Consider the following 61,642-nt stretch of genomic DNA (forward strand, 5'->3'; position numbering starts at 1 on the left):
GTTAGAATCTGGGACCACACGGAAGGCGGCTGCTTGAGTGACCTGAGCATGGGAGCAGCTAGACACTTTAACCGTATCCCCATCCAGGGAAGCTCTGAGGATGGTGCTTCTGGGCATTTCCATGGCTCTGCTCAGGGGGCCAGGCCGGACAAGTGCTCGTGGGGCCTGGGCTGGTGGTGGATGTGCGAGTGTCACTTGTGGCTATTGTGTGTTTGGTGTTGGCACAGCTCCAGACCTGAAGTGGCCTTGGAGACACATGGGAAATGCCGAGAAGAGCCAGACGCAGGATGGGGGGCCAGTGGGCCAGACACCGGGGACAGGGTGATGGGCCAATAGCCTGGGAGCTGAGGTCAGGATGATGGGTCAGAGGGGCTGGGCACACACATCTCCTGGCCGGCCTGGCCACGCTGACCTCTCTAGCCACCTCTCCTGGGAAACCAGAGCAGAGTCACTCCCATGCGAGTGCGAGTCCTCACCTCGTGGCTACCTCCCAATAACCTTCCCCTATCACCTGGGACATTTCAGGCCTCTTGCCTCTGCCAAGAAATGACGGCACTGGGGCCAAGTGCCTGCTGTGTCTAGGCCTTGGTAGGCGCAGGCAAGGGCTGCAGGGAGGGGGGTCGGTCTCTGGAGGAGTAACAAAGCCCTCAAGCATCCATGAATTACCAACACATAGCCCAGCCCCAGGAACATCCCCCAAACCTTAGATTTCTCCAAGGCCGTAAGCTCGTGGGCAAGGTGTGGCTGGAATTCCAGGCAGAGATAGACAGACTGAGACACCAGCCCCAGGACCATGTACAAGCCTTGAATAGCCTCCTCCCGTCCTCTCTTCTGTGGCTGCTTGTGTCTCTAATCTGGACCTAACTTTTATTTATGCTTTATTTGATTTATTTTTATCCAACTGCACTGAACTGCTCCCACACGCCCCAGGACACCAGGGGTCTGAGCTCATGGTCCTTTCCTGTCTCCAGGCTCCCAGGGCAGGTAGTGCAGTGGGGCTGGAGCACTGAACAGTGGAGAGGACTCTAGATTTATATGCAGCTGGCCAGGGTTTAATGCCTGACACTAGCTATGATTCCCCAAACCCTTCGAGGGGCAATTCATGAGCACAAAGTCAGAAGTCAGCCCTGAGCATCCCCAAATGAGAAGCCAGTGTGTGGTAGCACAGGCCAGCTCCAGCCTTCCTGCTGCTCCCGTGGGCAGGGTGAGTGGGCAGTGACTGACCTGGTTTGTGTCCAGGTGGACCTCAAGATGTCCCTGGTCGCGATGCCGTTGTACCAGAGGCGACACAAGCACTTCGACCAGTCCTACCGCCACGTTCAGACGCGGTACCTTCTAGAAGAGTATGCGGCCAAGAGGTGAGGAGATGCTTGACTTCCAATTCCCCGACACTGGCCAAGGTCCTGGACCCGGGCTGTTCAGTGGAGCCTGAGGAGCTTGGGAAAACACTACTGGCCATGCCCGCCCATGCCCGTCAGTCAGTGCTGCAGGATAACTTTGGCTGGCCAGATCTCACGGACTGTCTCTTGGGGTCCGGATGCATTAGAGGGCTTCTTTTAAGTCCTCTTTGATGAGGGTGGATTCATGAACGGCAAAATATGAAGAAATGAGACCACATGATGAATGTATGTGGAAACACATTCTGGCAAGGGAGTTACAAATTTTATATCCATACTAGGAGTATTTAAGGAGAAAAAAGACAGTCTTGGACATGAAAGGAATTTCCACGTTGACAAAGGGCAGAGAGTTTTAGAAAAACAAAAACATTAGCAGTAGGCCTGTTGGATATACACAACCATCTAACTGGCTAGGCAGCTCAGGTGAAAAGGATCTATTTGAGAAGTCTTGAGTCAGAAGGGAGAAAGTTAGCATATCAAAAGGTGGAAACTGCTTGGCTGCTATTTGAGAGCAAAAAGTCTGACAGGCTCTGCAGACTAGCAGGGGGAAAGTTGCTTTTGAGTTAAAAGAGAGCCAGGTCAAAGAAATGTAAATTTTATACCTGGCTAGGAGTTTCAATGAGCTAAGTTTCTGACCAGGCTTTTTGATGTAGAGAGATGAAAATTGTCTGGTTTATTTGGTACTGAAAATTCTGTGGGCAAAAGAATTTGTTTGAGGCCATATTTTGGGCTGTAAGTATACAAGGGAGAAATAAAATTAAGCCGAATAATATGAAGGGACTATAATGTTAGTAACATGACATGAATTTCAGAAATATCTCTTTGGGAATTCCTCAACTCTCCACGCAGGGGCAAAGCTTCCTCAGAGGGTCTTTTTTTTTTTTTTTTTTTTTGGTTTTTGGGCCACACCCGGCGGTGCTCAGGGGTTACTCCTGGCTGTCTGCTCAGAAATAGCTCCTGGCAGGCACGGGGGACCATATGGGACACCGGGATTCGAACCAACCACCTTTGGTCCTGGGTCGGCTGCTTGCAAGGCAAACGCCGCTGAGCTATCTCTCCGGGCCCTCAGAGGGTCTTTTGATGGAATGCCCCGGGGTTTTCAGTTCTCCGTGCCAGGAAAATTCAGGAAATTCATCTGGTGGGCCTACTGAATCACCCCTTTAGTTGGAGAGATAGAAATTATTATCTATGACATAGACAAATCCGCTTCCTCCTCCCAGTGCATTGTGGACAGAGGACATTACTGGATCTTGATCAGGAAAGAACCAGTCCCAGGCTGTTGACCAGAGACCACTTATTACCTTTCAACAATGCTTAGATAGGACCAAAGGAGCTGGTATGTCTGAAGGATAACAGGACATAGCCTGAGGGGTAGGTGAGACGTACTGGGAGAAACCCAGTATGAACTATGGAGTTTAGGAGTGTCTGTCCTGGAGCAAGGCAGTATTGATGGGTTTTAGAACCAGAACTCTCAGTGAGGGAGGAGGGACAGCCCAAGGTCAATCCCAATTAAGAATCTTGGGAGGTGGTGCCCCTCTTTCTGCTGTTCTTCTCCATCTTTGAAGTTTTTAGCCTCAAAGAGACTCCCCAGAATAATCACTCTAAAAGGTCCACCTCCCCCCACCTCCGAACAGCATCACCATCACAGAGGGCATTCAACACCTGTCCTTGCCCTGTCACTCCTGGCCACTCCCACCGTGCCCAGCTATACCTACCTAGGCCCGGCTACACTCATCTATTTCCATCCATATCTGTTCACTTCTGCCCACAACATCCACACCCATTCTATCCCGTCTGCACCTGTCCACTCCTGTCCAGGCTCATCCACGCCCTTCCACTCCCATTCACTGTATGTTTAGCCCTGCAGCTGAGGCCATTGGTACTGCCCACCGCTGCCCACTCTCCGAATCCCCCAGACCAGAGCCAGAAGTTCCCAGTATGGGGTTTGAGAAGCAGAGATGAGCCTAGTAGCTGCATGAGTTCTACTGAGACGGGACATAAGCCCCCCCCCCCCCCCAGCACCTCTCTGAAGACCTCCTCCCCCTGGAGGCACCTTAGAAGGTCTTTGGTCTGCCTGGAGCTCTCAGTCCATGTCCCCGACACCCTATATTTAGACGTGCCTGGTGCCGGCACTAGGTTGACACCTTCAATAAACAAGGCCAAACACTGGCAGGAGCAGATGCCAACACCTCAGACAGATAAAATGCATGCAGGGCTAGAGGCTGGCACCTGGTGGTGGGGGCAAGCTGGGTTCCGGAAGCTTCCCTGAGGACTGGCATATGTGAAAGGGTGTAGATGTGTGCGTGCCTGTACGAAAGGAGGCAGGGTAGGTCTGTGCGCGCACCTATGTGCAAGGCAGACCTGTGTGTGCTCATGTGTATGTGTGTGAGGGAAGGCAGGTTTGTCTATGTACATATGTGCCTGAGGCAGTGACCGGGGGGGGGTGCACACACTCTGTCTCTCTTCTCTCTCTCTTTCTCTCTCTGTCTGTCTCTGTTTCTCTCCCCCATCACCCACAGAAGGCAGGCCTCAGCCCAGTCATCCTCGTGGAAATCCTCTGCTGAGGTATCCTCTGCCCAGAGAGAGTCCCACCAGGCTGCATCCAGGGCCACGACCTGCAGGGTATGTGCCAAGAGGCTGGAGGCTTCAGAGGAGGAGCAGGAGCAGGAGGGAAGGTAACTTGGGGTCCCCACCTGCTACATCAATGACATCTGGACTCCTGTACCCCAGGCTTTTGCTGGAGGGCTGTACTATTTGGACACTCCAGGGTCCCTCCAATGGGCAGTGGTGGCATGTGGGAGCACTTGGGACATCAGGATGTGAAAGGTCCTGGGGGGCACAGGAGGGACCCCATGCGCAGAGAGGTGGGTCCCTTAGGATGTTGTGGGCGAGGCATCGACCTGGATGGGCCTGCAGGTGCATTTCTGAGAAGGAGCCTCAGAGCTCCCTGATGCTATGGCCTGTGTCTCTTCCTGGAGGCCAGTAGCTGGGGCTTGAGGGGCAGTAGTGGATGTCTGCAAGAAGGCCTTGTTCTGGGGGCACAAGGCTGGTGGGCAAGATACAGGGAGCAAAGAGCCCTTCCAGGGTGAGGCCAGGACTCAGGGCAGGCACCTTGGTGAGGAAGGGCCAGGGGCAGCCTGACTTTGCAGAACCCTGGTACACTATGAGAAGGGGGTGTGGGGGTTACTAGATGTGTGTGGACATGCTAGGTGTGGGTGGTCTTGGCCTCAGCCCCTTTCTCTGCCCCCAGACTGGAGGCTTACTTCTTTAACTCCTTGGAAACTGAGTCTAGGTTTGAGCTCTGTGGATTCCTGGGCTCCTGGGGCAGGCAGGGTGGCAGGGTATTTCCCCACCAGTGATGCCCCCACCCCTGGTGCCCCACGGCACCTGACCACCTCCCCTGTGCACGTGTGAATTCCCTGCCCTCATGCTGCTCCTCGGTGCTAGAACCGGGTTCTCTGTGCAGGTACCAATCATCGTCGGCGCGGTATGGTGAGGCCAAGCGTCAGCGGTTCCTGGATGAGCTGGCCCGGGTGCAGGAGAGCATGGGGCAGGCCCGTGCCCAGGCCCGCAGTCAGCTGGACAGATATGCTGCCTCCTCCCTGCAGCTCTTGGTGCGCTGGGCACTGGGGATGGGAGCAGTGGAGCGGGGAGCAGGGGTGTAGGGTCTGGGAGCAGGGTGCAGGGTTTTGGGGGGGCAGGGTGGGACTGGCAGCCCACCGCCCCCATACCCCAGAACCCTCAGCAGCTCAGTTTTTTTGGAACCACACCTGGCTGTGCTCAGGATTTACTCCTGACTCTGTGCTCAGGAATTTCTCCTGGTGGGCTCGGGGGGACGCTGTGAGGTGCCGAGAATGGGACCTGGGTCAGTTGTGCCCTCCCCGCCGTGCTGTTGCTCCAGCCCAGCCTGCACCATTGCTCCCAGCAGGCAGAGGACAGGTCGGCCTGGGGAAGGCCCAGCTCTGGCTATGAAGAGCGGCTGGGCAGGGCCCCTGAGATCCTGGTCCGCCTGCGTTCTCACACTGTCTGGGAGCGCATGTCCGTGACCTTGTGCTTCACCGTGCAAGGCTACCCCACCCCCGTGGTGCAGTGGTGAGTTGGCCTGCTCGTTCCCCCAGTGACAGTGCTTCCCTGTGCCCTCTGCTCATTGCCTCCCTGTGGCCTTGGCTCATTACCCAAGTAACTGCATCCGTTAAGGGTTGGGGGCCTCTGCTCATTACCTGAGTGACCATTCTTCCATGTTAAGCATTCTTCTTGATCTTTCTCTGAGTAACTGTGCTACCATTCAGACCCCGTTTCTTACCCGAGTAACTGCTTATGGAGGACCCTGTTCATTACCAAGCAACAGTACTTTTGTGGGGCCTCCTCATTCTCAGGGCAACTGAGCTTCCACTCTCATTACCTGCTCGGTACCCGAGGAAACTTGCTCACACGTGAACCCTGCTCCTTCCTTGAATAACGGTGCTCCTGTGTGGGCTCTGCTGGTTACTTGACCAACCTTGCCTACATGCTCTGGGGCTCCGCTCCCCAGGAAAGCGAGCTGGCCGCAGAGCTGCTGCTCTTCATGCCCCATCCCCTCCAGGTATAAAGACGGCAACTTGATCTGTCAGGCCGCAGAGCCAGGCAAGTACCTGATCGAGAGCAAGTACGGGGTGCACACGTTGCAGATCAACAGGTGAGGGGGGGTCCCTGTATCGTGCACCTGTGGGGCCGGAGGGCAGAGGGACTGTTAGCCTCCCTGTTCTGCCTCTATCCTGTTCCGTCCTTGATCCTTGCCTGGGCAGCCCATCCATCTGTCAGTCTGTTTGCTACCATCTGGGCTCAGGAACAGAGCACTTTGTGGGAGGTGACGGTGGAGCAGAGCCAGAGGTGGGTCCGTGAACACTGGAAGGAAGAGCAGTTCAAAACTGGGTGGGGGGAGGTGAGGACCCACTGCCTCCCATTGGGTGTCCAGCTACCGCTTGTGGCTCAGAGACTGACCTCCTCTACCTGGAGCTCCAACATGAGCCTCAAGCTCCAGAACATGGGAGGAGACTCGCCTTGGCCCAGAGGGTATGATCTTAGGGGTATTTGTGTGCTCCCTGAGGTGTTGAGGCTGGGGGAGGGCCTCAAAAGAACAGGTGGTTTTAGCTACACGTGCAAATTGCTTACGAAGGAAAAGGAGAGACAGAGTGATAGCGTTGCACTAGGGCATTTGTACTTGTACGCGGCTGACCCAGGACGGACCCGGGTTCAATTTCTGGTATCTCATATGGTCCCCCTGAGCCTGCCAGGAGTGATTTCTGAGTGCAGAGCCAGGAGCAACCCCTGAGCACTGACAGGTGTGGCCCCAACCCCCACCCCACCCCCCCAAAAAAAAAAGAAAAGGAAAAGGGTTTCCTCCTCTTCATTAGGGACCCTTGGGCCTTGTGCTCACACACCCACCCCAATTCTACAACGCTGGCACGTGCTGATTCCTCACCTAGGTAGGCCTGCTCTCGGGCCGGGTGGCACAGACGGCTGGAGAGGAATGCCTACTGTTCCTGCACCAGGACACAGCAGTGCCCAGCCCCAGCCCTGACAGCTGCATCAGCTGCCCACACCAGGCGCTGAGCCACTGTCAGCGGATCAGATCACAGCGTCCCGTCTGGGTGTGCCATGTGCGGTGACACCGGCCCCATAAATACTCGCCGGCTCGTGTGTCCCACATTCCTGCTGCACCTGACACTTGTTTATAAGCTCATAAACCTGCCAGGATTCACCAGCCCCTGCTGCATGGAGGCGGATGGAACTCTGAGGCTGGCACTGGGCCCAGACTCGCTCCTCTGCCCAGCACAGCCGACGGTCGACCTCTTTATTTTTAGACACGACCCTGGTTCTCAGTGGGGGAACAGGGGCTGGGGCTGGAGAAATGTCACTGCCATGAAAACTGGTGGCGGTGCCTAGGGTAGCCTCACCCCAGCACCGGAGGGCCTATGGGTACACCTGGAGAGCTCTAAAGAGCCAGAGCCAAGAGGGGCTGTTCCGTCTCCTGGGACCTGCCCTGACAGAACAGGGACCCCTTGGCTCTGAAACAAGGGTCTTGAGGAGAGTGGGGGGTGGTGGTGGGCTGGAGAGAGTCTGAGAGGGGAGGAGGAAAGGAGACAGGGAAGACCTGGGAGGGAAGGGCTAGGGGGGAGTGCCAGCCAGGGGAGGGTCAGTCCATGCAGGCAGCACTGGTCCCTCTGGCATCATCCTGGACTAGGTTGACTATTAAGTCATTATATCCACTGACTCTGCCAGGGCCGGCTGCTGGCTCTGCTTCCTGTGCTCCCCTCTGTCTTTGAGACCCTCCCTGGGGGTGGTTTCCTGACAGGTAGCAGGTAACTGGCTAGTCCTTGTCAGCAGGTGAGGTGACAGGTGATGAACATTGATGGTCTTTGGCTGGTTCACAGAGTCTGTCTCTCTCTACCCAAGGGGCCTCTAGGGGGTGGCTCTGGCTTCTCCCACGAGGGGCTGGGCCAGACTATGGATGCCAGCTCTCCAGGGCTGCTGCTGTTTTCCCCTCCAGCTGCTCAGAGCTTCCGAGTCCAGCGCTGAGTCTCTGTTAAGTCCTAAGTGCTAATTGGGTCATTGAGTCTAGTCTGTGCTAAGGCGTCAGACACTGGCTCATGTCAGCAAAGATGGTCATCTCTGGTCATCTTGAAACTGGGGAGCTAGGGAGGCTGGTGCAGGGGACTCGGCCTCTGTCCTCCCTATAGGTGATTTCTCCTCCCTGCAAGGGGACTCTCCCTCCTCCCTGCAAGGGATTCTCCTTCCTCCCTCCTCCTTAGAGAGGACGCCCCCTCCTCTTCCCTGCAGTGTCTTGGTTAGAGCAGTTGGGATGTCTGTCTGTCATCAGAATACATGGCTGGGTGTCCAATGTTCAGAACTGTTGGGGTGTTGGTGGTAGAGCAGTTGGGGGGTTGGTGGAACAATTGGGGCATCAGTGAGGGCTGCCTGGAGCCTGGCCAGCAGGGGGTTTGGCCCTACTGAGTGCTGGATTATTGGGAGAGGACGGAAGGGGACACCGTGGACCCTGGTGTGCAGACAGTGGCTGGTATAAGCATGTGGCCTGCTTCAGAAAATGAGAATTGTGGGTTGTGTCTCCTCTGAAATCATAGCCTGATGTCCCAGGCCCAATCTTTAGGTTGGCAGAACCGGTCATTTCTGCTTGTACCCTGCTGTCGGCTGCCCTGCTCTCCCTTGGCACAGCCACACACCTTGCTCTCCCCAGGGCCCACTTTGACGACACAGCCACCTACTCCGCGGTGGCCACCAATGGCCATGGACAGGTGTCCACTCAGGCAGCTGTGGTGGTGAAACGTGAGTGTCTGGCCACCCACCGGGGTCTCAGGTGGGAGTGAGTATGACCATGGGTCAGGGTGAGTGAGTGACCGTGGGGTCAGGGGTGAGGGAGTGACCTCAGGTCTGGGGTGAGTGCCTGACAGTGAGTTTTGGGGTGAATGTATGTTTCCTGGGGGTGAGGGTGAATGTGTGACATTGGGCAGGGTGAGTGTGCGATTGTGGGTCTGAGGGATGTGTGAGTGTGCCTAAGAGGTGAAAGTTTGATTGTGGGTGGCCCTCTCTCTGTTCCCGTCTCCCAGGCTTCCATGGGGATGAGGACCCGATGCGTTCTGTGGGACTCCCTATTGGCCGTGAGTGACCTGCAGTGCAGGTGTCCCTTTGACCTACTCCTGTGCCCCGGTGGCCCCCATGACCTCTGTGCCCCTTTGGCCTCAACATGTCTCTGAGTCCCAAGTGTCTGCACATGCACAGTGCCCCTTCACCTTAGTGTCCTCTTGTTCACTGTTGAGGGCGCCTGGTTGCTACCCAGAACACCTCGTGGGTTGGGGCTCTGCTCTGAGCCTGTGCTGGGCGGACATGCCTATGCCCAGGGCCCTCAGCCTGGCTCCCCCACAGTGCCCCTGTCGTCTATGGTCCCACTCATGCATTTTGACGTCCAGTTCCTGGAGAAGTTCGGGGTCACCTTCAGAACAGAGGGGGAGACCCTCACCCTCAAGTGCACGCTGCTGGTCACGCCCGACCTGAAACGATTGCAGCCCCGGGCCGAGTGGTACCGAGACGGTGAGACCTACCTGGGCACTGGTCAGGGACAGGGACTCAGGAGCTCAAGGGCAGGGTGTGTTGGGCTTAACAGTGGTCTATGGTTTATGGGTGAGGCTTAGGCTGGGGGCGGACTTAGACTGGAGGGACATGGCCTGTGGGTGGGGTTCAGACTGGGGTGGGCTGTTTATGGGAGAGCTTTAGATTGGATGGGGCACGTTTCAGGGGTGGCGCTTAGACTAGAGATGAGCCTTGACTTATGGGCAGGGTTTAGACTGAGTGGGAGCAGGACATGGCTTGTGGGCGGGGCTTAGCCTAGGGACTTTTTTATGGGCAGGGCTGAGCCAGGGTGGGGCATAATTTGGGGAAAATGTCAGGGGGTTTAGCAGATTGGCCAGGGGAGAGTGAGGGCAGGAGGGGAGGGTAGCAGAGCTGTGGGCATGGCTGGGCCATAGGTCAGCCCCGTGTCCTCGCAGACATCCTGCTCCAAGAGTCCAAGTGGACCAAGATGTTCTTTGGGGAGGGCCAGGCCTCTCTGACTTTTGGGCAACTGCACAAGGACGACGAGGGTCTGTACACACTTCGCATCGTGTCCAAGGGGGGCATCAGCGACCACAGCGCCTTCCTGTTTGTCCGAGGTACGGGGGAGGGCATGCCAGGGGCTGCCTGGGGGTAAGGGGCTCTGTGGTTATGTCTGTCTGAAGGAACTTGGCCAGCTTTCTGTCCACACCCGTGTAGTTGGGTCCTGACCTGCAGGGCAGCTGGCACATGGTTTTGGAGTGCTTCTGGACACACACGTTTAGGGCCACATATCTTCGGGACCCTGTGAGAGACATCATGATAGCATGACCACATGCTTGTGTGACCCTGAGACTGCGACATAATATCATGGACCATGTTATATCATGTGACCACATGACTATGTCATCCTGAGACTGGATACATCATGAGACCACATGGCTCTATGACAGTGTATGTGACGTGAGACCATGTGTGACAGCCTGACACAGAGTGAATTCCCACTGGGTTTTGCCTGTAAGAGCCTCAGACTTGCAGTTGCACCAAGGACTCTTGAGTCACAGTCCCCAGCCCAGTATTGTCTACCAAGCAGGCTGTGGTGTCGGGTGCACATGGACAAGGCCCTCCATGAGTCACCCCTCTGGAGGCAGCAGTGGCTACCCAGGAGCCCCATCTTGCTTTGCAGATGCTGATCCACTGGTGACAGGGGCCCCAGGTGCACCCATGGACCTGCAGTGCCACGATGCCAACCAGGACTATGTCATCGTCTCCTGGAAGCCACCCAACACCACAAGCGAGAGCCCTGTGCTCGGCTACTTTGTGGACCGGTGAGTCCAGATCGGGACACAAACACGAACGGTCAGGAGCTTTCCCTGCTCTTGGCCTCGGCTCTGTCCCCACATGCCTTGTTCTCACTGCACTGCCTTCTTTGATGGGGTCCTACTGTCTGAGCTGTCTCTGCTGCACGGAAGCATTCTGGGGCTTCCAGGAGGCCTTCTAGATCATTCCAGAAGGATCCTTCCTAACAGCAGACTCAGTGGCCTTGGCCTAGCAGCTCCACAGGGTCAAGTGCCCATGCAGAGGTGAAGGCAGGCTGGGCTTGTTTCCTGGTCACCCTGGCTTTGCCCCAGGTTAGCTGAAGGCAGGAATGACATGATGTCTGGGAAGATTTTCACACGTGTATGCCAAGGTTTTCAACTCTAATGACTCAGGAATATAGACGCACACAGACATGGGCCATACTTAAGCCTGGAGAGTCAGGACCACATTTGCTTTGTGGACTGACCAGTTTGAGCCCCAGCACCACATACAGATCCCCAAGCGCTGCCAGGAGTGACCCCAAGTAGAGCCAGGAGTAAGCCCTGAACAATGTTAGCAATGGGCCCCCAAAAACACAAATTAAAATATATATTATGTGCATGTGATGACTGTTAGGCATAACATATATGACATATATGACATGATCTATAATAATACTCTGTATATTTTTTATTTGGGGCCAAACCCTGTGACGATCAGGAGTTCCTCCTGGCTATGTGCTCCGAAATAGCTCCTGGCTTGGGGAACCATATGGGACACTTGGGGAAGGAACCACAATTCATCCTGGGTCAGCTGCATGCAAGGCAAACACCCTACCACTGTGTCATCGTTCCGGCCCTAATAATACAATATCTTTCTGGTAGATTTTAAAGTGTTAGATACTAGGTACCAGATTTGTCCCGCACATATCACAGGTATCATGTACACACATGTATGTATAGATGTTATGCGTACTCTACAGAGCAGGATGCATGGTATGGGACATTATGCCATGTGCTTAGACAACATTCATGCATGTATATTACATGTACTCCTTGAAGAAATTTTATTACATCCATCTTTGAAGGATGTGTGCTGTATGTACCAAGTACATCATGTGATTAGAGAACACAATGTATGTACATTGTATACACTCCTTCAAGGATTCATGATGTGTATGTATCCCAAGTATATAATGTGTATTAGATGACACACACATACATTATATTCACCATGTGGTGTGATGGATGATGAATAATGTGTCATCTGTGATTCATGATCTGTGATATGTGAGGTATAATGAGTGATCTGTGCTTCATGGTATATGATGTGTGAGGCGTGATGTGTGATTCATGATCTGTGATGTGATCTGTGAGGCATGATGTATTATATGTGATCTATGATGAGTGATGTGTGATGTGTGATGAGTGATCTGTGATCTGTGATAACGTACCAGACACAGATGTGTGTTTCCTACCATTCCTCGACCGCTCTGTTGTCCTGGGTGTGTCTCAGTGGCCTTATCCTGGTGCCTCCCTCCCCTGTGCTGCAGGTGTGAGGTGGGCACAGATATGTGGGTGCAGTGCAACGATGCCCCTGTCAAGGTGTGCCGGTACCCAGTGACGGGGTTGTGTGAGGGCCGTTCCTACACCTTCCGTGTACGAGCTGTCAACAGCGCCGGCATCAGCAGGCCCTCCCGTGTCTCAGATGCCGTGGCCGCCCTGGACCCTGCCGAACTGCGGAGGCTGCAAGGTCAGCATGGAGGCTGGGGGACCTGTCCCAGGAGAGTGGGAACCCGAAGCTTGGGGAAGTTTCCACAGGACAACGCCAGGTCCTAGTGGATTGAGCACCTTGATGTGCTGGCCATGGTGGATGTCTGGCAGGGTGGGCTGGATGGGTATCCCTGGGGATAGACCCTGTATCTGACCATTCCCCAGTGTCTCTCATGGGCAGGGTGTGCTCAGCTCTAGCCTCACACCCTGCCCTGTGCTGTCCTCCAGCCATCCGCCTGCAGGGGGACAAGGAGATTGTCATCTGTCAGGACGACCTGGAAGGTGAGGCCCCTGAGGGTGTCTGCAGGCCCTTCTTGCTTCCTCATCCCCGACAAGTTAGCATGTCCCACACTTCTACCCCTCATCCCCCCCTGGGCCTCTGTTCCCTCAGCTCCTCCATGGAGGGGTGGGTATGCTCTGGACCCAGGATTGGGAATACTGGAAGAAAGGTGAGTGGCTGTCGCTCCAGCTCTCCTTGTGCTAGACAAGGTCAGACAGCCACAGGCTGACTGTCCTGGGCTCTGGATCTCAGTTCTGTGGAGTTACTGGCACCTCCGGGGTCTCTGGGCGGGACTTCCTGTGCCAGACTGCTCTGGCCTGGAGAAGCAAAGGCAGGTTCAAGATTTGGATTCTCAGATGTTCTCAGGTGTGATTTGTATGCACAGAGGTGATCAGGGCTGTGTGTGTGCGCACAGTCATGAGTAGGTGTGTGTGTGTGTGTGTGTGTGTGTGTGTGTGTGTGTGTGTGCGCGCGTGCACTGCTGTGAGCAAGCTTGAATCTTGTGCACTCTGTGGACCATTAGGCATGCAGAGACAGGCAGGGAACAGTCCAGCCTGAAGGTCACTAAGGATTGGTATCTGCCAGTTGGTGTCTCCCAAGGGCCTCTGTCACCTCGAGCTGGGAGTCTCCTACCGACACCCTTCACACCTGAGCTTTTCCTGCCAGCCTGGAACGAGCGAGGTCAGGCCCAGCCTGTTGCTCTCCTCTTAGTCGTTGGGGGCTGCTGACGCTGGTTTCTGTCCTTGTGTTTGTGGGCGACTCACTTCTCCCCACTCTTAGCTCCCAGGGCAGAGGATTGATTCCCCCCGTGGCCTGGGCCCACAACTGCCCTGCTCTGGCTTCTCCAGGCCCCAGAGTGGAGCTGGTCTCAGCCTGCGGGTCCTGATTGGCACCTAGAAGGCTGGGCCATCTCGCTAATACACTTGCTTCGTTGCACATGGCCGTGCTCTTGATGTCTCCCCACGGGTCCGTGCTGGGGGAGCTTCATGTCTGTGTGTCTCCTCCTGGGATCTGGCGCCCAGGCAGCCCGGCGGCTGTGCCCATGACCCTCCCTGTCCTGTTCTGCTGCCTCCACGTGCCCGTGGATTCCTCAGCTGCTGGGGAGCCTGGCGAGGCCCTGGACATAGTGTCGGGCTCAGCGCAGTCCCGGGATGTTGGAACCGGCTTAATCATGTGCTAATCTAAGTGGGAGCCTGTGGCCCTGCGCAGGAAGCTGGGCCTGGAGCATCTCCACCGCCTGTGGAATTGCCCCTGGTCAGAGTTGGCCCACACCTGCTGCCCCTGTTGGGCCGCGTCTGTGGAGGGGACGGGCAGGCAGCAGCCCCTTGTCTGGCCAGCCCTGGTCCAGCTGGTGTCTGTGCTCCTGTGGAAGGTGACTCGGGTGTGGGAGAAGCCCAGTGTTTGCACAAGGCAGGTCACTTAGGAACTCATACAGACCTGATCTCAGCACCGAGTGGGAAGCTGATCAGTGAGCACTGAGCACAGAGCCCCACCCACTGGGCATGGGAGCCCCCTGTTCTCTCCTTTCCCGAGCTCAGAGTCAGTGTCGCTTGAGGGACTGTGGCTTCAGGCCAGGGAAAGGTGCTGGTGTGCGTTGCGCTCTGTGTCCCCCCGCACAGGTTCCCCTCAGCTCATCACCCAGTCACTCCCGCAGGTGACGTTCAGCTCCCAGGTCCCCCCACCGACGTGCACGCGTCTGAGATCAGCCGGAACTATGTGGTGCTCAGCTGGGAGCCCCCGGTGCCCCGCGGCAGGGCCCCCCTGATGTACTTCATTGAGAAGGTGTGTAATGTGGAGGTGCCACTTCAGGGAGGGGACCCAGCGCAAGCTCCCCCATCCCCACCCGACTGTGCTGATGGGACAATGAGCCCAGCGTGACCCCGGCCACTGCCCTGCTCTGGATCCTACCCTTCTGTCCTCAGCACCCACTGTGATGGCTCTGAGCTGGGTCATCCCTTGCACCCAGCAAATGTCCAACGCTCTGTGGGTGCTGTGTGGATAGGCTCATGCCTCTGGGTGGACCCTCCAGTCCCTAGACCATTCCAGCATGAAAGCTGGGGATCACAGAGACAGAGAGATTTACACACAGAGATACACAGGCACAGAGATACAGACAGACAGACAGATATATACAGACACGTGTGGGTGCAGAGACACAGACACAGAGAGACAGGGATACAGACACAGACACACATGGGCATGGAGACAGACATAGAAGCAGACACACAGGCAGAGAAAGACAGACAGACATGCATGGACACAGATATACACAAACACACATCATCATGGAGACAGAGAAACACACAGACATGCAAGGACACAGAGGACACATACAGACACAGAGACATGAATACAGTGACATGCAGAGACACAGAGACACACAGAGATAGACACTCATCTACCTAGAAACACAGTCACATTCATGTGTAAAGAAATAGACTCATACACAGACACATACACACCTGGGCATATTTATACATGGACACACATGGTCTGCATGTACATACATGTGTGTGGTATGTGCACAGACACGTGGTGCCTGGTGCTGAGCCCAGACACCGAGAGGAGAGGGCCTGAACCCTCCTCAGCCTATGGGAGTGTGTGTGTGTGTGTGTGTGTGTGTGTGTGTGTCTGTGTGAGCATGGCCCTAAATGCCATGTCTGAGTTGGGTGTGCCCTGCAGTCGGTGGTGGGCAGCGGCAGCTGGCAGCGTGTGAACGCTCAGATGGCCGTACGCTCGCCCCGCTATGCTGTATTCGACCTGGCTGAGGGGAAGCCCTACGTGTTCCGGGTGCTGTCCGCCAACAAGCATGGACTGAGCGACCCGTCAGAGATCACAGCCCCCATCCAGGTGCAGGATGCCATGGGTAAGCGGTGCCAGCTGTGGGTACTCTTCCTGGGTCACACCTTCCTCCAAGTGCCCTTGACATTTCCCCAAGTGCCTGCTCTTTCTGCGAAGCCAGGAAACAGGTTAGAAATAGCTGTGGCCCGTCACTTTGACCAGGCACCAGCCTGACTGACTAAATGGTTGGCCTATATGTCTGCCTGTGGCCGCTGCTTTTTTCTCAGGTCAGGGGACCAGGAATATTAGGCCCCAGGCTCAATGTCTGTGACATTTCCCTGGAACACACAGAGCCCTGTGAGGTTCTGGGCTTCCTTCCCGGCTCTTGCTCCTTGTACATACCCCAAACCCATCTGTGTCCCCGCGGGGAAGAGCTGCCCCCCTCCAGCTGCCCATGTCCACGACAGCCGTGCCCTCGGCGCCTGGCCGTGTGCTGGCCTCCAGAAACACCAAGACGTCGGTGGTGGTGCAGTGGGAGCGGCCGCGGCAGGAGGAGGAGCTGCTGGGCTACTACGTGGACTGCTGCGTGGCTGGCACCAACCGCTGGGAGCCCTGCAACCACAAGCCCATCGGCTACAACAGGTGCCCGCCATCCTCCAGGCTCTGACGTGAGGTTTCCATCCTGGGGGGTCACCGCTCTCTCAGCGCCCCTCCGCTGGGGGAAAGCAGTGATGCACCGACTCCAGGCTGCTCCCTGCCACATCCCTCTCCTTCCCAAAACAGTGAGAGGCTCAGGAGGACACCGGGGAGCCCTGGGCCCAGGCCCCTGTGAAGTGGAAACCTCAAGCCCCAGTACCAGGGGATTGGAGGAGATGTGGGTCTAGAAGCAATCACCTACACAGGAAATAAGCCACACACGATTAAGGGGATAAAAAAAGGTTCGGGAGCTTCCACAGCAAGCCTTCTGCTCCTAAGAAGCTGATAATTCAGTTGTGGAAAAACCAAAACCGCAAGCAGTTTTCCCCTGGGACTTGGGGTCTTTATAAGGAAGCCAAGATCACACCCTGGGGTAGAGAAGAGGTAGATAAGACTCAATCCAAGGGATGTTTTCATCCAAAGGTGCTTCCAACCAATGATTGCCAAGCACCAACAAAGAGAGATACTGAGTAGGGTGAAGACCAATTGTACCAACACTCCTGCTTTGGCTGGGTCCCTGTGGCAGGAACATGGCCCCAGGAGTGCAGGGCTGAGCCAGTCACTGCCCGCAGGTTTGTGGTGCACGGGCTGACCAGCGGGGAGCAGTACAGCTTCCGGGTGAAGGCGGTGAATGCTGTGGGCACCAGCGAGAACTCCCAGGAGTCTGACGTCATCAAGGTGCAGGCTGCCCTCAGTGAGTGACGTCAGCCCCACTCCATGAGTTGCACTGTCCCTGTCCCACTCAGGACATGACATCATACCTGTCCCACCCAATGCATCATGTCAGCCAGCCAACCCCCGGTGAATAACATTATCCCTGCCCCGCCCCAATGGATGATGTCACCGCAGTGAACGATATCAATCCCACTTTGTCCTAGTGAATGATATCAGCCCCATCCCAGTGAGTGACGCCATTCCTGTGAATGATGTCATACCTGCAACCGCTCACTGAACAACGTCAGCCCTACCCTTGAGTGATATCAGACCTGCCCTCTAGGTTCTGCTGTTGCAGAATCTGGTTCTGTCCCATGGCCCCAGGCCTTGGGTTGTTGCTCTCCATTTCCAAGATGGCCCTGAGGATGGGGATGCAGCTGCCCAGGAGAGAAGGCTCCTTCTGGAAGCTTTCATAGAAGGGACGTACAGTGTGTCCAGGCCAGGGTGGATTTAGGGCAGTGCCTGGTAGAGACAGCCTTGGGCTCTTACTCCTGTGCTGCCTAGTGGGTTGGATGATTGAACACAGGATGCAGAGTGTGGGTCACAGGACATGGGGCTCAGGGTGCAGGACACAAATTCCTGGGCATAGGGCTAGGGTCAGGGTGGAGTCCCAAGTTGAGTGCCGTTCCTGCATGTCCCGCAGCGGTCCCATCCCCGCCTTATGGCATCACGCTTCTGAGCTGTGACGGCCACTGCATGACACTTGGCTGGAAGGTGCCCAGGTTCAGTGGTGGCGCAGCCATCCTGGGCTATTACCTGGACATGCGTGAGGCGGGGCACACCCGCTGGCATGAGGTCAACTCCTCACCCATCAAAGAGCGGCTCTTTGTGGTAGGTAGTGTGGCCCCCTGCACCCCCATGCCTCGGTTTCCCCACCTGTCCTGTGTGCAGGGGGAGGAAAAGAAGGAGTGCCTCTGTCATCACTTCTGCATGTCTACATCACCTGGGCAGGTGGAGGGCTTGACGGAAGGTTCTGCCTATGAGTTCAAGATCGCTGCCTGCAACCTGGCTGGCATTGGACAGCCGTCAGAGCCCAGCGAGCTCTTTGTGTGTGAGGCCTGGATGACGCCTGAGCCTGGTCAGTGGACAGGGAGGACATAGCTGGGTCTTTGGGTGGCCATGGATCCCGGGAACCAATGTACTGCCTCTGCCAGCTGGACCTGTGGGTAATGGGCGTGGCTCAATCTGTAGGTGCTGAGTCCAGCTGGACTCTGCAGCCCAGTTGATCTGGGCACCTGGTGACAGGCCGGGGTGGCGCGCACTGGAATCGGGAGCACTATGGGGTCGCACGCGGAGGCGGGTCAGGGGCACAGGATTTTGACAAAACTAACACCATAAATGGGCAGGTCTGAGAGCCCAGCTGGGTGGTGCAGGGGTGAGCTCGGGCCCCCTGAGACAGACACTGGCTGCTTTCTCAGATCTTAGCCCAGTCCAGCCCCAGAACCTTCTGAGTACTTCTCCTGGGTCCTGGCCAGTGCTGGTGGCCCATGCTGGGCTGGGCACACTGCCCAGATGGCAAGGTGGCTGCTGGCTTCTCCCTTGGAGTGTTGGGACTAACCAGGACTATTCGGGGCTAACGGAGCCTTGGCTCAGTTGCAGCCCTCAGAGCTCTGTGCCGTGACCAGACTAGTCTACAGGCCCCCCACCTGGTTCAGCCCTTTCTGGCCTCCAGGACCAGCTGCTGTGTCCCTGATGCCCTTAGTCTTTGCTCTGACTCCTGTTGATGGATGGGCTTGGCCTGGGCAGTGTCTGTGGTGTAGATCTAAGCAGAGGATCCCTGGGGACACAGACAGGGTGGGCGGCGTGGCAGGGTCAGCTCTCCCTGGAAGGGCCTCTTGGGTGTTCCCCCCACTTCTGAGTGTCTGCACTGAGAGTTTTCCAGAGTCCACATGGGTGTCCAGATCATACTGAACCTAGCCACTTCACTTGCCTCTGGGTGTGAGAGTGACCCAACCTGCCCTAGGCCCTGCCTACGACCTGACCTTCTGTGAGGTGAGGGACACGTCCCTGGTGCTGCTCTGGAAGGCGCCTGTATATTCTGGCAACAGCTCTGTGTCTGGCTACTTCGTGGACTGCAAGGAGGAGGCGGCCTCGGAGTGGCTGACGGTGAATGAGAAGCCCACAGCTCACTGCTACCTCAAGGTGACTGGACCCAACCTGCTGCATGGGCAGATCCCAGAAACCGGCAGCGTGGGCAGGGCAGCGGCAGCACCGCTCAGGGCTCACTCCTGGCTCTGTGCTCGGGGATTATTTCTGGTCTGTGCTCAGGGCTCACTCCCAGCTTTCACTGGTGGGATCTGAGCCCTATGTAGTGCTGGTGGACTCGGGCCTCGAGCGCTCAGTGTGTACCCAGCTTCTCCTCTCCTCTTCAGAGAAGAGCAGCGGCTTTGAGTAGACAGGGTGTGGGGCTGGGGAGGAGGGAGATGTGCCGGCAGGTGGCAGTCCCTGCACCCTCTTGACTGCTTACCCAGGCTCTCTCTGTCCTTCAGGCATGCGACCTCCTTCAGGGCAGGACCTACGTGTTCCGGGTGCGGGCTGTGAATGCCGGTGGTGAGGGCAGGCCGTCAGACCCGTCTGAACCGGTGCTGGTGGAGGCCAGGCCAGGTGGGCCGAGCAGAACGAATATCCCAGGCCAGGGTGCTTGCCACAGCCCTGCACCCCTGGGCTCAGCTCCTGCCTTCCCCAGGCACCAAGGAGATCAGCGCAGGTGTGGACGAGGAGGGGAACATCTACTTGGCCTTTGAGTGCCCCGAGATGACTGATGCCTCCCAGTTCGTCTGGTGCAAGTCCTACGAGGAGCTTCCTGATGACCCCCGGTTCAGGGTGGAGACCCTGGGCGACCAGTGAGTCCCTGCATGGCTTTGGCCACCCCTCAACCATCGCCATCCCCATATGTACCATGACACCTTGGTTCTGGATGGGGACTCTAGGCAGCCAGTGAGACCCAGCACCCCCTGCCTCTTCCCCCCTCCTCCCTCTAGCTCCAAGCTGTACCTCCAGACCCCAGACAAAGAGGACCTGGGCACCTACTCTGTGTCTGTGACGGACACAGAGGGCATTTCATCCAGTTTTGTCCTGGACGAGGCGGGTAAGGCGGGTTGGGACTTGGGGGGTGGGCAGTGCTGGAGTTTGGGGGCCCAGGGTGGCTTGAGCATGGACAGCTCCCCCCCCACCCCCACAGAGAAAGCTCTGCTCTGCCCCCAGTGCTCACAGCTCAGTGTACTCGGCTTCTTGCCCAGCCGTGCTGGAACCTCCAAGTCCAAACCTGATGTGAGAAGGACAGAGGGACTTGTCTCTCTCTGCAGAGAGATGGGGACACAGAAATAGGGGAGAGAGGGAGAGACGGGGAAAGGGGGACACAGAGACAGACGGAGAGTCAAGGAAATGGGGACAGAGGCAGACGGAGAGACAAGGAAATGAGGACCCTGAAGGGGGGACAGAATGAGCATGGAGGAGGTGGCTCAGCTGTCTCTCTTGCCCTTGCTCTCACCCAGGGCACGGGGGTCTGTGCCCAGCTGGTGTCTGGCACAAACCCTTCTTTCAGAGCCCCCAGACAGCCCCCAGTCCAAGGTGCTGTTTCCTGACTAGCTCAGGAGCACTAAGCCCTGGGGCGCCCGAGCCCCTCTCTGAAACCCAGACCCCTCTGGAGGTGGTCACGCCATCCTGCTGTGTCCGGGTCAGGGGCGCGCTCAGGCTTTTGGGGTCAGTGTGTCTGCTGGTGTTTGACTGAATTTCTTCATTGTAGAGCTGGAGCGTCTGATGGCCCTGAGCAACGAGATAAAGAACCCCAGTGAGTCAGAGCTGGGCAGGGGCAGTGGGCTCCCTGTGGGGGTCTCAGAGCATGGGTCCTTGTTTTGGGGGTCCTTGGGAAGTGAAGGCACCTGCTCCTTTAGGACAGGGACCAGCCCCTCAGATTTGGGAACAGTTACAGGGAGGCGGATCAGCTGCCCCCACAGGGCCCTTGTCGAAGCCTGGCCCTCCCTGCTGAGACCTGAGCCAGCCCAAAGCCCTGCTCGGGAACACCGAGGCCTGGCAGCCCTCCAGGGTATGGCTCCCCAGGCTCACACACAGCCCCTCGCTGCCTCGTCCACACAGAGACCCAGCTTTGGAGTGATGCCCCACACCCTGTTGTCTCAGTTCCCCTCCCAGGGGGCCCTCAAGTCTGTCTCGCTGCATAACTCATTCCCCCACGCCGCATCCCCTCCTCCCTGTCCTCCACAGCCATCCCCCTGAAGTCGGAACTGGCCTACGAGCTTTTCGATCAGGGCCAGGTCCGCTTCTGGCTTCAGGCAGAGCACCTGTCGCCCGAGTCCAGCTTCCGCTTTGTAATTAATGACCGGGAGGTGCCAGACAGTGAGGTGAGGGGTGTGTGATGGGAAGGGAAGGGTACAGGGGGAGAGAAGATGGGTGCAGTTGGAGGGGAGGGGTGTGAGGGGCGTGAGGTGAGGGGTGAGGGTCTGGGTTTTGGGTCTGTGGACAGTGAGGTGAGGGCCCCGTGGTGCTGGGCAGACTCTGGTCGCTGCTGGGCTGGAACCTGGGGCCTGCATGAGTTTGGGTTCCATGAGGCTGGCGCAGGAGGGTCTAGCCTGCTCTGTGTGGGTCAACATGGTATGGACCACCCAGATCCAATCCTGGCAGCTGGGATGGGGCGGAGAGGGAGGGAGACAGGAAAGGAGAGAAAAGGCGGCTGTGTCGAGAGCCCCAAGTCGCCTCAGCACCTGGTCTCCTGGGTTCCAGACACACAGGATCAAATGCGACAGGTCCACGGGCATCATCGAGATGGTCATGGACCGCTTCACGGTGGAGGATGAGGGCACCTACACAGTACAGCTGCAGGATGGCAAAGCCAAGACGCAATCGTCGCTGGTGCTCATTGGCGATGGTGAGCAGCTAGTGGGGATAACCATTGGTCCAGAGTGGCCACGACAGGCTCTCCCACTTACCCTCCTCCTCTCTGCAGCATTCAAGGCTGTCCTGGCTGAGGCGGAGCTGCAGAGGAAAGAGTTCCTCAGGAAACAAGGTGGGCTGATCAATGCGGCTTCCCCACAGCCCAGGGGATCCCCATGGTCTTGTCTGGCTCCTGCCCAGGATCTGAGACCTCTGAGTTCCCAGTGATCTCAGGCCACACGGGGTCCCCTGCCCCTCCCCTTACAGCCTGCGATGGTGACAGCCCAATCTTGTGGGCTGTGACCTTCACCTTGGAGCTAGGCTGTGCTTCTCCTTCCAAGTCCCCTACACTTCTTCCCTGAGTCTGTACCCCAAGGAGGTCCTGGCACCTTCTCATGCAGGCCCCGAGTCAGATCTGCTCTCACCCTCCTCTGGGTCACTCCCACCCGGACCTGGAGATGGGGCTGTCCTGGACACTGGGCTCAGGATTGATCGCTCTTGGCAGGAGCTCCTGAGGGCGGGATGGGGGACACTGTCCCCATGAGTGGGTGCATGGAGACTCCAAAGCATGGAGCAAACCGCCCTGTGGGGCGTAGGGGACAATGAAGGGTCAGGTGGGGCAGCTGGGCCGGGGCCGGGCGTCCCCTGAGACCAAGGCAGGTCCTAGTAGTCTTGGACCTAGTCTGGCTCGAACCTTTTCCCCAAGCACAGGCAGACCACTCTTCCCAGGCTCCCCTGGAGAGCAGGTGCCCCGTGGGAAACCTTTGCTGGACCGTGGCACTTCTGTGTTTTCCCGTTTTCCTGCTTGCAATGAGGTTCTGACTTCGGGGTTCGGACGCTCATCTCAAGTGTCTGCAGTCCATGGCGTCTACACTAGGTGGCACCACAGGCCCCTGCTTGGGCGTCTGTTCCCTGGGAAGCTGCATTTGCCAACGCCCCCTCGGCCTTCTGAGGCATAGCCAGACTCTGAGCCCCTCTCTGGTCCAGGGTCTTCCCTCTTGAATGCAGACTTAAATTGCTCTAGGCTGGGGACTGGAGACCGGTCCTGGAGATTTGTCTTGCAAAGAACCCATGTTCTTTGCTTCTGAGTCATCCGTGTTGATTCTGCCCCAAACTGCTCCCCGGACTGTGATGTCCTCTATGTGTTCCCAGCACCCCCTGCTGACCCTTGTTCCCTTCAGGTCCCCATTTTGCTGAGTACCTGCACTGGGACGTCACTGAGGAATGCGAGGTTCTCCTGCGCTGCAAGGTGCGCTGTTGTGGGGGGAGCGGCCTGGGCTGATAGGGAGGGTGGCGTCAAAGGCTTTTGTGATCCCTCTGTGCTTTACCCTCCTTGCTGTGGGGCCAGGGACTCCTTGGGAGTTTAAAATACATCATCTTTGGTTTGAGGCAAGGGCAGTGCTAGCCCCGAAGGCCGAGGGTGGGGACAACCCATTGTCAAGTACTCAGTAGACATGGGTCCTCCCCAGCACTGAGCTCGCTTCACGTGCCTCATCTGCCAGTGGCGTGGAGCCTGAGCTAGTCTCCAGGTATGAGACACAAGAGAGACACAGGCAGGAGCCCGATCAGGGCGGAATTCTGCAGGCATGAAGCAGGGTCCAGGTCCTCAGCACACAGTCCTGGGGTGGGCTGAGTCTATGCCCACATTTCTAGCCCTTGCAGCTGAAGGAGGTGTCTGTCCCCATGGCAGCTTGACAGGACAGCTTGTCCCCAAGACAAGCTTAGCTTGTCTTGATTACGCTCCACAGCCAGGAATGGCTCACGAGCTCCCCTGTGCTGCCAGTGGGTCTGCGTGTTCCGGAGGCTGGCCCCCTGCTGTCCCGGGCCGTCTCCTGCTGTTTGGGTCTGTGCCGGTAACTCCCAGCCAAGGAGAGGCTGTCCCAGGCCAAGCACACAGACTTCCTGTCGTGCAGGTGGCAAACACCAAGAGAGAAACCGTGTTCAAGTGGCTGAAGGACGATGTTTTGTACGACGCTGGGGCACAGCCAGATCTGGAGAAGTCGCTGTGTGAGCTGCTCATCCCTAAGGTATGAACTGGTGCTCCTGTCCCGGTCAGACCTGCACCCCGAGCTCCTGTGGGGTGCAGAAATGTGGGCTTGCGGGTCCTTCCCGTCCGACGGGGCACCTGTTCTTCTGTAGCTGTCCAAGAAGGACCACGGGGAGTACAAAGCGACTTTGAAAGATGATAGAGGTCAGGACGTCTCCATCCTCGAGATCGCAGGGAAAGGTGAAGTAGCTCCCCCCACCCCTCTCTCTTTTCCCCACCCCACCACTGTAACTACCCATTTCTTAGCAGGATGGGCTTCTCCCGGCTTGGGCTCTGGCTTGAGCCTACGGTCATCAGCCAGGTTTCCTCTCGGAGCTGCGGCAGTCGATGCTGAGTCCGCAAGGAAGGGAGGGATCTCAGACCTGTGCTTGCTCTTAGGCTTGGTGAAACTCCTCTTTCTAACTTTTAAACATTTTTATTTTATTCATTTATTTTTTGTGTGGTTTTTGGGTCACACCTGGCAGTGCTCGGGGGTTATTCCTGGCTCCAGGCTCAGAAATTGCTCCTGGCAGGCACGGGGGGGACCATATGGGGCTCTGGGATTCGAACCGATGACCTCCTGCATGAAAGGCAAACGCCTTACCTCCATGCTATCTCTCCGGCCCTATTTTTTGGTTTTTGGGTCACATCCAGTGGCACTTAGGGGTTACTCCTGACTCTGCACTAGGAAATTGCTCCTGGCTCAGGGGACCATATGGGATGCTGGGACCAAACCTGGGTCTGTCGAGTGTTAATCATGTGCAAGGCAAATGCCATACCACTGTGCTATCGCTCTGGCCCCTTTTTTGCACTTTTAAACTAATTTAAAAAATTGCATTGCTTGGAAGGATTCATCACACACACACACACACACACATGCGTGTGTGCATTTTGCAGGGGAATGTTGGCAGGGGGTGGGTGCTTTCTGCTGGGGTGGCGCCTGGTGATGTATGTCCCTTCCCTTTCAGTGTATGACGACATGATTCTGGCGATGAGTAAAGTCTGTGGTGAGTGCCTGCCTTCTGGTCTTTTTGCTTTTGCTGTGGGCGGGTAGGTGGCCTTTCCTTCCTGAGCTGTTCTTTGTGGGAGTGAGTTTGTCATGAGTTCCTATTTTTTCCTTTCTCTTTTGGGGGAATGACTGGTTTCATGGCAGCTCATACGGCTCTGGTCACTCTACTGCTGAGCAAGGTGTGACCCCCAACTGCATTAAAGTGGGCTGAGGCTCTGTGGAGCAGGCATCATTCAGCATCCAGCCCTGGCTCAGTGAATGTGGGAGTAATTCTAACCTGGGGCCTAGCTGCGAACCACATATTGACTTTGCCCATTCCTAGCCTCAGTCTCTGCCCTCTGGAGCACGTCTGAGCTAAGTCCATGTGTCTGGGGCACGAGGGGTCTCTGTGTGCTCCCTCATCCATGCTAGGGTCAGGCCTCAGGGGAGCTGACCCGGATCTGGTTTCTCCCTCTGTCTGCCCATCGGGACTTGAGTCTCCAATCAGGGATCTTTCAAGCATGTTCCACACCTCTTCCTCACAGGGAGGGGCTGGCATGTCTGTGGCCACCACTAGGGACACACCTACTCCTTAGCTCTCGGCTCCCCTTTTCTGCAGGGGCGTCGGCCTCCCCCCTGAAACTCATCTGTACCCCGGAGGGGATCCGACTTCAGTGTCTGATGAAATACTTCACCGAGGAGATGCGTGTCAACTGGTATCACAAGTGAGTGCGAGAGGAGGACAGGCCCGCACGGGACACTCCTTCGCACAGGGGAGACGAACTCTCGGGTCCATACAGGAATGGCCCTGTTTTGGACTGGCCCCTCCTGTTTCCCCAGAGATGCCAAGATCGCGTCAGGAGAGCACATGAGGGCAGGTGGCAGCGAGCAGATGGCCTGGCTGCAGATATGCGAGCCCACAGAGAAGGACAAGGGAAAGTACACCTTTGAGATCTCTGATGGTCAAGACGCACACCAGCGCTCCCTCGACCTGTCAGGCCAGGGTGAGCCCAGGGCCCAGAGGGAGGTGGGGCAGCAGAAAACGGCTCTGTCAAGAAAAACAGAGGGGGGCGGAGTGGTGACATATGTTGTAGGACATTTGCCTTGCATGCGCTAACCTAGGATGGACCGCAGTTCGATCCCCTGGCGTCCCACATGTCCCCCAAGCCAGGAGCGATTTCTGAGTGCATAGCCAGGAGGAACCCTTCAGCATCACCGGATGTGGCCCAAAAACCAAAAAAGAAAAGAAAAGGGCTCTATCTGGGCCCTGGGGCGGCCTGGCTGAAGGGGATGGTGGCCTCGGGAGTGGGAGTCCAGCGAGCCAACAGATGCTTGGATGAACTGGCCTTTGTTTCCGCAGCTTTTGACGATGCTCTGGCGGAATTCCAGCAGCTCAAGTGAGTCGGGGTAGGGGGTCACCACACCTTCTGGCCATGGCCCTCTCATTGCTGTGTGTGGGGACATCTGTGGCACCAGCTCACCTGGGACGGGGTGGGGATGGCCAGCTTGGGGTGTAGTAGGAAGCATCTTCCTGAGCACAAGGTGGTGGGTGCATCTCCCTGCCTGAGTCCCTGGGGTGGCTCTGAACGACCCAAGTGAAGAACTTCTGAGGCCAGGATCACACAGCATGGAAACGGGACTTTAGTCCTCGGGGCCACACCTGCCTCCACGTGCGGGTGGTGCTGGAATCTCCTGGGGGTCCTGATGCTCTCCCAGAGCGGCCTCAGGCCAGGGCTGTGGTGAAGGGTGAGTCTTCGGGGGCACAGCAAAATTCAAGAGAAGCCTCAGAGTCACCCATGGCCCACTGTCCACATCCGCCCACAGTCCACTGCTGGTCCACTCCCTGCAGGATCACAGTACCTAGGCCTAAGTCCGGGTGTCCAAGGGCTGCTCTGGGTCATGCCGTGCTGGACACGGAGGCCCTGACAGGCACACACACCTCCCACACCCCCAGAATCCTGGGTGCTACCCTGTGCTTCCTCCAGCCCCACAACACGCTTTGTGTGCTCTGTGCACTGGAGCACTTTCCAGAAGGGTCTAGAATTGGGGCCTTATGGTCCCTTCTCACCTGTGTCTCTCCTGTGCTCTGGGGACCAGGGTGCCTCCCGTGTGTATATGTTCGTGCCTTGTCCACTGGTAGAGTGGCTTTCATGGACTCCTCTGGGCCTGGGTTTTGGTAGTTTCCTGTGATCAGCCCAGCTTGGATGATTAATAGACATTTGTGGGATTGACCAGCTGACAAGGCAGATGAATATGACTTGACGTTTGGAGTGATGGAGAGAGGACTGTTCTGGTAGCACAGGAGGGCGTTTGCCTTGCACGCAGTTGACTTGAGTTCCATTCCTGGCATCCCGTAGGATTCCTTGAGCCTGCCAGGAGTAATTTCTGAGTACAGAGCAAGGAATAACCCCCGAGAGTCACCGGGTGTGGCCTAAACACCTAACCAAACCAAAAAGTGATCAAGAGAACCTGAGAGATGCTGCAGGCTTCAAGGCACTTGCCCTGCATGTGGCCGACATGGGTTCCATCCCTCATACCCCATAGGACAGCTCCCTGCCAGGAATAAATCCTGAGCACCGTTGGGTGGGGCCCAGAGCCAAAAATCCAACAAAGTGACAGTGAAGCCTTGTCTGTAGGCTGGGGCTGGGGTTGTGCTAAGACATCTTTTCTCTGAGCCCTGTGACTGAGGGGGGCTGCTCTGTGGGTCCAGGGAGGTAGGGAAGGATGGGACAGGCTGCCTTTCCTGACTCTTCTCTCCCCATCTTAGGGCAGCTGCCTTTGCCGAGAAGAGTAAGTACTGGAGAGTTCAGTGATGCTGGGGCAGGGGTGTGTGTCCACTTCAGATCCTAAATTTCTGGAGAGATAATAAGTGGCAGCCTCCATTCAGATGCCCTCCTGTACCAAAAAGCCAGGCCGGGCACCACAGCCACCTTCGATCTCCTCTGTACCCCGGGACCTCCCCCTCTCCTCGCTATCTGGGTGTGCTGGTGGAAAGTGGCCATGGGGGGCTCCCCTGAGCAGGGATGAGACCACAAAGCTTGTCTCACAGCCCCTGGACAGGGCTGGGTTGCACATGGATCAGCATGGGCATTGGCTGGGATCAGAGGCAGCTCTGGATGGGAGCTTCTGACCAGGCCCTGAGGACTCACAGACACAGGTGCAGCAGGGTGGGCAGAAACCCCTGCAGATGCAGGGAAACCTATGGGGGATTTTCTTCCTGCAGACCGTGGAAAGGTGATAGGTGGCCTGCCAGATGTGGTGACTATCATGGAAGGCAAGGTGAGGTGGGAGGGGACGGGGATGGGGGGTGGACAAGGGTAAGACAGGAGGGAGCAGGGACAGGGTGGAGGGATGGAAAGACAGGAGAGGGATGGGGGAGCAGGGGCAGAATGGAAGAGTGGAGGAATTGAGGGACTAGGGGTGGATGGAGGGGACAGATGGGGAGATAGGGCAGGCTGAGGGAAAGGGCAGGATGGAGAGATGGGTGGGGGGAGGAGGAATAGACAGGTGGGGTGGAGGGGAGGGATAGGGGGAGACATGGGGTAGGTGGGAGGATGGGAGCAGAGGGATGGGGATAGAGTGGGCAACTGGTGGGAGCCTCAGTTCTGCAGAGGCCAAGCCCTGAGCTGAGGCCCCCACCTGGTCCAAGTGGGAAGACTGTCTCGCACTCATGCCCGCCACCTGCCCGCAGACCTTGAACCTGACGTGCACGGTGTTTGGGGACCCGACACCGGACGTCTCGTGGTCCAAGAATGACAAGGACATCGAGCTGAGCGAGCACTTCGCTGTGAAGGTGGAGCAGGGCAGGCTGGTGAGCCTGAGCATCTCGGGCGTGACAGCCGAGGACTCGGGCAAGTACACCATCAGTGTGCAGAACAAGCACGGTGGTGAGAAGATCGACGTCACAGTCAGCGTGTATAAGCACGGTGACAAGCTGCCTGACGTGGCTGCCCCACAGCAGGCTAAGCCCAGGCTCATCCCCGCGTCCACCTCAGCAGCTGCCGAGTGAGCCGGCCCGGTGCTACGGCCACTGCTCATGGTCTTTCCCCGGGCTCCACGTGGCCCTGCTGGAAGAAAATAAATGGTTCAGATGACTCTACCATGACCCTCCACCCCACCAGCCCCTCCCCGCACTGCCCTCAGACTTAGGTCTGGGACCTCAGTCCATGGCCCCCAGCTGGGCCCAGAAGGGGGTGTCCTGAGTGCTGATCCCTGGTGGCCGGAACTGGGTAGGCTCGGGTTTGGAGACAGTGCTGCGTCCCTCCAGGAAAGGCAGTAGGAGAGGGGAAACTGCTTTCAGGTCAGGGTTCTGCAGAAAGGTCTCCTGGGTCAGGGCCCTGCAGCCAGTCTTCTTCTGAGTCAGAATCCTACCAAGGGTCTTCATATGGGGCATGATCCTGCCAAAGGTCTCTGCTCTGGGTAATGAACCCCATGATCTCCTTCTGGTTCGGTGGAAGGTATCCAGGATCATGGCTCCCCAACGGTTTCCTTCTGGGTCAGGGCCTTGCAGATACGCTCTGGGGCATTGTTGTTGCCCTCGAACTCTTGCAGTCCTGTCCCACTGCCCCGATGAGTCTTCCAGCCGCCACTGCTTTATGAGTTTCCGTCAGCTCCTTAGGGCTGCCACAGCAGCGGCTGCTCCTGACTCAGGTGCAGATTTGGGGACAAGGAAGGATCTCTGGCCTGTCCTTGAGCAGGACTTTGTAGGAAGGGAGCCCAGCTCCTTCCTCTGAGCGCCTATGGTGCCCGCACAGGAGAGCCAGGCTCATGTGTCTGCCGTATCCTGGGCTCCCCTCCTGTAGGATCACCCTGCCCACAGCACCCATGGGCTCCCTTCCTACAGTATGATTCTGCACAAAGCACCTGCAGTTCTCCAACAAGGTATCTCACACAGAACTCACAGTTCTCCTGATGTAGGACAACCCTGCCCACAGCACCCATGGGCTCCCTGCAGGATGACCCTGCACAGAGTACCCACTTATACAGTTTGCCCATGGCATTACCCCTGGGCTCTTTGGTGCCTCAGGAAGGTGCGTGTCAGAGGCAGGTGTGCGGGGAGCTGTAGTGATCCTGGTGGGTTCGAGACCCCACACGGCCTTGGAGTGAGCACAGTTGGTGAGCTGGCACATGCTAATGTTGGTGCATGGGCAGCAGTGATAGATGATGCTGCGCGCCTTATGCAGGCATCTCCACTCTGCAGCTGGAAAGAGTAGCTCTGGGTGCCTCCCACAGCCCAGATAGGGCCGGTGCTCACCAGTTGTGGGCCCTGAAATGTGCGGAAAACAACGAATCCAGGAGCATAAGGAGGCAGCAGTGAAGGATCGCATAGGCAGATGTTGTGATTCTATCAACTCATGTATTTGTGTGAGTGTGTGCGGTGGGAGTAAATTTGTGTATTTATGTGCTGGCATGTTCATGTATGTGCTGTGGAATCAAGTCTCAATGTTGTGACTGATCTTAGTTTCTTCTTCCCACCCTGAGAGCTCAGCTTTGCTCCCCACATGCTCCAGGTTGCAAAGTCCAAGCCCAGCTGCAACCTCAGACACCCCCCGCAGGTCTGCGGCTACCACTGTGGGTGGGTGGCTGCAGAGCAGCTGAGCTGGGTCTCTCTTTAATACCTGCCAACTAACTTCACATCCCTCTGCTCCCCACCCTGGGCATGGTGGGCCAGCATGGCCCCCGGAACACTGCCAACACAACCATGAGCCTGATTTGCTGAGATCCAGAGCTGCATCCAGTCGTCCGTGGGGCCTGGACAGAGTTGGGGGGAGGGGCTCATTCAGGTGGGCTGTGCTGGCCAGTCCAACTCTGTCACTACCTCCCTGCAGGAGCTCGTGCCTCCCTCCCCTGCACCTTCCCACTCATTGCTTGATTCTGCCCACTTGTCTGGGTCTATCAATCTCAGCCCGGCCCCTTTTAACTCTGAATGACACCCTTGGCCATTAAGTGACTCATAGGGGACTGAGGGAAATAGATTCATATAAGGAGGAGCTGACGGGTTGGATTTGAACATCTATAAAGCCCCGGGGATTCCTGCCATGGCATGGTCCTGGGGCACGAGTTTCAGCTGGGGTTGAGTTGTCATCAGTCACAGCCGCTATGCTGTCCTGGCTACATTAACAAAGCTGAGACAGGCTGGCTCAGAAGCCGCAGATCTTTAGGGAAGTCACCAGCAGAGGGAATACCCTGGGCACTGTCTCTGGGAGTCCACAGGCTCTGCCTGCTCAGTCCTGGGTCCTGGAACGCCCCAGTCCCTGGAATGCCCCCAGAGCATACGAGCAGGAGTCCTGGACTTAGTAGTATTGGTGGGCAGATTGCTAGTCTTCCAGGGCAGGGCACAGCAGAGGACCGGATCCCCATCTGGGACAGAGGACCTCCCCTCCAACTGATGACTGGAAAAGAATGGGTTCCAGGCCGATGATCAGAAACATTTTATTCCATCCCAATAATGCTTAGACAGGACCAGAGAAACTGGGATATGTGCAGGATGGCAGGGCCCAGGAAAACAGAAATGGGCATCCAGGGGGGTGAGGAGCTAAGAAGATAAAGATGAACACTGGGGATCGGGAATGTTGGATTGTCTACTAACAGGCTGGATTATCCACTAACAGGGCTGGAGCTCGCCTCCTCCTTCCCTCCTTCCCACTGTTTCCCCCGTCCCCTCAGTGAGCATCGTATCAGCTCCACTAACAAGCAATCAACCTGACAAGCTCCAATTCCAGCTTCCACTCTTGAGCAAGAGAAGCAGCAAGAGGGAGGAGGTGAAACTAGGGTAAGGGTGTCCCCAGCTGCAGAGATCCCCAAGTACTTGCCTTGGTGGAAGGGGCACACTTGAAGGAGCCTTAGTAGGATGGGGCCGCACAGGGGCTCCAGAGAGGGCAGGCAGGAGCAAGAATGACCTGCAACGGTGTTATTTTTTCCAAATGACATAAAAGCTGCCTCATTACCCGCCCAACACTTGGCTCAGGACTGGCTGCCTCTCCCTCTCTTGTTGCCTTCCTGCCTGTCTATGAGCATGTGTCCCGTCTTTCCTGATTCTCCTTGTGAGCGTTGAACTCGGCCCACCTTGCTGATCCACACTCCGCACCGCTCTGGGGCTGGACAGAGGCTAGCAGAGGGCCAAGCTGCAGGAGCTGAGAGAAGAGTGAATCTGCTCTTCTTTTTTTGGTCACACCCAGCAGTGCTCAGGGATAACTACTCCTGGCTCTGTGCTCAGGGGATCGCTCCTGGCTGGGCTATGGAGACTGTATGGGAGGCTGGGGATGGAATCCAGGCTGACCATGTGAAGCTCCTCAGGAGGAGCAGTTGAAAGAGGGAGAACGAGTGGTTGTGAGTGTTGAGCGTATTTCTGGCCACTCACGTGTGGTGAAGGCTGCACCCAGCACCCTGTGCCCTGGTAAGCGGCTCCAGTCAGGCTCCGAGTCCCTTGGGGGAAACCAACGCCTCCAGGCTCAACCTCCCTGGCCACTTTGGAAACTGAAGAGTTGAAGATGTGGATGATTTGTGAAGTGAGTAGGTGCAGAACATTTTCTGGGCCTTTCTCTTCTTTTTTCTTTTTGATTTTGGGCCTGGGGTCCCCTTTAAACTCCTCCCTGGCACCCACCTCACCGGCCCCCTGGGGCATGTGGCCCAGGGATAGCCATGGGATTCGGGAGGAAGGAGATGGAAGGGTGCTGTCTTCTCCCCACTTTTTGATGGGGTTACTTCTCTTCATTCTTATAAACTGAACCCAGTGTGGATCAGCCAAGGCAAAGTTTCCACAGAAGAGTCCTGTGTGTAGGCTGCACAGTAAGGAACAGAGCACCTGATTATTTCTTTTTTGTTTGCTTTCTGTTGTGTCACATCCTGTGCTGTGCTCAGGGGTCACCCCTGGCAGGGCTCAGGGCACCTTATGTCGTGCCGGGGATTGAATCTAGGATGGTCTTGTGCCAGCTAAGTGGCCCTATCCACTGTCCTGTTGCTCCCAGATGTGACGCTTTTTATATAATAAAATAATTTTGGGGTGCACATGTCTATTTGAGTGCAGGTGAGTGTGGGCTTGCACATTTGTGTAGTGTGAATGTGTGTATGTGTGCATGTATGAGTATGTGAATGTGAGTGGTCATCCACTTTATGTGTGTGATGTGAGCATGAGCATGCATGTTGCATGCGTGTGTTTGTGCATGAGGGGATGCTTGAAGAGTTTGATCTCCAGAGTCAGGATGAAGAAAGAAGAGGGGCCACACCTCATGGGCAGCCGCAGCGCCTGGACCTGTTGTCTACCCATGTTGGGTGTGTGTGAGCAGCAGAGTTGCCCTAAGGCCACAGGGCAGGACACGAATGTGGGCGAAGGTTAGTGCTGGCACTGGGATCCCCGAGTCTCACCCTCAGACCAAGAACCTCTGGGTCCCAGAGTCTGACTGGTTCCCAAAGAGGGGCTCTGCTTGTACACAGACCACCAGTTTGTGAGTGTGTTGTCAGGCACCAGGATCACCAACAGCACCCAGTACACCCAGAGCACTCAGAAGACCTAGTGCACACATTGAAACCACACACACTCACACACACACCTGTGCGTACTATCTCCCCCTCTCTGGGTTTCCCTCCAATTTCAAGGAAGGAAGAGGTCCCGGGAATCTTGCTCATCTGCTGCCAGCCAGGAAGAAAAGGGAACCAATTAAATGGGCCATCATACATAGGATGTTCCCCATCACACTATCATGGCAAAACCTCCTTCCGCCCAGCACCAGCACTGCAGAATCCCCAGTTGGCCATTCATGCTTCAGAGCTGGACTTAGACCCTAAACACTGTCCTGCTATCCCGAGACAGGGTTGAAGGGGTGCCCCCTATTTCCCAACTGTGGTTAGTTTTGGGCTGCGTTTCAGAGTCAAGCCTGGCCTCCTCACTGCTTCCTCACGGCCACATTCTTCAGGCATTGTTTGACCCTCAGGATGGGCCTTGTGCATCTGCAAACACTTGCCACTGGAGTCAAGATGGAGGTGAAGAAGAGCTTAGAAAGGCCCAGAGTCCACAGTGTTTTCCCTCACAGTTCTCTCTGCAGGAGAATGCCAAGAGGCTGCCTCCATTTCCCTCCTTGTCTTCTGCCAGACACAGCAAAGCTGGGCGGAAGTTTCCGGCTGCTGCCTCCTGCATGGGTGTTTGCGGGGACCCACTGATGAAGTGTCTGTTCATCGCCCCTGAGCAGGCAGCTCCTCAGTGTCTGCTGAACATGGAGCAGAAAGTGGCTGGGCTCAGAGCCTGACTGGGGGGCTTCGGGGTCTTTGTGCCCACCGAGCCAGGGCCCCGCAATCCAGGTAAAAGCCTGGCTCCAATGGTGTTCCTCCTTCTACATGTCTTCTACATGTCTTCCTCCTTGTACATGTCTATGCACATGTGAGTGTGCATATATGTATTTGAACATGTGAACATGTCCCTGTATGCCTGTGTGAGACACATGGCTGCACACATTTACCTTGCTATGAACATGCACCTGTATGCAGACACAAGTGTCTGGGTATGAATGTGTGTATGTGCAGGTGTGCAGACGATGTGTACTTTGGTATAAGTGTGTGCATATGTGTATATAAGTCATGGACAGACATCGGGATCTGTGAGCATGAGCACTGTGCAGTGAGTAGGTCACAATGTGAATGTCCGGGCCCGGAGAGATAGCACAGCGGCGTTTGCCTTGCAAGCAGCTGATCCAGGACCAAAGGTGGTTGGTTCGAATCCCGGTGTCCCATATGGTCCCCCGTGCCTGCCAGGAGCTATTTCTGAGCAGACATCCAGGAGTAACCCTTGAGCACCGCTGGGTGTGGCCCAGAAAAAAAAAACAAAAACTAAAAAAACAAAAACAAAAACAAAAAAAAAACAATGTGAATGTCCACATGTGTGTCAGTGTGCATGATTAAGCTCATGTGTGTAAGTGGTGTGCACAGTGAGCATGTGTAGACATGTGTTCAGTATGGGTGGGATGTATGTGAGAGCATGTGAGCATGTTTGCAAGTATATGAAAGTGAGTGTACATGTGAGTGTGTCAGTGTGTTTCCATACATGAGTGTGAGCATGCATGTGTGTGAGTGTATGTGAGTGTGTGCATGTGTGTGAGTATGTGAAAGTGAGTGTATGAGTGTGTGTATGTATGAGTGTGCTGTGTGTGCATGTATGTGAGTGTGTGAGTGTGTATGAGCATGACTGTCTTCGTATGTCTGTGTGTGTGTAAGTAAGAGTGTGTGAGCATCTGTGTGTCTCTGCAGTCTCAGGGTAAATTCCTCCATCTTGGGGTCAGCTCCCTTCCCTACTGAATCTGTTGGGTCTTGGGACCATCCTTCATGCTTCCATAGATTTTGCAGTGAAACCTGATATTGCTGCCCCATATGGGTCATAAACTCGGCCATGGTCCTATTTGGCTTTCATGATGTTCTACGATCTATTTAAAACATGTGTTTCTGTAGGAAGGGGACCACAGAGACTTGGGACCTTGGACCCGCGGGACCCCCGGGGACCCTGCAGAGGACCGAACATCTTTGCTCACTTCACCTGAGCCAGCTCTGCCCCAGCATCTGAGCTCCTAGAGCAGCTCGTGCTCTTTGTGGCCCATGATTGTTCCTAGTTCTTGCACTAGGCCATGGTGCCTCTGAGAACTGGCCACCCCACCATCCTCTGCAAGAGGACCCCTGGGGCTGGACACTGTCCCTGCAGCCCCTGAGACCTCCTGGGGCTTGTCGTTGTCCCCACAGACACTGCAGATTCCAGGGCTGGTCACCGAGAAGCTTCCTCAGGCAGGTTTACATTGGGCGGAGACTGTCCTGGAACAGTGGGGAAGGACTCAGAGTACCAGGGCACGCCTGGGTCTGGGCACCTTGATGGGCGATTCAGGACTCAGTTCTTTATGCAAACATTGAGATAAGAGGGGCCATGGCTGTGATGTGACTCAAACTGGTGTGGCTCTGGTGGGTGTAACTGGCTGGCAGGGCCATGGCTGGCATGAGGCTGTCACCTCAAGCTTGGGTGCATTCAGGATGTGTGAGAACCTTTGTCCACATCTTGTCTTGGAGCTGTGGGTTCTGGAACTTGCTGACCTGTGGCCCTTCTCTGGGCCCCACTGCTGGTGGTCCAGGACCCAGGCTGTGCCCTTCAGTAGCAAATATTGATGATCTCAGAGTGAGTCCAACTCTCTTGGCAAAGGAAATCTCAGTACTGCATTCCCCCCTGTCATTGGAGGGCCAGAAGGCAGGTGTGTGGGGTGTTCGGTGGATGTGGGGTTTGGGTGCCCCATGGGTGTGGGGTGAGGGGTGTTTGGTGCCCAGTGGCTGTGGGCTGTGGAATTCCACCGGGGTCTGGCCGGCACGGGACCTCCAGCATCCTGAGCGCCATGCCAGCCACTGGGTGGCACTCATGCCCCGCGTTTGGGCTTCAGTGCGCCCCTTCTCCACTTCTGCAGCTGCGCTGAGGCCCAGGTATCCTTGACTGCGGGGTTGAGGGAACGGACGACACGACTGCGATTGCTGCACGTAGTTGCCATTTCCCCAGCGTCCGGCTTTTGGAGCGGTTTCCACAGGAGCCCAGTCTTGGGGGCTGTTTGCTCCGGCCCCTTCCTTGGTCCAGGCATGGCTGGTGTGTGGGTGCACGGGGTGTCTCCCAGTACTGCGAGGGCCCGCGTGTCAGCAGGGTTCTGGGAACCGGCTGGGACCCTGTGCTGTTCCATTCAAAGCCCGACAGCCCTTCCCTCAGAGACAGACCAGCAAGCAGCGGCAGCAGCAGGAGGGGGGTCCAGGTCCCCGGACTCCCTCTGCTTGTCCACGGCAACTCCGGAACTGTCCCTCAAAGCCAGGGACAAAAAAAGCTTTGCCCCCCTGCTCTGATGTCACCATCTGGGCGCCCGTTCAGAGTGTCCCCCCCCCCCCCCCCGTGGTCCCCGAGCCCACACCAGAAAGTGGGCGCTGGGCACTCAATGCTACAATGCTGGCTTGGCCAGAGAGAGTCCCAGACACAGAGTTGGGACCAGAGTGGTCAGGGCGCCTGTCTTACACACAGCTGACCGGGGGATCCCTGGCTCCCCATACCTGGTCTGCTCTGGTCCCACTAGACTTCAAACTACGGCCCGCGGGCCACATATTGTATTTATTCCCATTTTGTTTCTTCACTTCTAAATAAGATATATGCAGTGTGCATAGAAATTTGTTCCTAATTTTTGTTTTTACTATAATCTGGCCCTCCAACAGTCTGAAGGACAGTGAACTGGCCCCCTGTTTAAAAAGTTTGAGGACCCCTGCAGAGGGTGCCGGGCAGCTCCAAGGGACACAGGAAGGACCCACTTCCACGGGACAAAGGGACGATGGGGTGGCTGTCATCCTTCTCTGTCTGGGGCTCCTGTGGATTCCACACCCCGCAGAGGCCCAGGCTGCCTCCTTATTAACCTGCCTAGGATTCTGGAGAAGCACCTGGGAGTGAGTCCTGGAACTTTGAAACTCCGAGTCCCAGGGAGGCATCGACCCCACACCAGACGTAGCTCATTTCTGCTCGTGTGGGAATCGTGACTAGGATTTGTGACTAGGGTCCCTCTGACAGGCCCTGGCCTGTAACCCCACCCTGCATTCTTGGTGTAACCTTACCTACAAGAAAGACCTCCCATTTCTGGAGGGGTCTTGGGGAGGTTACAAAAGGTTTGGCCTCAGGGGCAAAAGGGATTTTGCATGGATGGAGTTGGAGAAAGAGCAGGAGGAGAAATGGCTGAAAGACAAGTTAGAATGTAGGGCTGAGTAAGGATCCAGCGTAAATGATTATGATAGGCCACACATATTGGCTAGGGCAAATAAAGAGGCTATCTCCTAAAGAAGTCTGCCTGTGAGTGAGTTTTCTACCCGCCGCTCTCCTGAACCCAGATACCGGCTGGCTGGAGGGGCTGGAGACACATGGTGCTGGGATGGCAGAGAAAGGCCCCTCCATTCATCCCATCACCATCCAGCTCCATCCAAGGGGCCTATTTATTATTTTACACTACACTGGCCCACGAGTAAAGCAGAGGGGACTGTCAATCGAGATGGACACACAGAAGGATGGAAAGACTCGGCTGTGCCTTTTGAGAGTCAGAAAACTCAGAAACCAGAGTCAGCTGGAACAAACTCAGATTCTAACTGGGTCCTGGCAGTCTTGGGAACCCTCTCGGTATGGAGGGGACCTGGCTCTTCCTTCCGGGGAGGTGGGCACTGCGCCCTTCACTTTCAGTCCAGCTTTAGCCACATGCTCAGGTACTAGTCAATCAGCCACAAGACTAACAGGCTGCAGAGTTTAGCTAACAGCAAGAGATAAGGCTAGCACCAGGTTACACAAGCACACAGCCATTTTTGTGACTACTACAAAGAGATGAGGATTGCAAGGTTAAGGTGGAACTCTAAAAATAAAAAAGAAAGAAAAAAGAAAAAGAAAAAAGCTGAAGCTCTAGTGACAAGAGAGGGAGAACAAGGTTGGACTAACAGCCCCGATCTGCATTTCAAGCTCTAGTCCTTCTACTGTCCCTTTTCTCCAGTGCAGAGTCTGAGGACTGCTTCAGGCTGGGCCCCATCTCCCTCAGAAGCCCTTTGTATCTGTGTCATTCAGGGCTTTCGCATGCAGATCGGGTGCTGCCTTGAAAGGACTTCAGTGCATATTTCATCAAACCCCCAACTTCCTCAGATATAAAGTCCTGCCCCTCCGGGGCTTGCTAATTCGATTGGAGGTTGATCAAGGAAAGAGAATTTCCCAAATTTAATGAGCAGTCTTCTAAACAGAAAAGTTAGGTGAGCTGAAAAGGAAAAGCATTGAACAATGATGATAAAACAAAGAGAGAAGAAAGATGAAGAGATTTTTCCAGAGAGACCGTTTTATTTATTTTAAAATTATTACTATTATTATTATTAATATTTTAAATTATTATTACTGAGGGGTCATTCCTGGTGGTGCTTGGGGGATCATATGTGATGCTGGGGATTGAACCTGAGTCCGATGAATGCAAGGCCCTCCCTGCTATGCCAATGCTCCAGCCCTCCTTTTATTGTTCTTTTTTGTTTCATTTTGTTTTTGTTTGTTCAAGCGTTACTCTGATCTCTGCAGGAGCTGAGACATTGGCTTATACCTGGCAATGCCTATGGTCCCCTAGCATAGAGCCAGGTGTGGCCCCAAAATGCAAGAAAAAAGAAGTCACGCTTAGGGTTTTACATGCTCAAAGGGAAATTTGGTTCCTCTTGGCATCAAGATGAGGCGACTCAAGGGGCCAGAGAGATAGCACAGCGGCGTTTGCCTTGCAAGCAGCCGACCCAGGACCTAAGGTGCTTGGTTCGAATCCCGGCGTCCCGTATGGTCCCCCGTGCAGGCCAGGAGCCATTTCTAAGCAGATAGCCAGGAGTCACCCCTGAGCACCGCCGGGTGTTGCCCAATAAACAAAAACAAAACAAAACAAAACAAAACCAAAAACAACAAAAAAAGATGAGGCAACTCTTTAATGGTGAGATTATATAAGGACATGTGCTGAAAGGCATGTCTTGTTGAAACATTAGACCAGCAACGAGTGTGAGACTCATATTTTGGTCTTTTCAGACCAATTTATTGGTCTTTTTAGAACTGAACCTGGAGGAGATAAAGGAGAGCATAAAAAACTGTATGTGGAGGGATTGGGCCACACCAGGTGGTGCTCAGGGATTCCTCCTGGCTCTGTGTTCAGAAATTACTCATGGCAGGCTCAGGGGAACCCTATGGGATATCAAGAATTGAACTTGAGTTGGCTGCATGCAAGGCAAACTCCCTTTCCACTGTGCTATCACTTCAGCCCCCAAAGTGACTAGCTGGAGGGAGGCATGGTCACAGGCAGTCAGAGGAAAATCTTCTTTGGTGGGACTCAGACCCACTAACAATGTCTTGAAGACCAGACTAGAAGCAGTTGAGGTAAACCTGAGTCAGTGATCTTGAGAGGACAAACTAGAAATGGAAATGGTCTGGGCTCTTGGACTGTGCCTCCTGCTGTGGGTTCTGCGCTGGTCAGTCCAGCCCTCAAAACATCCAGCAGCCTGTGCAAAGGCAGCTGAATGCTAGGCACACCGCATGTGCTTTCATGATGCTGAGGTTGTCTCCGGCATGACATGGTCCACTGGGATGCCTTCAGAATATCACAACTTTCTCCTGGACTCGGAACCACGAACACAGAACCACGGAAGCACCGAGTGTGTAAGTGCTTCGGGCAAAGGGCTCATTCTTCTCTCACACAGTGCCTATGGACAGCCACTGGGTTCAACGGCTTGGTTCAACTTGGTTCAACTGGTTCAGTTGCCGCTTTCCCTGTGCTCTTCCTTGGTCTTGTTCAAGTCAGTGAGGTTCAGGAGTTGGTGAGCCACAGAGAAAAGTGCATTTCTTCAATGTGGGATCCTGCTCTGTCCTGCTCTGGTGGCTCGCTGGCTGTGACCTGTCTTACTCTGGGGATCTCCCATCCTGAGCAGAACTGTCACAAAACATGCATGCTCTCACACACACATGTGTTCCCCACGGAGGTGAGCAGAGGGAAGGATTTCCCCCTAAAACTCAAGGCCATGCTCTTCTTTCCAGGTTCAGAACCAACGACATAAATTCTGCAGCCAGAACTTACAGTAGATTCTGTGGGTGACTCCTGGGAGTACCTCCTAGTCCTCCAATTCTGCAGCCCTGAACTAGACAGTTGCTTATTGGAACACATGATTTCGAGTTCCAACAGGTAATGCCCCTTTTGGAAAGAAATGTTTATGAGCTGGATTTCTGTCACGAAACACTCTGCCCTCATCCAATGATTTTAGAGTGTGAAGAGCTGCCAAGCACCACCTTTCCTTTTAGTACTTTTTCTCATCATCTTCCAAACAGCCAGAGTGGGCCTGGGAAGCTACACTGAAATAAGGTGCTTAAACGCGCAACAGGCTTTATTAATGAGGTAATCACATGAGAACAATGGACCTCACCACTTCCAAGATTCCCACAGAAAAGGTTATGTTCTTCTCATTTAAGGTTCATTATGGGGCATGGGATTGTTTAATAAGTGCTCAATTGGCCTGTAATGTTTGAAATTGTCTATAAATAATGTGCAGACAATAGAGTGCCAGCCAAAAATTATTTACGAGCGGCCCCCATGATCAATCTTCCCACTGTTTGTATGAATGACCCACCACATTATTCAAAGTCAAGAAGATGTGACTGTTCATGTGATTGCAGTATGGGCTGGAATAAGCTGGAAGCCAGCAGAAGGGAGAGGGGAGAAGTTGGCAAATGCAGTTGTAGTCATTCACTTCAAAGCATGTCTGTAATGTCAGAGCATTGGAGGTCAAGGGGGTGTTTGGCTACCTTAGGGGCAGGCCAGAAGGGTCCTCAAGTCCCTTCGGGCAGGTCCTAATCGGAGACTCTCATATTTGCTTCCCCAGTAACATTTGCTTTCCCAGTGACAGAGGAGATGGTTCTATTTTAGGTACTTCTCTGGGAGAGTCATCTCCAAAACCATCCCGAGCAAAGGCAGCTGGAGCACAGAGAGAACACTGCACTGGGAGGAGCTTCTCTGGGAAAAGAATATGGATGTGGGTCTCCTGGAAGGATTCTAATGACCGCTATTTCATGAGGCGACAATGAGTCATACATGGGTCCTAGCAAAGTCGGGGGCTTCTGCACATGCTGAGATGACACTAAGGTGCCATTTACCCTCAAGAGACCTTGAGGTTCTTTTCATTCCTATTCAGACCCCAGCCAGAGTCTCTGTAGAGACAGCATGATTTTGTGTAAAGAGGAAAGAACTTTGCAGCAAAAAAATTTTGCAAAGACCGACTTCATGTCTTTCAGTGAAAGACTGAAACAATATTTGCAAAGACAGATGTCACATATTTCCAGGGGACTGAACCCCCCCACATTAGCAGGCCAGATCAGAGGAGACAGCCACCAACACCCACTGACAGCACAAGCTGTTTGGTGGAGTCGAGAGAAAACTTTCTTGAAGTGTGATTTCACTCTGCCTCTCAGAGTGCTTATGCCTCACACCTCAGACAAAACCCTTTGGCACAAACTGTAGATTCAAATAAAGACGCCCCAACATGCGTCACAGAGATCCCTCAGGCTTAGCTTCAGGTTCCCAGGCTTGACTCCAAAGCCTGGAGCTTAATAGAAAATCGATCCATTGCACTTCATCAAGGCAGAACAGGTTTTCCATCCAATCTTTTCTGTCGCTGGGCAAAGAAAATATGGTGAGAAGCAGGAGTCAGTGTTGGTGAGCCCCAACTCTGAGCACAGGAAGTCACAGGACAGAGAGAAAATCAGGAACAAAGCTGATATGGAAGGACTCAATCATGATTTCAGGCCACGCTGGTGGAAGGAATCAACAAGCGAAAAACAGACTAGTGCTGTGGAGGCAGCAGCACTCACTCTGCATGCAGGGGACGTGGGTCCAACCACAGTCCCAATGGACACCCAAGTCACCCTGAGGAGCCACAGAGGCTGGAAGGAGCCCTTGAGCACAGCAGGGTGTGGCTGCACCTGTACACACACACACATGGACACACAGAGGCACACACATATATTTACACATACACACATGGACATACTTACACATGCAGTTACATACCCCTGTGCTGCTTGCACATACATGTGCTGTACGCACATGTCTGTGCTTTGTGTACTTGCATGTGTGGTGTGTATTTTTGTCTCATGCATGTGTACTGTGTTATGTGTGTGCACATGCATTGTACAGAGTGGGGATGTGTGTGCTATCCATGTGTGTTGTGTGTGCGGTACAAGTGTGAGAGCCCGTAAGCAGGGAGAAAGGTTTAGGAGAAAAGGAACATCTGGCTAGGCGGGTGATCCAGAGGTGATCCTGCTTTGAGTGCCCAGCACCGGCTGGCCGAGTGAGCTGCTGCTGACCCTGTTCTCACTCTGCTTCGAGCCTGGCAAGGTGGCCGCTGTCGGTAGTGGTGGAAGCAAGGATGTGATGAGAGTACTCAGAGAAGATTCATGAATTGCTTCTTTTTTTTTTTTTTGTTTGTTTTTGGTTTTGGTTTTTGGGCCACACCCGTTTTGACACTCAGGGGTTACTCCTGGCTATGTGCTCAGAAATCGCCCCTGGCTTGGGAGGACCATATGGGACGCCGGGGGATCGAACCGCGGTCCTTCCTTGGCTAGCACTTGCAAGGCAGACACCTTACCTTCAGCGCCACCTACCCGGCCCCATGAATTGCTTCTTAATGATGGAATCAATGACAGAGAAGCCCGGGGATCATGCAAAACAAATAAATGAGGCCCAAGATGACACCAAACTATTAACCTGAAACAAAGGTGTTCTCCCAATTTCTTCTTTGCTTTTAACATAGCTCTTTGATATGCAAAAGTCCATCTGGTTCTTCCTTTATCTCCCCACCTGGTTGAATTTTTTTCTGGGAGAACAATTTTGTTCTGGGAGAAAGAGCAGTTTGATTTAGCACAGGCAGAGACTCCATGAGGGAGAAACCACTGACTCCATGATTCTTTCCCGACTGGCTTGGTTTATTATTCTTCATGGATAACCTATTTGTATCAGACCTGTCCACCGGGGAGGGGGGTGATGTGGAGATATGGTGCATGGATGATTTCACAATGTGTGGGATTTATTTTACAAAACAAACTGTGGTATTTATTTTACAATGATTTCTCTGTAAAAGCAAAGTAAATCAAGCAGGAAAGAGTTTCCAAAATAGGACGAACTATTATTATATTTGTATCTTTACAGTGCTCCTAGTTCAATGACTCCTGCATAGGATTTCTGAGTTCCTAAGGGACAGCAGAGAAAGGGTGTGTGTCCCTGACACACTTTTTCTTTTAGACTGTTTTGAGGGAGAAAATGTGTGAGGCCAGGTTAATGCTTTTGGGAGAATGGGGCAGTTTTTGTTCTCAGCAGTCTGCATCAGAGGCAGAAATGTGTGTTGGGACAGAGCAGAGGGGGACCCACTCTGTACTGGAGAGTCACTGCCCAGCCCTTCCTGCCCTTGTTTTCTGCAGCTTCCCAGGGTGTCCCTTTCTCTTTTGCTCATCACAGGACAGAAACAGCTCACACAGCCTCAGTGGTAAGCAGCTGCTTTGTACAGACTTGGGGTGCCCTGAAATGCAGCCCCTGAAGAAGGCATAGGGAGCATGAGGATTAAAAGCAGGAACCCTAAGAGCATCTGGAATACGGGTCCAGCTATCTCCCCTTCTGCTGTGGAGTGGGTGGGTCCTGGTAGATGCCTGGCTCAGCCCTCTGAGAGAGGCTCAAGTGTCACCTGAACAAGTGGTGTGCCCATGTTTCCTGGCCAAGGCTGAGAAGCACTGAACCCATGTCACAGACATTTCAGGTCTCCCTCCTGCTGGACTGGATGTGACATGTCTCTGAGGGACTCTGATTCTTGCAGTTCCCACATCCCCTGGCTGGGATGTCACCAGGAACTTATGGTGACAAGGGACCCCATGCCACTGCCCAGCAGAAACAACACTCCTATGTCTGGTGTGGACACAACCTTGCCCAGGGCCAGCTCATCGCCCAGACTTCCAGGATCCTGGTACTGCCCAGTGTGCAGGAAGATAGCCCTCCGAGCCATTTCACACGACCATTGGGGTTCAGATAAGATTGTGTAGGTTTGTAGAGCAAGTGCCTCTTAGAGAATTCCTGGGTTCAGGCAGCGTGCTGCCAAGGAGGGCTCAGGACTTGCTGATGATCCTTGACTGCCCAGGCTGTGCATGCAGAGACCCCTGGGGAATCTCAGGAAAGACTGACAATAGCCCCTGGAGGAAGCTGAGCGGGCAGGAGGTACCTCACTCTTACACAGAGATCCCATAAAATATGGTTTTCCACATGCCACTTTGTTTTATTTTGGGGAGGACTGAAATAGTTTGAAATATGAGACTTCAGATCCGGGGAAGCAGCCACCACCCTTCAGATGCATGAATTATTCAGATCGTGGGGGTGGAGAGAATATTTACAATTGCCTGTCGACTTTATAGATTGTAATAACCATGATAGATGCATGGATATAGGGTGTCCCCTCTCTCCAGGGCTCTGTCCCTTTTGTTTTTGTTTCCAAGCAAGCTGATAGATGGTGCTTCCATTACCAACACCTGGCCACTGCTTTTATTATTATTATTATTATTATTATTATTATTATTATTATTATTATTATTATTATTGAAATTCTGCAGATGGATCGTCCAGATTTGCCTCCTCCAGTTGGGATTAGCAACTTTCTGTTTCAGAATTCAAGAAGAGAAGAAGGAAATGAGAGTTTGGGGGACAATTGCACACACGTTTGGCAGTCAGGGCAACACTGTCCTGGGGTCTTGCCAAAGAGTCCCCAGAGGTTCCATCCCTGCTTCCAGAGCTACTTAGTGGTCCACGGGGACTAACTCACCTGGGACTGTCTCGGACAGGAGTGCCACCCCCTCGAATAGGAAGGACACAGCCCAAATACCACCTTCAGATTTAAAATTCAAAACGATCTCAGTTTCACCCACCAGTCTCTGTGAGGTGTTTGCCAAAAAGGCAGGAGGGTGGTGGTGGCGGCTGGGAGATGACGGAGGGTGGGAGGGCGCACTGGGGATGGAAGGGCGCACTGGTCATGGGAGTTGACACTGGAGGTGGGATTGATGTCGTAATATTATAAGTCTACAACTCAACTATCAAGAGCTTTGCAAATCATGGTTCTTTAACTGAATTAACAAAACACACACAAGGACATTTTTGGAGGCAAAGGATACATTTGTACCTTGGCTGTTGGAGTAACATTATTGGAATATTACGTGTGTTAAGTGCAGATATATGAGCTTTGTATATACCCATGAGAACTCAATACAACGAAAAGAAAACAAGTGGCTGTGTTTGGGGCTGGGCTGGTGGGTGGCACCAGGCTTGTGTTTTGGGACACGTGCTTGTCCTTCGGATGTGGCCGTGTGTGTTATTCCAGGAAGCTTGTCATGGCTCTATGCCACTACAGCTCTGCCAGGAGAGCTGCCACTTAGACTCGCTGAAAAGGGGCCAGAGCCTGGGGATCTTTCGTTCCACACCTGTTCCACCTTCAGGGTGCCATGGCTGGTTTTGCGAAGATGCTTTTGCAGTCTGGCTGGGGCAGGGGTGCGGGGAACACGTGCGGGATGAATCTCTGGGTGACTAAGGCTGCATCTGTGGTCTCCACTGATTCTGAGGGTGCACAGAGTGGGGGAGCTGGCATCTGTCAACGGTGCTGCCCAGTGTCTCTACCAACTGCATGCTGGTAATCTTCCAACTCAACAGTGGAAGCAATGGACCTATGTGAAAAATGGGTATTTTTTAAAATTAACGACACTCTTTAAACACCATGGTTACAAGGCTGTTCATAATGTTGTTAATCTTTTTTCACAGATACCAAGTTATTCATGATGAAGTTTAAGTCATCCCATGTCCAACACCATTCCCAGCGCACATTTCCTACCACCAATGTCCCCAGATTCCGTCCCATACTTCCATCTACCTGCCTCTGGGGCAGATACTCTCTCTCTCTCTCTCTCTCTCTCTCTCTCTCTCTGTCTTCCTGTCTCTCTGTCTTTCTGTCTCTGTCTCTTCTCCTTCTCCTCTTTCTCTTCCTCCTCCTCCCTTTTCTCCTCCTTGTCTTCTCAGGAAGAGGAGGGCAGTGCAGTGGGGATGGCAGGACTCTCTGTGACCAGGCCATACCCCTCTTCTGCCCCCCTTATATGCCAGTCACAGGCTGTTGCCTGCTGTAGTGGGGCTTACCGAGAGCCCGCTGGGAGGATGACACTGTGCTTCACTCTCACTGCAGGGTCACTGTGACCAAGGAAGGCACCTTATTATAGAAATCATCATTCAGAATTTTTTAAAACTATATTATACTATTTCATCATAGTTCAGCATTAGATTTCTTTTTGATAATTTTTATTTCAGTTTTGGGGATACCCCAACATTTCTCAGGATTCATCACCACTGTGTGCTTGGGGTTTAGTCTGGACGTGCTTGGGGACTATAAGGTACCAGGGTTCCAGCCCAGGGCGCTCACATGTGAGGCATCTCTACAGTCGGTCCCTGAACTAATCTGGGGGGAGGACCAGGGACCTCCGTGGCCCTTTTAAGCCATCCAGGTCAGTGGATGATGCAAGGGTTAGAGGATTCAGGTCCAGCAATGCTGAGGGTTCAGAAATCTCAGGGCTGTACTCATAGATGCTTCAGGTCTGCCGGGGCCTTGGGATTGAACCAGGTCAGCAATGGGCAAAGCACATGTTTTTTTTTATTATTTTTTTTCATTTTTTTATTTTTGTGCTTTTTATTTCTGCATAGACACAGTAAATATTGGGGACATTAGAAAGGGAGTTCTCTTGGCCTAAGAGACACAGGGTTTCTCCATCCTTGAAGTATACTGTCATGGGAATAACTATAGACTCCTTGCATGTTCATTTACTCTCCCCTCGGTGCCTTTGTGGTATATGGAAGACTTCTGCTCTGTCATGGGTGACAAAATAAGACTTCTGTATCTAGAGATCTTGGTACCTGCAGAATGGTCTCACTCATCTATGGGTTTTAAGAAAAATGAAAGACATTCTCGCAATAATAATTTTCAGACACAAAAGAGAAAAGAGCTGGAAGTTCCAGCTCACCTCAGGAAGCTCACCACAAAGAGTGATGAGTTTAGTTAGAGAAATAACTACATTTTGAACTGTCCTAAAAATGAGAATGTATGAGGGAAATGGAGAGCCTGTTTAGAGTATAGGCGGGGGTCGGGTGGGGAGGAGGGAGACTTGGGACATTGGTGATGGGAATGTTGCACTGGTGATGGGTGGTGTTCTTTAACATGACTGAACCCCAAACACAATCATGTATGTAATCAAGGTGTTTAAATAAAAAAAAAAAAGATTAAGTCTACTTTTTAAAGACTTCATCATAGGCAAAGCACATGTTAATCTTCTTATTATCTCTATGGCCAAATCTTTTGAGATATACTAAGTACTCTTCAATATTTCCCATAAAGTGAAAGAAAATAAGTAATTTTCATAATGGACATAATTACAAATACATGTGTAAAATGCATTTTTGTTGTTCCAGCACCTACTGTGTTCTAGGGTCTGCCCTGAATGTCTCCTCCATTATCCTAGTCACTGAAATAGACACAAAACCAACCCAGGTACAGTCAGATCTAAAGCAGTGTTGCCCCAGACAGGCCAGCACATTCTGTCTTAAGCGTGTTTATTAAATGACAGCAGCGATTCAAGTCATCTTTCATGTTTCTTCATTATTTCGAAAATGGGTTTTGATTTTCTGACTCCGATCAAACCTCAGACAACATCTTAAAGGGTTCTAAAAGAGAAAAGCCATTCATGCTACTGAATCCTTGTTTTCGACGAATCCATCTGATAATTGCATGAGTCTCAGCAGTCCTTCTGCATGGTGACGAAGGAGACAAATAAATCGATTCTCCTTGTCAGGTAATAAACAGCAGAGGATTTCACGGTGCCATCTAGAGCCATTTTTTAAATGTCACTTGGCGAATGTTTGAAAATAAAGCTATAATTGCTGTGGCAGTGTCAGGGCCCGGTCTTCAGCTGTGGGGATAATGAGCTTCATGTAGGTTCTGGGTGAGCATGGCATCCTCATATGTGCTCACACATGTGTGAGGGTGCTCGTCATGCATGCTCACACACAGTTCATGCACATGGATATTTGACATGAACACACAGGTGAATATAGGTGAATACATGGATGTGTGTTGTTTAGGTGGGTGGGTGCATACATGTACTTGTGCATGTCTGTGTGGATGTAGAATGCCCCCCCCCACCTGCTTTGCTACTGGGGCCTGGTGCTGTGTGGGAGACCTCACTATGGGCCTGCAGGTCCTCACAAGGCCACCTCAGGTGCCCAGGACTTAGGTCCATCCCAATGCTGACCCCTGGAGAGAGAGAAATGAGGCAGAGAAAATCTGCACTGGACACCAATGAGACAGCATTGGACACAGAGAAAGTCTGTGGACACCACAGAGGCTCCAGCAAACACCCCCCGCACCTACACATCTGCACTGAGGCCTGTACTCCTCAGCTTCCTGGACCTTCTGCTGCTGTGCCAAGAGCACACAGACACCCCAGCCCCGTCACAGCCAAATTAAAGCGTTTCCCAGCCAAAATATTCCGGATACCCTTGAGGAGAGCTGGTGGCATCCCCGTGAGCCAGAGAATGTTCACAAATATGGTAGAATCCAGCACTCAGCTTTGTGCCCAGGTGAGCGACCAGGAAGTGGTCTGCGCTGGTCACATAGGAAAGAACCGTGCCCGTAATTGAACTTGACAATTTAATCTTCATTCCAAGTTGTTAAGAGATGAATATCTTTATAACACAGGCTTGGGAGCATCGGTGTCTAACAGGAAGGCGACAGACCTGTAAATGGCCTGGATGGGGTAATTTAAACACGGTGATAGGTGGTGCCAGGCTTCAATTACTGTGGTTAAGAAGTAGACGTAGAAAATAGTTTTCAGTTTAATTTATAGGCATATAAAATTTTTGAAAGCCGGGGAAAAAAAAGCCCAATTAAATAGGCTGGCTTCTTCGCAATGGTTTAATTAGATTTATAGTTAACATTTTCACTATAAATGTTAATTAAAGCATCAGCTATCTGAAAGATTTAATGACATCAATACCTTATTTTGAAGCCTGGCTTAAAATTTTAATTTATCTTTGCTAAGTTCATAGACGTGCACGGCATTTCTGCTCTGCTGTGGGCCTGTGTCCTATGAGGGTGCAGGAGATGGTGGCTTGGGGTAGAGAAAGGGCTGGGGAGCAGGCAGGGCCGGGGGGCACTTAGAGGGCAGAGAGCTGGGACCTCAGTTCTGAGGCAGGAAGGGTGGCCACCGGCTCAAGTGGGAGAGACCCCCTCTATGGTGAGTCTGGCAGCCTCAGTGCTCCATCTGCAGACACCTCGAAATTCTGCTTCCCAGCTGGATCAGTGTGCCCAAGGTTTTAGCTTACCCTGCAGGGACAAGGTCCCCTGTGTCCTCACAGGGCAGGTAGGAGGGTCCTGCACCTCGAAGACTAGTGGCAAACATTCGTGCTCTGCTGCCTGTATCTCTGGGCAGTTCCACCAGCCCTTACCTGCACTGTGGTTTTTCGCTCGTGTGTCTTAAATGTGTGTTTGACTTCCAAGCTCCTGCACAGATATTAAAGCTCTCAAGTATTCTGTGTCCACAGAATTATGTTTAATGGCTAAAAACATATCCAAGAGATGGCACACAGGCGTCTTGTGCTAATTTCCTTCTCAGAGTGTTCTGTAAATGACTTAATAAAGTGTCATTTTAGTGAATACTTGAATTTATGAATATAATTTATATTGGCTTTAATGCTGTTCCTTGCATTTGAATATGTAACCATTATTTAAAGGATTTGAAAATTCAAAACCCTAATCAATCAAATTAATTTACTGCTCTTTAATTTCCACCATGCGATTTTACTAAGAGCCGAGTTAACTATGCAAATAGATGCATACTTTAGGCCTAGCAATTCCATTTAATGCTAATAAGTATGTTAGTAGACAAAAGTCACATATTGTTGAATTGAAAGGATTATGAGTAAAAAAATGGAGTGGTAACTATCTCAGTAGTGGAGTTTTATTATTTCAGGACTAAGCTACAAATTAAAATGAGAACATAGTGAAACAAACAAACAAACAAAAAAAACCCCATGAAGCTGATCCTGTCAAATTATATAATATAGGAACAAAATCCTTATTATTAACTTGCTAAAGGATTAAAGAAAATAATATGGAAACCCCCCTTCCCTCCCCAGGTTCCCACAAATTGTCTTGCGCAGCCTCCTTGAGGCTAATCGCAGCCTCTTTTGCTCTTTCCCTCAGTTGCTGCGGGGGTCGTGGGCAGGCAAGGGGCAGGGCTCAGTTGTGGAGGCAGCAGTGGCCACAAGCTGTCCCCCAACCTTTGTAAAAGTTTAAGTGAAGGGGCTGGAGAGACAGCACAGGGGTGGGACTTTTGCCTTGCACCCAGCTGATCCAGGACAGATGGTGGTTCGAATCCCGGCGTCCCGTGTGGTCCCCAAGCCTGCCAGGAGCGATTTCTGAGCATAGAGCCAGGAGGAACCCCTGAGCGCTGCCAGGTGTGACCCACCCACCCCCCCCAAAAAAAAGATCCACTCTTCTGGGCCGGAGAGATAGCATGGAGGTAAGGCGTTTGCCTTGCATGCAAAAGGACAGTGGTTTGAATCCCGGCATCCCATATGGTCCCCCAGCCTGCCAGGAGTGATTTCTGAGTGCAGAGCCAGGAGTAACCCCTGAGCGCCCCTGGGTATGACCCTCCCAAAATAAATAAATCAAATAAAGTATATGTAATAAGAAATGTTAAAAGAAAGGTTAAGTGAGGGCCCGGAGAGATAGCACAGTGGCGTTTGCCTTGCAAGCAGCCGATCCAGGACCAAAGGTGGTTGGTTCGAATCCCGGTGTCCCATATGGTCCCCCGTGCCTTCCAGGAGCTATTTCTGAGCAGACAGCCAGGAGTAACCCCTGAGCAACGCCGGGTGTGACCCAAAAACAAAACAAAAATAAAATTTAAGTGAAAAGGATGTTGCAGAATCCTGCTTAGTTGTGGAGAGCAGCGTCTGGCTGTGGTCGCAAGCAGGGAAGAGGTGGGAGGACTCACTGGTGAGTGAGTGTGGACGGACACCCCAGGATGATCACTGTTCCCAGAAGACCGCAGGGGCTTTTGCTGTCTCAACCCACTATTCAGCCCAGGCAGTGACCCTGAACTCAGCCTACAGCGGGCAGGCATGTCGGAGCCCTCGGGGTGCAGTGCCACCATGGTCTGAGCTCTGCCCACAGTGCTCCCTGGCTGGGTGCTGAGACAATGCAAGTGCTTCCGAAGACAGTGCAAATGCCTTCTCTCTGCTCAAAACGAACCACTGTCTTTGGTTGTTGAAATGCAGCGTTTTCATGCAGGTGAAATAAAAGCACTTGGGAGGAAGAGGCTGCTTCTTTCCAAGTCTGTGGATGTGATCTTCTTCGTCCACTGCACAGCGCTAGCTGAAGTGGCCAGCATCTCCCTCTAACCACGATCTGCTGCTACCTGCTGGAACCTACACCGAGAACAAGTTAAATGGAGGCGCTGCTCAAGACACATGGCTATATGTGGGATTTGATCCAGTAACATGAATGAACCCGTATGCATGAACCCGTATAACTAGGATATGCACATTTTAAAAATTAATAAATTTTTAAATGGAATCTCTGTGAGGTACACAGTGACAAAGTTGGTCATGATCCCCACATCTGAAAGAAACTAGGGAAGGCGTCGTGCTGTTTTCTGGGTCTGTGCTCTCTGTAGAACCTCATGTCTGTGTCTTGGTGCCTCTGAGGCAGTTGTGTTCAGGTAGCTGCAGCTGAAGGAGCCAGGCCCGTCCTGTCCGACACAGACCCCCAAAAGAAGTCCTTGGGGCTGGCATGAAGGTCACAGCCAGACAGCACCGTGAGCTTCTGCCCCAGCATTACCATGGCCTCCCTTCAGGTATCTGTGTTATCTCTGTCAGCTGCTGCCTGACAGCAGAGTGGCAGGTTCTTATATTGGAGTGATGGAAAAACAGTCAGTGGGGGTTGCCCATTCAAGTGCTGGTTTCCAGAACATTCTGCATTTGTGTGTTTCTGCATTTTACTCTAGCTCAACATCTGTGTCTACTAAAACCACCCCGATTAAAAACTTCCAGCACCAAATCTACCAGCAGTGCCAATTTCCCACCCCCAATGACCCCAGGTTCTCATGCCCTCTAGCCTGACATCTTGGCAGGCACCTTTTCAGTTCAGTTGTTCAAATTTGGTCTCATGATTTCAGGGATACAGACCCTGGTTTGGGTTTAGCTCTGTCCTTCTCTACTGCCACCATAAACCTGAATCCCCTGGACCCCAGCCCTGTAACTTATCATCTGTCTTTCTCCCCTCTCCCCTCCGCTATTTTTTCTTTTATTCTTCTCCCTATACTCTGGGGCTAAGGGTGATCTAGGCATTCCCCCTTTAAACAATTGGCATTCCCACATCCAGTAAGTCTAAATACCCCATAGAAGTGAGATCATCCTGGCTTTATCTTTCTTCTCTGGTTTACTTTATTTAACCTGATATCTTCCATTTTCTTTTCTTTTTTTTTTAATATTTTTTATTTTAATTATGACAACAAAGATGCAAAGAAAGAGGACAGGGTAAAGTTACAGTGGGAGCCCAATCACCCATAAACAGAATTCTCGGTAGTCCCATCGATGATATCCCAGCCTTGAACTTTCAGCCAAAGAACATTAAGAAAAACAAAACTGAACCCATGTACAATTACTTTGTCCCTCAAATCCCCAGTTGTAGTACATACTATTTCTTAGCAGCACACAATATAATCTAAAGACATTAGACTTATGTAACTCCTTAAACATTGAGGGCAAAGTACATTTATCTAGTTCCATGCACATGCTTACTAGTTTAAGTTAACCTCAAAAGTTTTAGTGGGTTGTTTTTCTTAAGGATTGGAGTCAAGGGAACATAGTAAAAAATGGTATTAAAGTGGCATTTGTTTGCATAGGCCCACCAAAACATAAGGGACATGGAAAAAAAATTATGGTCTAAATACAAGGAGACCCTACCCCTGAAGTTTCCTGGCACAGGACTGACTCTAGGCTCCAGGCAAACTAGTTTGTCCAATTCAAGTCATCGTCTGTAGTGGCAATACACCTCCATTCCTCACATAGTCTCTGTTGTTGGTATCATGCTTCTGTATTAAAGATCCTGGAGTCTGCATATCCCATATTGCAGTCAGGATGGTGCAGAGCATCCTCTCGTTTCACCTCACACTTAAGGGGCAATAGAGAGAACCATGTCCTGTAGAGCAGGTCATTGTTGTTGTCAAGTCTTCTCAGTGTAAACGGAAGTGTCTTTTTAGGAGGTTGATGTCAGACCCTTGGTAGTGTCTTTCCTGGTAGAGGACTGCTTCCAGATGTTGCTATAAAAGACCTTGGATGTTTCGTAGATAGCTTGCCTGGTTCCGGCGTGAATGGAGGATGCCCATTCTTCTGAGGCCTGTGCCAGGTCATTCTATCAATGTTCAGGGTGTAAGGTACATTGTACTGAGATTTATTAGATAAGAACTTATCTGTATGTATAGTGTTTTCCCATTTTAATGTGTCTATGCAAACAAGGATCAATGCCATGAAGCATTATTGGTACATCTGGAGGCAATAGGAACAAGACCAGCAATTTCCATGACATAGTTCAATCATAGGCATCAAACTGAGGGACAGTTCCACCAACAATCCTTACTGAACAGCTTACAAAGAAAAGACAAGATGAAAAGTGGATAGAAACATCATGGTAGAAGAATATATAGAGAGTTACAGCAGTTAAAGAAAATACCCATAAAATATTCAAAAGATATATGTGTTCAATATGTGTTCAATTTGTGTCCTTCTAAATAGTTCTGGGATTTGTTAGATCTACTGTATGTCTTTGGTCAGAGATTAGAACTGTGTGTTACTGAAGTTAAGAAGGGTAAATCTGGAGTACTGATGGTTGGGAGGAGCATATGTTCGCGCGGGGGCGCTAGCCCCCTCGCGGTTTGCAAAATGTAGACTGGTATGAAATTACCAGTGACAGCCTGAGTATAGCTGAGCAGCTATCTGCCACCCCCCAGATCAAACTCCACCCCCTAAGCCAACCTCTGGAGCCAGCCTGGGAGTGGGGAAAACCCAGGGTGCCCCATCAGCTCCTCCCAGGAACCCACCTGAAGATCCGGAGGAAAGGGGGAGAGGGGGGTCGGGTGACCCAGGTCCGGGCCCCCCTACCCTAGGCCGGGCCAAGAGACCGCTGGCACATGCGGAGGTCTGCCAGATGCCTGCCCGTGCCGGCTAAAAATCCTGCTCTGATATCTTCCATTTTCACCCATGTTGCAGAGAATTGCATGATTGCAATTTGTGCATGCGTGCATGTGTGCGTGTGTGTGTGTGTGTGTGTGTGTGTGTGTGTGTGACTTCCACAGGCCTAGAACAGACACAGGAGAAAGAGCAGAGCAGAGAGTCTCTCCAACCAGACAACTGCTTGGAAGTGTGTTCATGGGGTGATTACTGTGATTCACACATAGTAATGAGGAGAAAGTCGGGGCCGAGGGTTGAAGTTCCATTAATTATTCACAGAGTAAGTGACAGGCAGAGTCCTGGGTGTTAGAAACTCCAGTTCAAAGACTTGAAAAGCATCACATTTTTATTTTCTCAATGAGTGAATCAAAAAAAAATTTTGGGTGATGCCACATGGAGATTAGCACTATCATGGCTTCTACTAGTGTCAGTGTCGCACAGTGGTGGTGTTACCACCATGAAGTCACTGTCACACTTAGCATTCCTAATGTCACTATGAACACAACTGCTATCACCACCACCACTACCACTAGTCACATTACTGCTACCATTGCTATAGTGATCACCACTATTATTACTAACGCAAGTGCTGTCACATTTTCTACCATCAGTCACACTATTGCTTCCATCGCTATAATAATCACCACTGTCACTACTAACATGTCTGCTATCACTATTGCTGCTATCAATCATCACCACTACTTCAGTCGTGCTCTTGCAGTCTCTGAAATCCAGGCTGGAAGGGAAGGAAGGACAGATGACAAGATCAACATCAATGCAACCATTTCAGTTATAAAAACATTTTCATCCGGGCCCGGAGAGATAGCACAGCGGTGCTTGCCCTGCAAGCAGCCGATCCAGGACCAAAGGTGGTTGGTTCGAATCCCGGTGTCCCATAGGGTCCCCCGTGCCTGCCAGGAGCGATTTCTGAGCAGACAGCCAGGAGTAACCCCTGAGCACTGCGGGTGTGGCCCAAAAACCAAAACAAACAAACAAACAAAAACCATTTTTATCCGCTTTCAAAAATTCTTTAAATCCTTCATGCTTTAAAATGGAGTTTAGAGAATGACTAAGGATGAGAGTAAAGAAGTTCATAAACTTAAAACCAATAAAGAATGAGCACTCAGCTATCAGGCTTACTCTTACCTCTGATGATGCGACCCTGGCAGGTCAGTACTGTGGGGTATTGAGGAATAAAAATGTCAGGCTGGTGGTGCAGTGCTGTGGGGTATTGCTCAGCAGTAATAGGAAGGATGGTGGTTGGGTACTGTGGGGTATTGCTGAGTAACAACAGGAGGAGTGATAGGTGGGTACTGTAGAATATTGATGAGTAGCAACAGGGAGTGTGCTAGTTGAGTACTGTGGGGGTATTGCTGAGTAGTAACAGGAAGGGTGGTGGTTGGGTACTGTGGAGTATTGCAGAGTAATGACAGAGAGAGTGGCGTTTGGGTACTCTGGGATATTGCTGAATACAGGCTGGCATTCTCTGTTAATGTACCTTAATTAATTCATTTATTTTAATATCTTTATTTAATCATCATGGTTACAAACATGTATGTAGTTGGGTTTCCATCATATAAAGAACTCTTCATCAGTGCAACCTTCCCACCACCCACTCCCATCTCCCCTTTCCTCCACCCCCTGCCTGTAGTCGAGACAGGCATTCTATTTCTCTCACTCATTACCATTGCCATGCTAATTGGTTATGTAGTTACTTCTCTAACTTCACTTTGTGGTAAGTTTTATATCATGGGCTGGTCCTTCCACTCCCCATCTCTATTGTCTCTGGGTATTATTACCATACTGTCTTATTTTTCTCAAATCCCACAGATGAGTGAGACTATTCTGTGTCTAGCTCTCTCCCTCTGTCTCATTCACTCAGCATAGTAATTTCCATGTTCATCCATGCATAGGAAAATTTCATGACTTCATTTTTCCTGACAGCTGCATAGTGTATCATTGTGTATATGCACCACAGTTTCTTTAGCCACTCATCTGTGGTCAGGCATCTGGGTTGTTTCCAGATTCTGGCTATTGTAAATAGAGCTGCAATGAACATAGGCATGCAGAAGCCATTTTTTGTATTGTGTTTTTGTGTTTCTATGGTATATCCTTAGTAGTGATATTGCTGAATCATATGGGAGCTCAATTTCCAGTTTTTTTAGGAATCCCATATTGTTTTCTACAAAGGCTGGACTAGACAACATTCTCACCAGATTTCCTTTCTCCTCACATTTCCTGCCAGCACTGATTGTTCTTGTTCTTTCCGTTGTGTGCCAGTTTCTGTTGTGTGAGATTGTACCTCATTGTTGTTTCAATTTGCATCTCCCTGATTATTAGTGAAGAGGAGAAATTGTTCATGTGCCTTTTGGCTATCTGTATTTCTTCTTTGAGGAAATAAATGTCTGTTCATTTCTTTTCCCCATTTTTTGATGGGTTAGATTTTTTTCATTTCTTTCTTTTTATTTATTTATTTTTTTGGGGGGGGGCACACCTGGTGACTGTCAGGGATTATTCCTGGCTATGTGCTCAGAAATCACTCCTGAGTTGAGGGACCATATGGGATGCCGGGGGATCCGTCCTGGGTCAGCTGCATGCAAGGCAAACAAACGCCTTACCACTGTGCCATCCCTTCAGCCCCCTTGATTTTTTTCTTGTTAAGTTCTGTCAGTACCTTGTATATCTTAGATATTAACCCCTTATCTGATAGTTATTGGGTAAGTAGTTTCTCCCATCCTGTGGGTGGCCTTTGTATCCTAGTCATTGTTTCCTTTGAGATGCCAAAGCTTTTCAGTTTAATGTAGTCCTATTGGTTTATCTCTGCTTCCACTTGTTTGGAAAGTGGTGCTTCCTCCTTAAATATGCCTTTAGTCTCAATGTCATGAAGTGTTTTGCCTACATGTTCTTCTATACACCTTATGGTTTCAGGTCTGATATCAAGGTCTTTAATCTATTTGTATTTGACATTTTTTAAATATCTTTATTTAAACACCTTAATTACAAACATGATTATGATTGGGTTTCAGTCATATTAAGAACACCCCCCTTCACCAGTGCAACATTCCCATCATAATGTCCCAAATCTTCTTCCTCCCCACCCCACCCCACCTGTACTCTAGACAGGCTTTCTAGAAGTAAAATTTCAAAAATTGCAATAATTTTCAGATTTTTCCACAGATATTTCGGATTGGGTCGGCCTCAGCGAATCCACGAATAAGTTGCGGCATTCATCCCCTTCACCCTGCTGGCCGGGGTCCGCAGAAAACCGCAATTCTCTATGCCTGATATTGGTCTGCTTAGTTTCTCCATTGTCAAGCTTGTATTGTGGGTTTTCCTATGTGTTGTGGTGGTATTTATTGGCTAGGTGGAGTGTACGGCCACGAAGCCAAGCCAAGTGGCTGCACTCCTCTGGTTCCACCCCTTGTGGTGAGAAGACTCACCTCAGGAGAAGCGAGTTGCCAGGAGATGGATGCCAGAGAGAATCAAAGTTCCCTATCTGAAGCAAGCAGAGGAAAGCCTCAAAATGTCTGCCATGCTTAAGAGGCCCAGCAGAGTCCCACTCTGTGTCTCTTAACTGGTGCATTTAGTCCATTGATGATGAGATAGATAATTGTTATGGGATTTAGTGTCATCTTTATATAGGAGTTTGTTGTGTCTCTTGGTTGTCTTGTCTTAAAGTAGATCTTTCAGTTTGTCTTTTAAAGCTGGTTTTGAGTCTGTAAAGTTTATGAACTACTGTTTATTCATGAAGCTATGTATGCTTCTTTCAAACCTGTATGTGAGTCTGACTGGGTGAAGTATTCTAGGCAAAGCATTAATTTTGCTAAATTTTGTCACTATATCCCACCACTGCCTTCAAGCTTTGAGGGTTTCTTATGACAGGTCTACTATAAATCTTAAGGATATTCCTTTGAATATAATCCCCCTTTTTTGGTGTTTGAACCACACCAAACAGTGCTCAGGGGTTATTCCTGGCTCTGTGCTCAAAAATTGCTGCTGGCAGGCACGAAGGACCTTTTGGGATGTTGGGGATTGAACCTGGGTCCATTCTGGGCTGTCTGCATGCGAGACAAATGCCCTACTATTGTGCCATCACTCACTTCCCTGTAACTTCCCTTTTGATCTTGCTACTTTCAGTGTTTTATCCCTATCTGTGGGATTTGTCATTGTGACTAAGATATGTCTTGGGGTGCTTTGCTTCAGATCTCTTTAAGCTGGTATTCTTCAGGCATGCAAGATTTGGTAGCATGCATCTTTAGCTCTGGGAGTTTCTTTGCAATGATGTCCTTGACTCCTTGACTATTGATTATTCATGAGGATTTTCTTCATGGGTCTCTGGGTCTCCAATTATTCTTATTTTGTTTCTGTTGAGTTTATCAACGACTCTCTTTTCATTTGTTTACATTCTTTGAGGATTTTTTTCATTGTCTAATCATTTTGTTTTCAGGATCTTTTCTAACCTCTTCTGTTGTATGAAATTGTAATGCATCTCATCTTCCAGCTCACTGATTCTGTGTCCTCAGCCACTATTATTCTATTAGAGAGGCTTTTCAGTGAGGTTTTAATTTCACCTACCAAGTTTTTCAGTCCTGTTATTTCAGTTTGAAGTTTTCTCATTTCTATTTTCATAGCCTCTTGATTATTATTTGTGGTTCATTCAGTTCATTCCATGCTTTCTTTGAGCTCTATGAGGACACTCCATATTGCTTCTTTCAACTCCTTATCTGAGAGGCTAAGTAGGTGGTTGGTACTGTTTTGATCAGCAGAGCTGCCATCTTCATTCTCCATGCATGATGGAGGTCTGTGTTGTTTCCCCATTGTCACTCCTGTCATGTGGTATTTTCTACGTGTTGTGCTGGGGTTCATTGTCTAGGAGATGTGCATGGCCATGAAGCGGAATGGAACTGCCGGGCTCCTCTGGCTTCATCTTTCATGAGTTGGGTCAGCTTACCTCTGTAGATGTGCCATCAGTGAGCTCTTCTGGGCAGGATGGTTCCTGGCACCATCATCATGGTGGGTCAAGATGGCATCCATGTCCAAATGCACACAGTGGGGATCAGGCTCCACCTTCATGGGTGAGGTCAACTCCCCTCTGTTGATATTCTGTCAGTGAGCTTTTCCTAGGCATGTGCAGAACCAAGTCTACCCTCTGATTGTGGCCTGAGCCTAATGTGAACCCTTTGTGGGAGGGGTCTGTTGAACACAGACAGTTGGGGAGCCTCCCAGGGTGAGGGAATCAGAGATAGTTGGGAAAGCAGCAGATGGACTTGTGCTCCTAAAACAGTGCACAGAGGAGAAGATGGTTAATTAGGGGAAGTCCTTGGCCAGAAAACACTGTTGGAACCCAAGGCTGTTCACTTAATCATGTTATTTGGTAAAATGGTCTCCACCATAGATGTTTAATCCTAACATCTTTAGGAGAATGGCCAGTTTACATAGGAGGAAATGGATTCCCTCCTGCTGAACCCATTGCATAGAGTTATATGTTTTCTTGAGTGGTAATTGAAAATGTGCTGACCTCATAGTCTAGATAAAGGAACAAGTGACAAACACCACAAGCAAGTTGAGGAGGCCTTGCTTTGTGGCGTTGGGTCTCTTTGATGAGTCACAGTAGAATTCCTGGGTGCAACAGGAGGTGAGAGGCAGATGGGCCCCTGTGGAAGAAAGAGGGAGAGAGAAGGAGTAGAGACAGTGAGATGATGGAGAGAGTGAGAGATAGTTGGGGTATAGGAGGCATCTGAGGTGCCCATACAACCATTCCCTTCTGTGGTCTGAGTCTACAGGTGGGTGGGTGAGGGAGGGAGGGGGACTAAGCTGGGAGTGAGGGCAGGTGTGTGGCAGCCTTTGTGCCATGGGAGGCTAAAGCTCCTCATCACTGAGGTTAATTAGCAAAGAAAGGGCCCAGGGGCAGAAATTCTGGCCCTGAATAATAGCACAGCAAAGGGCAGTAGGGCATTTGTCTTGCACACAGCTGATTCAGGATGGATTGTGGTTCAAATCCCAGCATCCCATATGGTCCTTCAAGCAAGAGCAATTTCTGAGCGCATAGCCAGGAGTAACCTCTGAGCATCACCGGGTATGGCTCAAAAGCCAAAAGTCAAAAAAAATTCTGCCCCTGAGATCAGTTATCAGGAATTAACGAACTTCAGGGCTGGTTTTCTGGTACTCTGTCTGGAGTTGCTGTTAAACCAGTTTTATATTTTGTACCAAATCTCTATCCTATTAAATTAAATAGAACAAGGAATAAAAACCCTGACAGCCCGTTGAATAACTTATCAAATAATCAAGGTATTTTTGAAAGGGCCAGAAATGAGAGAGAGAGAGAGAGAGAGAGAGAGAGAGAGAGAGAGAGAGAGAGAGAGAGAGAGAGAGAGAGAGAGAGAGAGAGGTGTCACAGCAGCATTGTTCGGCCACTGGCCAGGAAAGAAATCTGATCATCTAGAAGCTATGTAGAATTTCCATTACAGCGGTTACTGCTCAGGGCAGACTATCTAGACTGGAACCATCACTCAGTGAAGAAAGCTATTCCACTTGGAATACTTTACTCTTCACAATACACTCAATAACAATGTAATTAAAAAACAAAATTGCATTTGGATTGTTCTGTTGCTGTGTGTTCCTCCGTGAGCTCCGCCTGGAGCCAGACTGAGCATGTAAACTTCTCCTGAAGACGTGGAACTGCAATCCAGGGAGTGGCTTACGTTTATTTATTTTTACTTATTTATTTTTTGGTTTTTGGGTCACACCCGGCAGCGCTCAGGGGTTACTCCTGGCTCTACATTCAGAAATCGCTCCTGGCAGTCTCAGCACACCATATGGAATGTCGGGATTCGAACCACCATCCTTTTGCATGCAAGGCAAA

At 52.2% G+C, this 61,642-nt stretch overlaps 1 protein-coding gene across 1 annotated transcript; it reads left to right on the top strand.

Moving 5' to 3' along the window:
• The first annotated feature begins 1,135 nt into the window (after nucleotides 1-1,135).
• On the top strand, nucleotides 1,136-29,021 carry MYOM2 (myomesin 2). Its single transcript, XM_049790375.1, has 36 exons — nucleotides 1,136-1,358; nucleotides 3,920-4,072; nucleotides 4,864-5,011; nucleotides 5,326-5,489; nucleotides 5,980-6,072; nucleotides 8,632-8,720; nucleotides 9,002-9,052; nucleotides 9,318-9,482; nucleotides 9,938-10,099; nucleotides 10,666-10,807; nucleotides 12,331-12,530; nucleotides 12,779-12,832; nucleotides 14,485-14,612; nucleotides 15,513-15,696; nucleotides 16,079-16,253; nucleotides 16,880-17,001; nucleotides 17,665-17,852; nucleotides 17,973-18,099; nucleotides 18,985-19,163; nucleotides 19,511-19,625; nucleotides 19,708-19,864; nucleotides 20,003-20,109; nucleotides 20,767-20,811; nucleotides 21,243-21,379; nucleotides 21,759-21,903; nucleotides 21,982-22,041; nucleotides 23,090-23,157; nucleotides 23,822-23,935; nucleotides 24,048-24,135; nucleotides 24,903-24,941; nucleotides 25,542-25,647; nucleotides 25,763-25,926; nucleotides 26,283-26,319; nucleotides 27,690-27,712; nucleotides 28,146-28,201; nucleotides 28,614-29,021. Exons 1-36 carry the CDS (start codon nucleotides 1,252-1,254, stop codon nucleotides 28,929-28,931), a joined length of 4,410 nt encoding a protein of 1,469 aa, XP_049646332.1. The 5' UTR covers nucleotides 1,136-1,251; the 3' UTR covers nucleotides 28,932-29,021.
• The last annotated feature ends 32,621 nt before the right edge of the window (nucleotides 29,022-61,642 follow it).

This window comes from Suncus etruscus, chromosome 17 (assembly GCF_024139225.1).
Source record: "Suncus etruscus isolate mSunEtr1 chromosome 17, mSunEtr1.pri.cur, whole genome shotgun sequence".
Classification (NCBI taxonomy): Eukaryota; Metazoa; Chordata; class Mammalia; order Eulipotyphla; family Soricidae; genus Suncus; species Suncus etruscus.

Coding starts and splice junctions, on each gene's coding strand:
- MYOM2 (XM_049790375.1), top strand. CDS start 1,252: ATGTCCCTGGTCGCGATGCCGTTGTACCAGAGGCGACACAAGCACTTC. Junction 1,359..3,919: donor GAAGAGTATGCGGCCAAGAG/GTGAGGAGATGC, acceptor CACCCACAGAAG/GCAGGCCTCAGCCCAGTCAT. Junction 8,721..9,001: donor GGCAGCTGTGGTGGTGAAAC/GTGAGTGTCTGG, acceptor CCCGTCTCCCAG/GCTTCCATGGGGATGAGGAC.